Genomic DNA, 55,201 nt, shown 5'->3' with positions numbered 1-55,201 from the left:
TTAGCACCGTCCTATCCCCTCCCCCCACAGCTTTCTGAGGCTTATTCTTAATAATAAAAAAATATTATATAAATTCAAGACAAATATGAAATTATTAATGTGTGCGTCATACAATGTATTTGCATAGTTATTATTCAATTGCTTTTAACAGTATATTATTATAAATACCAAAAGCAAAAATAATTATTTTCAACGAATCAAAAACTCAAATTTTCATTCAACTACTATACCTAGTACATATACCATATTTTGAATAATATCCATTTCCATGACGCGTACCAATTAATTTTTAGTCCGGACCATATTCATATGATATTGGTAGGTAGATGGTTGCACGCAACACGCACGTTTATATCGACATTTATCTTAGGTTTATTTAACTCTGAATTTATTTTTAGAGAAAGTGACGAAATCATTTGTTTTATTTTATTGAAGGCTTCCTTTTTTATTTATATTTTTACGTCATTTAATTTTATTTTTAACTTTAAATCTTCGAATCTATTGGGATATAGGTCTAAAGGTAAATCTGTTTTTGGTAAAAAAAAATATATGTGCATATGTATATGCAACATCAAATTATAATCTTCAATAATGCCTCAAGCAAAAACCTGTTTCAAAATAGAAAATTTAAATTTAATTGTCTAATTCTGCCACAACCGCAGTCTACTGCGGTCATATTTTCCTTACCCGTAGCGATAATAATTAATTCAAGGTTTTAAAAATCTGTTCATACTTCATAGGAAGTAGGCATCGATAGTAGATTCAGAAAAACCTAAACGGCCTATAGTATGTTTATGGATATCACATAAATAGTGGTTTTAAATGCATTTATTCCTTTTTGGTAATGACATCTGCAGTGACGTACCCGAGGGGGTTTGGGGTTCAGCTGACCCACAATTCGGATTCCTTTTAGGGGCATTATCGATTCCACCGAAATTATCTTTTTACCTGTAAGAAACTTATCGGTTGCGCCGGCTATCGATTCCACCGAACTTTCATATAATATGTCGATTCCGCCAGATCATATATTATTATAAACTTCTACTAAAAATTGACGAGAGAATAAAAATTGTGATTATTTGAGTAATTATTACATTGATGAAACATATAAATTTAATTGGGCAGTGATATTTCCATATCATCGAAACGAAAAACTATTTAACATAAGCCAATCATTATTATCGTTTCGTTTAAAACTTTAATCACAACTCACTAAAGCGCATCCTAATATATCGATGTTTTCACATGCGTATTGTTGTATTGAATTTTAAGTTACAAACTAATTCATTAAAATATAATATAATAATAAGAAATAAGAGGACTGGACAAAAATAAAATCAGCAAAAACAAAAATCATGAAATTAACATAATATATACTTACCTAAATCTAAATAACAAAAATTGTTAACAATTATATAAATAAAAAAATTGTGAGACCCACTCACAGTAAACCGCAGACATTAATTCATTATTTTAATAAATTACGATTTTATTTAATTTTGTAAAAATAATAACCCCCATTAGTATATTTTGAATTATTGTATTTATTGCCTAACAATATTTTATTGTTTTTTACTGCCATATACTATGCATTACTATAGGTATACGTATATTATGGAATCGATTGCCGACGGGATCAATATAATATACAAATCATTACAAAATTTCCAAATGATAATAAAATGACTTTTATAGCATTTCTTCTTTTTATCACTTATAGTTTTATTAGAATAATTAATTTAGACAAATAATTGCAAAACGTTAAAAACCATTCGTAATTATTGAGTACAAATTATGTGTATGTTGTAATAATGTGATATATTATAACAACTATAGATAGGTAGTTATAATATTATTACCTACATTGACCACAACTTTTCTTCACGTAAAAACATGTGTACCATTATTTTCCCTTTTATCATAGGTAAACTGATAAACTATATATAGGATTATCATATCTTTGAATATTTCTGTGGCAATAATATTATGGAGTAAATTATTTTGCTCTTTCGGAATACCATAATATGACCTGCAGGCATGGTGTAGGTATAATATTAATACGAAATAAAATTGAATCGTATTTGATAACTTCGAATTTAAATAAATTTATCAATTATACATATTGGATCTTTATTAACAAAAGTTTTGGGCTAGCTAGATGCCTACATAGAGTTTTTCTATAGTATTTTCTTAAACTGTGACTAATTTGTAGCCTGTTTAATAATTTACTAGTATTACATTAATATAATAATAATATAATATATGATTATTGATTACATTATATTACCTATCATACTATGTATTGATTGTATTTAATAATATAACATGCACTAAAATTTTTCTTTAGATGTAGGTAGGTAGGTGTACATACTATAAATGCTAATCTTATGTTGGGAAATTAGTAAGTAGGTACCAGCATACATTAGTTTATACATCATACTTATCATACATCTATAATAGAACACTTACTGAGATTCAACCAATTTTTAAGTACCTATTTTAAAATTAAAATTAGTTTAATCAAAACGTGTAGGTACCTAATCGAGACGTAATTTATGAAATAGTAATTTGGATAACCACACATCATGACTCCTGGATGAATTACGTAGATACCTATCTACACGGTACATCATAATCTTGTAATAGATTTGTATCGCAATTTATAACTTTTTGGACGTGATTGATTCATGTCTTGATGGCACAATATTATGAATAAAATCGTATATAATATATAATATTATTATATATTTATACAGGTAACCCATATAAATTATCATTACATACCTAGGTATAATATCACTATTCAATATTCACTTTAATAATAACTTTTCAAAAATAATTCATATTCATTAACCATTGATTATTGAATATTAATGAATAAAACTATAAAAATATAAAACAATATTATGTATAGTTACAACTTACAACTTATATTTAAGTATGATGAAATCTGCCAAAACTACACACACGTGTTTACCAACCAACAGTATCCTCCCCTACAAACAAATAAACAGCTAATGGTCATATAGTTGCCGGGCTCAATGATCAATGAAAAAAAAAATTAAGTATGATGATTAGAAAAAATTAATATTCTACCTATTGTTACAAATTACAATACATTTTTTTATTGTTTTATATTTTCGGGATTAAATATCTTCTTATAAAAATTGTATAAACAAAATATACTAAAAAATATCAAATATTTAAAAACATTTTAAAATTCAGGTCTTTGAACCAAAAATTGCTATTTTTTAAAATATAGCCAGACAGAAATTCTGCAGAAACTACAGACTAGTAAGTTCCAACTAGACTTGATATTTCTTATTGATAAATAGTGTTTTTTTAAACTTTCAAGGCATATACATTTTATACTTACAGAACATAAAATTTAAAAACTTTCGTGCGTTGCAAAATCTGAAACTGAAAAAAAAATTACCTTATACGTATGTCGTATACTAAAGCAAATCAACTGTAATAAAAAATGTAAATGTAGGTATATCACTTCACGCTTGTATAATAAATTTGTTACCTACTTCAAACGATAATCGATCTAATTGGCCTGCTTTGAAATTATCGAAAACCATATAGGTTAGTATTAAACATTATATAAATAATACTTTTTGTGCACCATATTATTATTATGATGCCTCAAAAACGTTGTTCTGTTTTATTTTCGTAACAAATGTTTTCGTTTAAAAATCACGTAGGTAGGCACCTAACAGTCATTTATGACTGATTTGCATGACGAGTGTTTTTTTCGTGTCATAATATAATAATATTATTTTTAAATATGTAATTGTATGAGCCTGAGACCAAGATAACAAATGTTTAAACAATTGAGCAACTTCTACATCTCAACGCAATTTATTCAATACTTAAATATTACCTATAGTATACAAATAAAAATTGTAAGTACACAAATTATTATAATACATACCTACTATACTAATGGCATACAAATGAGGAAAATGCATCCACAGACAAGTATACTAATTCATCCTGCAGTGGCCGTAGGTAAAATATTTTATAATAGTTGCTGGTCATATTATTAGTATAACATAGATGTTACCTATTATAATATATTTATAACACAATTATACAATCATGTAGACTACAAAGGAGAAATGATTTATTTGAACATCATGATATTTTCGTTGCCAATAAACTGCATAAAAATATGTACGTCGTGATTTATTGAAACTGCAAAACTAGGTGTATAATCTAATAAAATAATAATTTATAAGATAATATATTATAACAATGTTGTAACTTATAATAATAGAGGTGCATATATTTCCGGGATTAAAATTAAAATCCATTCAAATAAGTTATAATTGGGTATAAGGTATAACTAATTACATTACTATAACCAAGGCTGGGCATTAACGAGTTAAAAAGTTAACTTTATTTTAACTTTTTAACTTAACTAGTTACTTTTGGCTTTTCATTAACTTAACTGTTAACTTATTAAATTTCTTTCTTAATTAACGTGAAATTAACGAGTTAATTTTTCATTTTAAGAAGTAAGTTAAGTTAATTAATTTTATTTTTAATCTTATAATATTTCACTATTTCAATCTATTTTGTTTTCATGTCAAAAAATATGTATTGTAAATTGTTTAAAGTTAAAAATTTATATCATTCGAATCTTACTTATATGGAAATCTGTATGAAGTATTAACACTATATCCTAGAATTTAGTTTTGGATTGGGAAAAAATTAAGTACGTTAGCGTTGTATAAACAAATTAACTTTTTTTTTAACTTAATAAAAAGTTAACAAAAAATGTGTATTAACTTTTAACTTAACTGAGTTAACCTATAGTTAAATTAACTTTTAACTTTTAACTTTTTGTTATTGGTGCATATTAACTTAATTTAACTGAGTTAAAAAAAATCATTAACTTGCCCAGCCTTGACTATAACTGAACAAAAACAGAGTAGAAGGAATCACACCACTACCCTTAAATATATCGATGGTAATAAAACATATAGACCGGGTAAATTATAATTTATTTAAACTTAAAAGTAGGTATAATGTAAATTATATTATTTTATTTATTACCCATAAATTTGTTTGCATGGCATAATTATTATTGAATCTTATAACACAGATACACTCGTTAGATTGATACACTCGCAATTAATTATACAATACAAAAAACCTGATGATATACCGATCCCCAAAAATAATGATGATTCACCACAAAATCATAGGTCACATGTTATATTCATATTATATAGCGTTGTATCATTTTAATAATTATAGGCTAAAGTTGCATACATTTCAATCGATATAAGGGGATTATCTTATTTAATTGTAATTCTTACTATTTTTAATCGTTATAAGTTTTTTACATTTTTTTTATCTTATTTTAATTTCAACGTGCATTTTTAATTAGAACATTTCTGAGCATTTTTAAGTGTAAAATTCGAATTTTAAACATGTAGTTAATTAGTTATAAGTATTTTATGTTTCGTTATCAAACTGACACTATCTTACCAATAAAACGTATTATTAAGTATGTATTGTATGTAAGTAAAGGGCAATATGAAATGGTGGTGTTTGGATTTGAAAACAAAAACGATGTACGTGGAATAGGTACTTTTAAGAAAATGTTTTCAATTCAAAAATAGGGGTAACCGTACTGATAGGCGGTAGCAGAATAAATTGAACAAAGTGATGCATTGGATCACTCATTCATATTAACAGTGCTGAATGTTATTTTCTAAGGATATTACTACACACGATAAAAGGACCGACATCTTTAGAAGCTCTTCGGTCGACGGATGGACACGTGTATCAGTCGTATAGAGAGGCATGCCACAAGTATTGAAGATGACATGCAATGGAAGACAACATTTCTTTTTCTACCTTCTCCGTACAGTTGTGCTGTCTTTTCGCAATTATTATTCTTACAACATATTCGTCTTCAAATCTGGAAGATCTGTTGGAAAAATACAAATCCCGTTTGGGTGAAAATGTTTTAAAGTATGCCTGATGCACAAGTAACGACTCTGAAATGCAGTACATAAATGTATCAAATTTATAACTTGACTCTGATTGATATCGAAGACAAACGCATGTTCATTAACAGTAAATCACCGATACCCCTAGGTTTGACGCCACCGACGCGTAATGACATAGGTCTTCTTCAGGCATATTAAGAGAAACAAACTATGATATGGGACGGATATTTGTGGAAACAAAAAAGTCTTGATTGGTTCCTAACTAAAACCACTGACGTTCGATGCTATTATGCAACAAGTCGTCAACGGAAAATACGGTCTCTTATTTCTTATCGCACCAGGAGGAAAAGGGAAAAAATTCGTCATTGAATTGCTTTTAGCTGATATATGAACAGTAATTGTCTTGCATACTCAATAACTTAATCTCACAAGTCACAACAAATATGAGGGTTACTCTAGGTGGTGATGACACTGGTAGGACCATTCGATACTTTTGCAAATTGGTGAAGGAAAGTTTTCCTCAACAACTCTCATAAATGCAGAATGACATTACATTATTGCCAGATTTTTGTTCCCGCGCAGTTAACCAACTCATAATAAGTGTATTTTCCGACATAATCACCGATCACAAAAAACTACGAGTGGCTTGGCGAGAAGGCTATCCTTGCTCCACAGAACGACGATGTTAACAATATAAACAACAGTACTGAACACTTTACCGGGAACATCAACATAATACCAATCCATTGATACAGTTCTTGATCAACAGTACAGTTATTTGCGAGGTGTAGATAACCGTGATGAATAATATAGCAAACAGTCAATTTTCCTACTGAGTTTCTAAACTCTTTAGATCCCCCAGGTGTGCCACTCCATAGGATACATTACTGTTCTGCTATTATTCTACTTCATAACTTAAATCCAACAAAACTATGCAACGGAACAAAATTAGCAGTCAAAAGTTTGCTCAGAAATGTCAAGGAGGAAACAATTCTGACAGGCGCGGCTAAAGGCGAAGTCATTTTCATACCGAGAATTCTATTGCGTTTTTTGAATGCAAAGTATACAAATGTTGTTCTCTGTAGTTTAGACAACTAAATGTATATTGAATGAAACACGAACAGATACCTTTGGCTGTTGTCTGTCTACCTGTTTGTCCGGGAAACGCTTCGATGTGGATGTACCTACTTTGATGGGATTTTCACTGATATTGTATTACGTATTTCAACTAAAGTAAAACGGAAAATAATAGATTATAATTGATACATTTTAGACAAGGGCTGTATTGAGAAATACATCTATAGTTTTGTAATAAATGTATAATGCCCAACGTTTATGTTTCAAACTTAGTTTGTATGTAGATACCTTCCTTCATCCTTGGCCTTGGTGACAAGCGACTCATTTATTCAAAAGACAATATAATAACATATAATTATGATGGAGCATAATGAAATATCAATACCGAGCACCGACCTTCATTAAATCAATACGATATAGAAATTATACATACATTATGGAGTACAGGTACTTACCTCCTTATAGGAATAATATAATAATACAATTATTATTAATCACTATAGGTAATATTGTGTTTTAAAAAGTCCCAACTGAAAACTTTGTTTTTAAAATAAAAACCAACACCTGCTATAATATTATAATAAATAACAACGACCGTTGCAATATATTGCAAATTGTTTTGCAACGACTCGTGCATAATATTGCCGATTTTCCTGAGACATAAATCACAGATTTAAACACTGCAGTTGTTACAGAAACATAAAAAAAAAACCATTTTCCATATACGTACTGTTTGTTTCGTAAAGGTCATTTTACTTTAGTTTTGCCAATATTATTATTGTACTTTATAAAAGGCGGATTTCTGATGATTGTCATTAATCATTATACTACAGTAATACAGTATAATATATTATTGTGCATATTATAGTAAGTCAGTAAGGACCATTATTTCGATCACAATACTCGATTGATTTTATAACTTATATTACTTATAAGGCTATTGGTACATGAGGATATTGGTAATAGACAGTGGATTTCTTAAAATTAAAATAATAACACTTAAACGGAACTTCGTGATTGTGTTTGACTGTAGTGGAGCCATTATAATTTTACCGGAAGGAATCATAGCACACGAGTTATGGCATGTCTTACAGATTTGACAGTGTTCATAAATAATAATTGTTATAGTTATTATTTTAATAACAATTAGGTACTTAGGTATATTGATATGGTAGTTCGTATACGTCTGACCTACCTACCATACCTACTGTTTATGGTGGTGATGGATGATTCAAAAGCTGCAAAGAGTACCTACGTAGATATTATAAAATAAAAGGTAGGTACTATATTAATATATAATATTATTATACCCAATATAACCTATAGTTATATGATACAGCCAGTGGCGTATTTGAGGGTGATCGATTGAGTGGATCGCCAGCCTTAACTTGGTTTTGCCTTGGGTATTTTTTTTTTTAAATATTGTCAAACTATCATTAAAAATAAAAACCAAGAAAGTTGCTCTGATTTGTAGTGGCTATAGGTTTTGAGTGTATCTCGTGGCATTCAAAGAAGGTCGCTGTAATGGATGTGTTAAATTTGAATTCAACAATAAATTTATGCATTAATGCATTCGACTGCATACGAAAAACTATTAAGAGCGGAGACGGTGTATCAGCCTAAAGTATATTTCTAAGGATATTTTATGATTTGATATATTGTTATTATAGTAGTAGTAGCACGGTAGGCACTAGGTATATCGTATGTAGAATGTTGAACTAATTTTTGCCAAAATAATTGCATAGGTAGGTACCTACGTATATATTATAATATTAGGTAGGTATATAATTTTGCATATAATATTGTTATTTATTATACCCAAGTCAATACCGAAGCACCTTAGCACGGTATGAGTAGGGCCGTGGTATAAATAACATATAAAATTAGTCTAAATATTATTTTGAATATTTCATTGTGTGTATGTGTGAAAATGGAAATTAGAAAATAATAATATAATATGTAAAAGCAAAAATCCCGTACAATTTATAATAAGCATTACGTTTTTGAATTTCAACGGAATAATCTAATATCGTTATTTTTCGTTTAAATAGGCACCTAGATATTTTTTTATTTCTGTTATCACAACTTTTGAGGAGCATTATGTTAAAGTTGTTGGTTTTACCAATAATAATTTATAAAAGTTTAATGGGTTACATGATTACACCGATACCCTGCCTTATGAGTTTACGGCCACATTTCAGAAACTGTTTAAAGTGTTGCTTTTCCAAAGTCGACAGTTACTCTGGGGGGAGAAAATATTAACCCAAAGTATTTGCACTTTTTGCTTATTGCACAAAGAACGTAGATATAAGAATGTGTATACTTAGTTGATAATAATCGAAAAACTAATGAAACGTAGTGGCCATTAAAATATCCATAAATTGTAATAAAAAAAAAAATAGCAAAATAATACATTGAAAGTTTCATTCAGACAAATCACAACGACTGTTGCTAAAAATTTAAGATTTGTCTCACACGATGATACTAAATTATATTTTCTTTTTCGTGATTTACTCATATTGACTACGTTTCGTACACGCTTCGAAAGGAATCCATCGCACATCGATCATGTGATTAACGACCCGTCAACGCAGTCAATATTATGGTTCATGAGCTGTAGTCAATCTGCACAGAAACTTACCCAAAATATGTACGACACGTGTAATTTGCACAAACATTTTCAAAATGCGTTTGCAATTACTAATTTTAACCAAAATAAAGGCATGTAATTTGCACTTTCTCGGTTACCTAGTCAGAAATAGGAATTGTAATTGCACTGAAATTGATTATTCTTTTGATTTTCGATAACCTACCTACAACCTAGCTAGTAGCTACGTATAATTGTCACGATCTCGGGTAGTAAGAAATGGGAATTATAATTTGCACCAATTTTCAAATTGATTATTCTTTCGATAGTAGGTGTATTAGTATATTGAGATATTATGAGAAGTTAATAACCCAAAGTATTCCGTTTTAGATTTGATCGCTTATTATTTCACTTGCTTATTTACATTATTTTATGTCGGCATTATTGACTTAAGCCCTACCTTATGGCTTATAACAATAATATAATATGATAATTGATAAACATATTTTATAATACCTATTATAATAATTGTATTATTTTAGGCGAAAATATAATTTTTCTATTGCTCCAAATCTAAATTTATTTTTAAAGATATCCGAGTGATGCATTGCTTGAAACTTATAATTCTGACAAAGACGAACGTACAATAAATATTTATGTTATACCCACCTATAATATTATACTTTTTATAGACAGTTCAATTAAATGCTTAATGGTTATGATATTAAAGTTTTTGGTATTTGGTATTTTGACAATTTTATCGAATTGTAATCGGACCGGATGATACATTATTTATGATTAAAAAAGGTATAATTGATATTCCATTTTTTGGTACCTATACCTACTTACATTAAATACATTTTCATTTAAATGCTGAACTGACCAATATTGCTTCTTTAATACTTGGGTAAAATATTCATTATGATTGTACTGTGGGGTATTAGGTATTTGCAGTAAATATTGTTAATAATTCTATTGTTTTCATTTGTTTAAATTTTGTCTGTACAATTTAAGTCCTTATGACACAAACCGATCTAAAATTTAAAATTAACTGTTCTTTACCATGATTACTTACAATACTTAATTGGCTAATTATATTTTTCATTGCGATGCTTAAAATGTACTTGTGTCTCACTAGCTGTCTCCTGACTTATTTAACACAGACTAAAAACATGGAAAAATCGATAAATCGATAAAAGACAAAAACATAACAACACTTTATTCTAATTATCGCATGTATAAAATAAATATTGCTATAACAACGTAATCTTCCCTATATTAACTATTTCCTATTTTTATTTTCCTACTTCCTATTTTTATTTCCTATAAAAGGCATACATTTTGAAAATGTTATCTATATAGGTACCATAGGTACCTTCACTGTATCAAAAAAAGTAACCTCAGGCAACGGCCAATTTTCGTACGGTTCAGTCAGACCACACCCGTCGATTTTAATCGACTTTCGACGTCAGCTTTCGTTACGGCCATCGGCTGCGGCAGAAAAATTGCTTTATTTAGTCAATCTTAGCAAATTGAAAGTTAGGTGGTTGATACTTGATATAGAATAATAAAGAGACGATCCCTCCCTAACCCAACCTACGAAGAATCTCCCCTTTTTGTATTACCGACTTATCACTTCTTAAGATCTCCCAAACGGTATAGTCCCCCAGGTGAGGCGAGAATGAAGATGAGGAGGGTGATTATTAGGTAATTATGATATTTATTTTTCAAATAAGGTCTTATTAGTTTATTCATATTATTAAAATCAGTTTTATTCATATTATGTAAAGTTCTGGAGACCTTTATATCTTTGTCATTCCTTCTTTTGGTTCTATTATTATGATCTCTTAAAAAAGGTCCTAACCTAATACCTGACCAGACGTTATAATATAACTTCTGCAGGTTATCAGACACTATTTTGCTTAAAAACTATGTTTGTATTAGGATTTATATTTAACTCTCTAGTTTCACATTTTTATTATAGTAATACACCTACTTTTATATTGATCTTAAGCCCAGAAACTATAGCCATTAGCGTTTGTAGGAAGGGGAGGGATTTCAGACTTGTCATTCAATATTTATAAAACATGTTTATTATTCTAGGTTTTGATAATTCATCTTTTATCGGTAGTTTGGTTTTATATATTTCTACGACATTCATCTTAATTTTATTTATTTATAACAAAATCCCACTCCTTCCTAAATTATTTAATTTTAATAAAGTTATATTGTTCGATAGTTGAAATCGTTATTTTGTACGTGATAAATATCCAATTTTGTAAAAATGTGAACTTCAGACCAGTGGCGCAACCAGGAATTTTTCATGGGGGGGTCTGACAAAATAAACCATATTAATTTTTATAAACAATATTCTTATGTTTTTATTAACAATACATTTTTTAAATTTTATTATTATTTTAAATATTAAATAAGTACTAAACTAATTAAGAGGATGCTACCCATGCATGTATGGGTAGCGTCCTCTTAAGACATAATTTTACAATGAAAAATCTAAGCGGCGATTTATTGAAGCTAATACTTCAATTACTTCATCTTCTGTAACTGGAACTTCTCGGTGTATGTTAAGAACCGCTAATCCATGTAACCTGGATGGCCAATGATTATTGGTTATTGCACTGTAGCAGTGTAGCCACAACACTACTTAATTGATGTAGTCGAAAAATCAATTTATATTTATAAATTTCATTTTTATTCAAGTTTATTGAGAAAATGAAATGAATTTACTATTATACGTGCCAAGGGGGGGGGGGGTCCAGACCCGGAGTCCACCCCCCTGGTTGCGCTACTGCTTCAGACGCTCATAGAGAATCTTTGTGGAATTATTATGCTATTTTTTTTTTAAATTCCCGTAAGAACAACAACTTATGAGAAACCTTGTATTACATTTTCAAATCTTAGGTGTGAATATAAAAATTTGAAAAAATTACCTGTACCTATGCGGCTATGCGGCTATGCATAACATCATATTATGCCCCGAATGCATATGAAGTTGCCTATAAAATGTTCCTTAGAATCTAGTAATCGCGAGCCCCTTAAAAGACTACAGGAATTACTGCATAATATACTGCTGCAATAAGGAAAAAAAGGAACATATAATTTTAATTTTAGTTTTTTGTAAACTATTTAAATGTTTTGCGTTGAATTTTGCTACAAGGTTGAATTTGGGTAATCTGTTTTGAATTTTGATCGAATCGTTGTGGCAGCTGAGTACTGATTCCAATGTTCTAACTTATAAAATTATGTATGGTCGTATAGGTAATGTAATATATCTGTGTATAGTTGGATAAATGGATAATATTGTAAATTTTTTAATTTATTTTAAATTGATAAAAACAAAATTACAAACGTCAATGCGTCATATCAAAGATATCTGTAGTCGGCACGCTGTAGACGGTTCACGGTAGGTACTAGGCAGTACATAATATAGTATAGTTCTAATCTTTGAACTCGATAGTCGATATAGTCTGAGCTGAGGGCACTCAACTCGTGAATTAATCTAAGCTCTAGCGGTTTTTAGGAAGATAATTTATTTTGAGTAAATTCCACATCACGGACGCTAGACAGGAATTGCAGTGATGCATATTATTATGGTTAAATTGGTTCTATTTATATAAGAATAATGAATGATGTCTGTGATAGTGTAATTGTATTGTAAATAATTATAGTATGTACAATAATAACAATAATTATAATTATTATGTACTAATATAATAATAATATTTACGTGCCAAAGATATTAAACATTTTAATATACCTAACTATTATTATAATAATTGCACTTTTGATAAAAATCGTAAATTTTAGAGGTATTTTTTGATCTTCTTCGTTTAGGTATACATAAGCACGAGGAAAAATTACCTACAGTCAGGGCCATATTGCCGCAGAGGCACTACAGGCACATGCTAGGATCCTAGATATTTTCTCCATATTCACAAGATGGTAATGTAAAATAATTGAGTATATGTGAATCTATGAGTAATAATTCACATTTCACAGTCTTCAATCTTAAGTTAATTATGTTCAAATACTGTAGTCTACATAGGTGTACAACATTTACAAGTCAAGAACAATATTTCTCTTTTTTTAATCAAGTCAAAAAAATTAATAATGTTTTTTATCAAATAATATAAATATGTCCTATATTATATTTTAGTATAATATATGATATGTACCTATTTATTAGTACTCAATTATAATTTTTCTCAAATGTATTTCAAACATTTTGGTATGAATGTATTTGTTTCTATGTTAAAATACAATTTTAGATTCAGAACAGATATATATCTTAATATTTGAATGGTTTTATATTATTTTTTTTTGTCAGACTTTATCTTGTAGCAGTAAATTAATAGCTAAAATGCTAAATAGCAGTGAAAATGCTTCAAATAATCAAAATAATAATAATCAATGGTTTCTAGTAGAAAATGCAATCTTGTTTGCACCTACTTTGGGAGGTAAAATGTTTCCCAGACATAAAAGTCTGAAAGTCTTTGAAATTTATAATATTATATTAGGTAGGTCAATATAAAATGGATAAAGTTAGTACTATAGTTATGCAGGTATCTAAGTTAATTCTATTGCTTATACAATTTAGACTGTTCAATATATTAACTTCATTAATATTTAATACACAGTGTACACATTACACTCAATTATACTAATTTATTATCAAAACCATAATTAGGTACCCGTCTACCTATAATAACCGTCCAATAAAAGGGATGTCAGTCACTACCCCTAATACATTAGTCCAGATGATAAAGATAAGACCTAAGTGTCTACAATTAAAAATAATGTGAATATTCAATTTTAATTTAAATTCTGACTTCAAAAAAAAAAAAACTGTGAGTTGACTATGTACTTTTGATATTTTTAATTGCTGTAAGAATAACTTATGAAGAACTTAGTATTGCATCCTTTCCACCTTTTTAACAATTTTATCATACATCAAAAATATTTTTTAAATAATGTCTAAAAAATGATTATATAAATGTTTGGTGAAAATGTCAACTCTCTATGTTTGTTCCTTCTTTAACTCATTAGTTATTAATTATCAAAATACATTGATATATTAGAGTACCATTATTCATTATATAACTATGAAATCATACAAATAATTTGCCAACACAATTTGTTTTATTGATGTTTAAAATGGAACAGGTATTCAAATTGCATTATGAATATAGAAAAACTTTGACATAGCTATCATTTTTAATAATTTAACTCAATAACTTTAAATGATTAAATAAATCACTTTAAAATTAATTATTTGAAAAGTATTTAGTCAATTCAATAAATGACGACGCTACATCACTGATAAGGTTCTCTTATATAAATTAATTTGGATCATTATACAAATAGTATTACCTATAATATAGACTCATGATTAAACAAATTACTTTATTAATAACTTTCTGGCTTTTATTTGTAATTTGTGAGTCTTAAATATAAGTTATATATAATTGTAAGTATAATATTGTGTCATAAAAATCATAATTTTCATCAAGTTAACATTATTAAAACAGTAGAGACATTTATAGCGTATTCAAAATGAGATCAGTACCAGGTGGCCAATTTGTGCGCAGGGGCATGGCTTTGTTCAGGCTTTCTTTGGAAAGCAGTTGTCATATGGGAATGGGACTTATATAATTTTGAATAGAGTATAAATAATGAATGATTAATATTTAGTGCTATATAAAACATAGTAGAAAAAACAATAATAGAAGAGTTAATTAATTTAATGTCAAAACAATATATTTAAAACAATGATAATTCCACGAGTATGCCAAAATAAGGTGAAATAATATTTTCATAAAATTAGCAATCATAACTATGGCAACCAGTCACAAATGATGATAGATAGCCAAAAGTATACAACGGCCATATTTAAAATGTATTATAGAAACCTAAAACTGCAATATAAAAATGTATTACAGTTTAATTTAATTTTAATAATAACAATTGGTTTATATTATGCACAAAGAAAATGTGAGTAAAATATGAAATATTTATCAAATAAGAATATAAATGATTATGAACCGAACAGTGTAGATGAAAAAGAATAATTTTAAATATCACAATATTTTTTTAGAAACATAAAAAAAAATATAAAAATAAATAAGCAGCATAATATTTCAGAACTGTTTTTGTGACTGTAAATGTTCTATATTTTTGTTTGTATTATGATATTACTGTTATTTGAGAAACAATTATTGCAGTTGAAAATAGAAAATACAAAACAAAATATTTATAAATGGCAATCAGTATTAAATAAGGCAACCAATACAAATTATTATTGTGTCTCAGAAATCAACAATAAATTAGAAAAGGCAAAAGTTTGAATTAAAAAAGAAAACAGTTATTTGTGATCTAAGCTGTACGTAAAATTATGTGTACACCAGAATCAGTATGAATAGGTTCGCTGAGCTCTCCAATTTTTAATGCAAATGATGCATCTTCGAATGGCTTCTGCATTGTACCTCTAGTAAATGGTCCCAAATCACCACCACGTTTGGCCGAACTACAATCAGAATATTTCTGGGCAAGTTCAGCAAATGATGCTTTGCCGGAAACAATTTGTTCGCGATAAGCTGTAAATATATTATTTAAATTTCATTAAAAATCATCAAATTATAATTTATTAAATACAGATATATTTACATTTTATGATGTCAATTGCTTCAGATTTTGATCTAGTAATACGTTCTTCTCGCCACGACGAGGGTCGGCGTGATTTTTCATGTTTAACCAATAAATGACTACATTGTACTTGTTCAGGACCAGAATTTGTTGAGCCTGTATTTTCAGATGCTGGTTTTGTTGGTACAGACCATTGGCTTTCCTTGGTTAATAAGTTTAAATAATAAGTTTGACCTAAAAAGTTATAATAAAATGAATCCAATTCTATATCTACTAGGTATATTGAATACTGTTTATTACATACATTTATAGGTACATATTCTTGTAAAACTATTTTAATAAATTAAAGAACTATCTAGTGATATAGATTATATTTTTAAAATTACTTAAATTTAAGTTATTACTATATTTATTTGAGATTTCTTTCCTTTGAGTCTGATTCTCTTTTCTGCATGTTTAACATTCTTATTCATATTATACCGACGACTACGTACTACAGAGTAGGCATACAGATGGTATACTCAAAGGTGACTGAAGGATATTGTCTAAAGCCCGGTCCAGACAAAGAAACATTTGTCAGACACATATGATTCTGACATTGTCGTGGACAATATTCATATTATCGCTTATGACAAATTTTTTTTAGGGATGGATTTTCAATAAATCTAGATAGGTACTTATAATATTTTTAACGTAAGTAATTTAAAAAAAAGATGTAATGCATATGTTAGTGCATTAATTGGAATTTTTAAGAGCAAATTAAGGTTGTATAGTGCATAAGTGAGTTAAATTCCTACCTAGATAGTTATAATTTTCTTTCTTTTAGATGACACAGATAAATTATTAGGTACATATATTCATCATATTACGGCAATATGACACTAAAATTATAGAAAGGTCAAGGTATACGTTAGTCATTACTACTCATATAATATGATATGTATAAGACATTTAGACAAGTGTTATCAGCCAAAAAATATTAATTATAAATATTTATTATCCATCATATTTTAATGCAATTTGAATTTTAACAAACAATTAGGGAATTGTTAACAAAATATGAAAATAGCTAAAAAAAAATAACAAGCAGGATAAACTAAAATAATGCACGAATATACCGAAAAAAAATGCAATACTATTTAAAATAGAATTTAAAATCAAAAATTCATAGGTCACACTAGTCTCAGCCAAACATCTAAATGGCCATATTATTGCCAAAGTCTTACGCAACAAGAACCTAAATAGAGTCATGGTAACAGTTTGGAAATATTAAATTCCATCATGACCAGACACAGAAAAGAATTCCACAATATTATATCAACATACCGGTAGACCGGCTCACTCGCTTCTCCCATCCGGTCGGAAGTTGTTCTTCTTCGCTCATTTTTCTGTTCAAAAACTCAGGTTTTCCGTTACGTTCTTGCGACGCCGACGAATAACTGAATAGTCAAAACACTGTGATTTTGTGGGTAAACGCAGAAATAAACGGACGAAATTACAGATGTTGTTCACCTTTTTTATGGTTAAAACACGTAAATATGTATAAAATTTGCGTTGCAGGTAGAATTACGATTTATGGTTTACACGGGGTGAAAAGCAGCTAACAAACGTATAAACAACGGAGACGGAACGAACGAAATTTTAATCACAATACCGATTATCGAAGGCGGCCGAAAACTAACCCCACGGCCCACAGTCTGGTACTCTGGTCCAAAACCAGTACCAATGACCGGTTTTGTAGTGGTAACGTCGGAACGGCATAAACAAAACTCTCAGCTGATCGTGTTCATATTCTCTTTGGCAATTATACCGAGAAATTGGAGGAACGTAAATATTTTGTTATAGTCGAATATGGAATATCAGCCAATTATAAATGTTCTGATGATGTTCAACGTCTACTATGCAATTTAGATTTATTTTGAAATAAATCATATTAGGTAGTATTTAGTTTTTAATTTTTGAAAAATATAACACATTTCAATAATATTATACGTTCGTTTTATCGATTTTACTCATTGCATAGGATTTTGATAGGACGTAATTATGACCAAATTTGAATCAATACACTGTAAAACGTTTTGAGTTGATGCGAAACGTTTCAAATCGGTCCGAAAATGATGCGAAATTAGAAAGTTCAATAATTATTATTTTGATAAAAACTATAATATCATTTATATACATCGATAAGCAATTCAATAAATATAATTTTTTTACTGCATTTTTTACAACTCTTTTTTTTATTTATACTATAATACTATAATCGTAATTAATAATTATTTATAAGTAGTTAGTATAATAATTAAGCTTATCTGAGTTTCTCAGACTTGGATGTAAATTGCAATATTGTTCAATTCACAGATGTGTTCGATTGTGACGTGTCCCGAAATATTCTAATCGCGGTTGGGTCAGCAAATTACAATTGGTAAGTAGATTCCTAGAAACATCGTTAATTACACTTTAATGTATTGAAACTATTGACTCAAATTTTAATTCAATTAGATTAGAATTGATTATATAGTTATCTCGATATTTATATATACCTAATGAGTAGGTATAAAGTCGAAAGTGTTTATAACTATCATCAAATCCAGATTGTTGATCAAATTTACTTTATAATTACTTTACTTAATTTTATTTTGGTATTTTAAATTTGATTAGTAATTGTCTGTGTAAATAGAGTTTGTTTATTTGCTCTAAATTTAATTTGCTTTTATATTATCTTTAAACATACACATCTTTTATACTTGTTTTTTTCAGAAAATATCTTTAATCATTCTCATTGCAAGTGTATTTTATTTAATTAGTTATTATATCATTGATGACAACTAGCCTTATCTTCATTATCAAAAATTAACAATTATAAAATATTCCATTCAATGTCATGTAAATAAATTGTTATTGTTGTTCAACAATGGCCATATCTCAATATCTGTATAAACAATATAAGACAAAATAGGTGTAGCTCTGCCAAATGTATAAACTGATCATACTAAAAAACATTGATGCAATATCATGAGATTAAAATTTTTTATAAAATATCAATTATTTTATGGTATGTGGGTAATGCAAATTGATTTGATTGAAATAACAAACAACAGTTAAAATTTCCCGAGTATGGTGGTAGATGTGGTTCATACAATTATAATAGCTACCGATACTATAACATACAAATAAATTAACAATCAGATAGTTAAATAATATTATACTGTGTAGGTTATAAACATTTAAAAATAAAAATACTTATTTATTATTGCCTGGCACTAGGCGACCGTCTTTAATCTAAAAATTCAATATTCATGGTCGATAAATATCTGTGTTTTGATATATTACATAGGTATAGGTCATTTTAGTATATGATCTAGTAATGCAATAAGGGTAAGCAGCTACCTATAATATTTGGAATTATATTTTATTATATTATAATCATGTTAGTATGTTGTCAGCTTGTCCCTATATTGTGCTTATGTCTTATGGTTTCAAGTATATTATATCTTACATACTGTAATAACGCAAAAATAGGGAAAATATAAAAACTACTCCTTTTGATAGTTATATTAAAATTCTATGATAAAATTAGGTATCTGTATGATTCTCTACACTTATAAATACTGGAGAATAATACCAGATGCAAGTACTAAAATCACGCTATCACCTTCCTTCAGGTGTTCGGAGGGCTCTCGAGATCATGTATTCGAGAACTTGATCAAACACACCTAATGTAATAACCGAAATCAATATAAAATATTATATTTATTGCCTTACCTCACTTGCAGCTGTCTGTTGGTTTTAGGTAACACAAAATAATAATTCAAATACTGAAATACACATCAAAATAATGAACACACTGATTATAGCTTGTCACAAGAAGTCCAGTTGTCGATTGTAGGATTCGGTATTGGAAGGCTCTATCCACTATATATAATACTCTCAAACCGCTTCTGTCTCCTGATACATAAGTCAAAAATTATTTTTATGCCTTAATTATTTTATGATTGATTATTAAAAAGTTTAATTTAATTAATAGTTATCTGTAACAATATAAAAATAAATTAGATTTTAAACAACATTTGTAATACTCCTTAATGGTTGAACATTGCATTTTGTATTATATATTGTTGAACAATAAAGTAATAATACAACATACCTACATTAGAAAGAATTAACTGTAAATGCTAAATATGTTACTCAACAAATATTTTTTAGCAGTTGTTTACTTATAATTTATAAATAATATAAAAATATTAAGTTTGATCATTCATCTATACAAATAAAAAAATAATATAAAAACATAAAATAAAGGTTAAGGTAGGAATATTGTTCTTTGATATGTGTCAATGTAATTAATTGGAAAATAACCATACACTTATTCAAAATTGACAATTTATCAATTACCTAGGAAAAAATTAGTAACTAATACAGTTATTTTACTAATATAGTATTATGAGCAAATTATTCCCTGATTCATACCTATGATTGACATGATGTTATACATTTATAATTCAGTGTTTAATAACAATAGCCATTTAATGCAATAATACTTAACATAAATATAATTATTTTATACATTATACTATAGGTATTTACAGTAGTGGATTTAAGGGTGAGGCAGAGGGTCTAAAGAACACTAGATATCATTAATGTCATAACTCATAAAATATAGCAGATCCTTCTAAACTTATGTTCTTAAAAGGTAGAAAATTCCTCTAACTAGGTGCATTTAATGAATTTATAATAGTTCCCATTTAAAAATTAAAGTTTAAACCATCATTATTTTTACTTAATTATATCACTGTTTGATTATAATCATTCAGTTTTATTTTTTTTTATTAAATATTAATAACGACCTCCTATACTATAAATTTCTTTAAATTATAGATTCTTTTATGAATTATATAAATATGATGGACTAAATATAATGATAATTCTGAATTTTATTTCTGTATCATACATTCATTTAGACCTTTTATTGTTTTGAATGTCAAGCATTAGTTATTGTGTTTTGTTGGGTATTATAGTCTCGATCTAAAACAACTAATAAGATATATGTAAATTTGTTTGTGTGGGCCAAACAATTTATAGGTACTTTTCAAAGTGTATATCATTAATTTAACAAAAGGGAAAGTGAAAGGGAGAGAAGTAGTCTTTAATATTAGCACACGATTTCCTTCCAATTCGCCAAAACAGCTATAACAACAGTCAACAGCTGAGTGCCTGAGTATATCAAAATATTTTAATTCACTTGTCATTCGTCACACAGTGATCTCCAGTATAATATCAATATAGATAATAGATACTCAACACCTTACGTAATTGAAATTTTTTTTCCTTTAGTAAATATCTACACTTTATAAAAAAAGTATTTCCGGATTACATGCAGGTACTAATAATAAAATAATTTATAGGATACTTTTAATTTTCGAGTTTTTAATTAACAAATCAAATTTTAATAACTAAAATTATATTTAATTTTTGTCCTCTTGATAATATTTCATACGTTTTAGTCTATCTACTAGATATTTTTAAAATATTAGTACGCACCTACGTAGGTGTAATAAATAGGACATTTACTGAACATAACGTGTACATATGCGTTTCTGGAGGTTCGACTGTACTGACACACCGCCGCAACTACGGCAGTTTAGTTAGTAGTCTCGTACTTCGCAGTCATCGCCGGTCATTGAACGGACCATGTCCTCGCTCGTTTAGTGTAGTTATTTTTTTATTATTGTGTATGTATTTTTTTGCCAACACAGTGTTGTGTTTCGATTACTTGTTTGAAATTTCGATAAATATATTTCAACCTTAAACGAAATGCTCCTACATAACTATTGGTCGTGACGGATGATTTTACCTCTTAACTATTATGGTAAATTTTAACGATTTTCAGTATATAAATTAAATTATAAATATAATTAAATACATTTTTTTCAAATATTTATTTATCTAACGTTTTATAACCAAAAATATTACATATTGGTAATTTATCTAATCAAGCTAACGTAATATGAGTTATAACTCATAACATTTTAAATTTAAATTCATTCTGCTAAAAAAATTATTTTTTCATATACCTACATGCTACAAATATTTGTTGGATAGTTCGTAGATTTATTTATATGTAAAATGAATGGCCAATAATTAAAAAAAATTTAAAACACTTGACTGTGTAAAATTACGTGTACGTAATTTTATAGTAATCATAAAATATTTTAATATACTTACTAAATTAATAACATTCATAACAATAATAACTGTGTGCATGTAGCATACAAAGTTATTAGTTATTTCTTAATTTATTATTACTAACTATCTTTGTCCATCCTAACGGTGCTTGGTTGGTTAATTGGCGAAAAACGAATTCATAACGGTTGAAGATAATGTAGGTATATGAACTGTATATTATTTTTCTTTGCACGTAGGACAAATTAAATTAATAATCATCATTAACGTTATTTTGAGAGTAACAGTTTTTCATTGTTTTATATTCCTCATATTTTTAAAATAATTTAAAAAAAAAAAAATATTATATTTTTTTATACTTACAGAATAATTGATGTGTAATATATAAATATATAATAAATTATTCTACAAAATATTATGCTTTATAACTACATAACGTTTTGTATGTATAATACCTAACTATTTGAGTACAGAAATGATAATAAAAACAGCAACATTTAGATTTATTATATATTATAATATATGCCTGCCATCATAATAATACGTCATAAATACCTAATTAACACATGTATATTGTAAACTAGGCACATAATATCGGTTCAACAAATTAACAATTTTCACTATAATATTATTAAGCGTTTAATCAAATTAAATGTTTGTCTTAACTAAACATTTTCGTAATTATTCCATAACTTATGCTTAAAAAATAAACTTGTTTAGTTTCATTACCTAGGTATATTATTTCAAATGTAGTATATAACCCCAAATAAATCTACGGAAACATACAAGGTAATAGATAATTTGACTATAGGTACCATTATATAGTTCAAGGATTCTAAAGAGTTTCCCCCCTTTTTACACAAAATTGAATTTCAAGGACTATTTAACCAGCAAGTTGCGATCAATTTTCAAATCATTTTACTAACGTTGGAAAATCCTTTTGGTATTGTAACTGGTCATGGACATAATTTACGCATTTAATGTTTTAAAATACCTAAAAACCATTGAACCGAACGTATTTCAAATTGATTGCATCATTAGTATTAAAACAGGCCTACCTTCTGTAATAAGTATTTTTTTTGTTTTGGTTCATAGCAATGATAAATAAATTACAAATTGTTTACAAATTCTGCAATACATTTAACTTTTTCGTATTTTAATCAAAGATAAAAACCAAAATTGTAATTGTTTTAAATAAAAAAATCTTTATATATACTGACGTTTTGGCAGATCCGTTTCGCGCTTCGTCCCCAGTTTCGTGTATGATACGAATTCGTGTTACACATTATTCTTCCATTAGATCTCTGTAGTTTTTGTATTATAATATTCGTATAACAATGAATTTACTAAATGATTTCTAATGTATAGAAATAAAATCGTTATAGAACGCAAATTACTACATCTTAGCTACCCTAAACTCTAAAAGACACGCATATTCTATTATACCCGTAATAGGGTAATAATATACTATTTATACCTATTATCGTATTTTCTGTTATAATATAATAATGTATATTTTATAACTTTTAATTTACAAACATTAACTTACTATACCAATTTTTTTGATTATTTTTAAATTTGTGTGTTTGAAAATCTTTTATAATTTTATAATACCTATGATATATATGTATATATACAAAATAATTGTTCAGTACTATAATGTAGTGTAAGAACAACATTTCACAATTATATAATTCTTATCGATGTAGTTTACAAGCACAAAAGAAAACTGTTTTGTATACTACCTACTATACTATTATTGCATGTCCTATCCGTGATGTAATTTCATTAATCGTTGGTGTACCTGTTTTATGTTAATATTATAATTTGGTTGTAATGTTCTTTGTTAACATAACCATATGGTATATCAAAAATATTGTATTATTTATTCTATATAACAGTTAAATCCTCCATCAAAATGCAATATCTTTATATTTAAATAAGAAGTATGACTTCTTTTTTCAAATGAAAACTACCTTTGTATATCTGAGGAGAGTAATGAATGTATTGGTCATTGGTCATTGAGTTTTACAATGATGTGTGTTTTTTTTGTCTATCATCACATTTTGGAGCAGAAAAAATGCTTTAATCTTCAAACTTGAGGGTAGTTTCTGGTAGAAAATTGGATCTAATTGCTACTTTGATGAACCGAAAGTAGATGTTTAAATTATTGTGTACAAAAAACTGTATACGTCAGTCTTTTATTATAATAAATTATCCTTTTATAAATTATTTATATTATTTTAGTAAATGTTCTCATCTGTCTACAAGCATATCTATGTTTATTGGATGAGCTTGCAAACCTGCTATAATTTTTTGTTTAAAACTATTGTTTTGTTTTGTTTGCTAAATAAATATTATCATTATTATTATTATTAAATTATTTTCCTATCGTCAGTTGAACCAAATTTTGAAGAAAAAAACGCATAATATAATATTAGGTATAGAATTAATTATTTTAATATTATATCGTCATGAATTATTGCTATTACCTCTAAGTCAATACCATAGTCGCAAGTAGCCCAAAGTTTTTAATGGGACTAAGCTCCCCCCCCCAATGATATTTTCTAAAAATGATATATTCTTAGTACTAAGTACTAACTTTGAGTCGCCCCTCCCCCCAATTTACACTAATGGTTAATATACCAATGTACTATAGAATATAGAATGCTGTGAATAATATTATGTCAGTGGTATAAATAACATAAATGTAGGTACCTACAACCTGTAATTGGTATGGAAAATAATATACGTATATTGACAAAAAGTTTCAAGTCTACGATTAATATTTAATATCAACAAAATTAAATTACATAAATCGTTATTTATCATTTAAATGCCCAATTTCATCAAAAATTAAATTTTAAATGGCTAATAAAAATCTACCTATTTATTTTCAAGAATTTTTAATTGGTCTGTGAACAACTTATAGGGTTCAAGTATAAACAAAATCGATATCAACATAAATCGAAGAAAAAAAAATACCTCAAAACTATACTAACCTAACCATTTTTTTAAATTGCTAATATTAATACATTGTGGAAATGTCCAGTTCTTACCTATCTTTATATGGTTATTCCATTTTGTGTTATTAGGTACAACATTTTGTAACTAGTGTTTTATAAATAAACAATTTTTGTACCCTTCATTTAAGTAATCACTATGAATAAAATACGTTAAATATTTAATATGTTATGTTTTAATACGTGATATTTTTAAATACATATAGTTAATAATTTGTAATTACTTTTTATTTATTTTTATTAGTTTTAGTTTCTTGGCATAGGAAATATAGGAATTGTTTCTCATCTATAGTTTAAATCACTTGTGTGTTTATGATAATTTAATAATATTCTTTATAATATCATACAATTTAAAAATGTATCAACTTTTATGATTATTTAAATGTTATTGAACATTTTATATTGGATTTAAACTCCATACTTCCATAGTCAGACGTGTATCGTACCAAGCCTGTAGGATTTGATTTGTTATTCTAATTAGTGATTCCTACAGATCCTTCCCACGTGTTGCCTACGCGTACGAGTATACAGCGTATTTTCACATCATGGTTAATATTATACTTAACCCACAGGTATTTTTTATAATACAAAGGCAATTATTTTTCAATTTAATATCTAAAAATATTGCTTATAATATTGTTAAAATGTATTATAATATTATTTTTACAAAAATTTAAAAATGTCTAGAACGGTAGAAACTCGATAAGTAAAAGCAGACCAAGACATTTTAATTACCTATTACATTTTTTTTCTCAATTGTATCTTATTGTTTCTTAATTTAATAAACAAGAATTAATGTTTAATAAATTAAAACTATAGTTCCTATGGAAATTAATTAAAATATGTTATATCATATTATGCAATTTTGTTACCTATTAAATAATATTAAAAATGAACATGTTTCTATAATACGATACATTTACGTTATGCATTATAAAATATACATTTTGTGTCTGTTTTATGTAATGTAACTCCCATGTTCATTATTGTCATTAAATCCTTTTCAAAAGATAAACTTATCTTTTTAATTTGTTGTTTGTTGTTAAACAATTAATACTTGACACTTGTTATAATATTATATCCAACATCATGAACTCAAATATTCCATACAAACATTGTAATATTATGATCGTGAACAGAGTATACCTAATATCGATTTAAATACGTACATGGGCGATCCTAGGGTTTATTTTTAGGGGGGTTTGGACTTTTGGAGTGTACTTTGCCGACTTCCAGTCACAACATTTTACGACTGGTATTTTACTTTATTATAGTTAGCCGTCGCCGCTTAATACAATCATTAGGGCTCGGATTTAATTGCCCTAAAAATATCAAAAATAATGCATTTAACATGTAAAATAATGGATACCGGAATAACATTATGTTATATAAATATATATTTTTATAATATTTATTATAATATTATAACCATGTATTGGTAGGCATGATAACAAGCACGTATACCGACCGGGCAGTCGGCACCAGTCTATTCTGTATTTAGAAAAAAATTCTTATATTTTGTGGAAAACAAACAATATTAATATACGGGTTCTCGACTGCCCTTTTATAAATGATAATGATTATTATAATGGTATAGCAAAATCTTTTCATGATTCTTATATTATTATACATTAATTTATTATACCCATATTATGATGACTGATTAGTATTCCAGTTTCCCGTGTATTAATGTATTAAATTATTTTACATAATAACTACCTCTATTGATAGGCGATGGCCATAGTTCAATAAAAAAAAATTATTAAAATTTTGGGTTTTGTACGTCTTGAGAATTTCTATAAAACGCTGACTGGAAACAAGAGTTGCCGAAACTGCAGTCATTACTAACATCAAGTTTAATTTGAACATTCAATAAAACATAAATTCATTATTATTTCTTTACTTAATACGGTATTGCTATTATATGACATTATTTCACGAGTTTATATTATTATATATTATGCACTTTGGTCAATGATATGTTTCAATATGTAATCTTTAAAAACCAATAAATGTTTTAAAAACATTTTACAATTTTTCTTCATTTTTATTACTTTGTTTTTCTGTCAATTGTCAAGATCTACATTTGTTTTTATTTATAACTAATTAAAATTAAAATATACCGAAAATAATGTTTTATATTATATAATTTATCGGTGTATTAAATTTTATAAATTGTAAACTAGGCATGTATGATAGCATAATATAAACCAAATGTCTAAAACTCTAAACCTTTTATTAATTGGATTCATAATATTTATAATCATTTTTTTTCAAGTGTCGCTTCTACTGTTAATTATAAAACTATAATTACCTAACGGTCATTTTAACTTTCCTGGAGTAAATAAACAAAACCTTTACGATAACTTTTATTTTACGTTTTTTGAACAACAAATTAATGTTTTTAGACTTTAAATAATTTATATTAATATGTTGAACACTATATTATATACTATATAATATATATAGTGTCTAATGTTTTTTATGAGATTCCCCAGAGAGTAATGGTCAACAATGACCTCATTTGGTCCAACTGTATATCGATCCTATTACCATTTTTTCGCCATTCATGCCCAACCAAACATAAAAAAAATTATCTTCCCTCTCACATTCGTAATACTTTTATATTCAATATACAATAGGTATATCGGACAAAATATATACGTTTTGGTTGTATATATGGAGAAAAAAGGTACTAATACGTTTTTAATATTATTAAAATCATTTCCTATTCAAAGTGCTTATATCGATTTGTGGTTTCCGTCCACTACACATGTAGCATAAAAAAATTACGCTCCATATACTACAATCAACTCTGTTGCTTCACATTTGGTAAAATGTCTTTAAATAATTTAAACAAAGTGCTATTCTTATTAATTTTTTAATGATTCGAATTTAAATTTGTATCGCTTAATTTTAAAAGGCAGTTGTTTTTTATGTTACGTATCTTAAAATTAATATTTTTTAACCTCCGTTAAGATTAAGTTAGTATTATTTTCTTTAAACTTATGATTTGTTCTACTAACGATAAATGTGATGAGAGTGGGATGTCAAATTGTTTAGAATGTGTGCAATAGATATGAACAACGTATTTTGTGGTTGAACTTACTTTTGATTTAAGAGGACGCTACACCCGCATGTGTTGTATCCGTCTTAAAAATATAAAACAGCAAAAACTGTTTTGCGCGGTTCCACTCAGGCTGTAGTCCATGCTAAGCAACCAAATTTTTATACTTTAAAGAGGAGAACAATTACTGTGCAACGTTGCTTTTATATTTTCGATATCACAAATAAAAAAAAAGTTCTTATTGTTTAAAAATCATTATTTTTGAGTTTTCCAAACCTAAATAACTTTTTTTTAAGTTCTGATATCGAAAAAATAAAAACACCATTGCACATTAAATGTTCTCCTCTTTATAGTGTGCAATGATTCATTATTGAATTCAAATTTAACACATATAAGTTATAGTTACTTATTAAATTACGAGATACACTCTTTACCTACCTAATGTAAATCAGAGCGGTTACCCACTTTCCCACTTTTTACTACTAGGTATTTTATTTTAAGTTAAAAATATAAATTAAAAAAAGATTGTAAACTATACTATGAAAATATTACAGACCAAAAGTGACATGCACGTGATTAATAGGTACCTATAATATACGTTATTACTTTGAGTACCTATACCTTCGTATTATGTACACAGTGATATATGATAAAAAAAACATATCTTTTAAAACTATTATCGTCAAATAACGATTATAACTTTTAAACACTATTTAATTGACATTTGTAGATCCGTACTTATTTAATTAACAACTATTAGCTAAAGTTTACAATTATATGTACCTATATTTATGTAATTTAATGATAGTTACTGAACAGTGAACATCTTCCATTTTTATGTAAGTGACAACAATAAGTAAGTACAGTACAAAAATGAATACATGCATTCATTTGATTTTAATATATTACACTTACTAAGTTCCGTGAAAATGTGTGACTATAATATGCTGCAGTATAAAATTATGTATATAATATACAATATTAACTTATATTTAATAATAAAATAAACCAAAATGTATAGGTCAAAAAGTTCCTTTAAGTTAACTTTTAATGTAATTTAACAAAATGCATACTTCACAAATGTATTTTTTTGAATTTCCATGTTATCTTTGAGTTTACCTTAAAAAAGTAAATTATAATCATAATGCTATCTCTCGTTTTCAATGGCATTTTTATAATATTTGTCATTGCTTTAAAATGTTAAGCTTAAGACATCCGCTTAAATGATGACCTACTCAATTGTTGTATCATGTATTCATTAAATATATTTTGATTACATTTTTAAGCTGTTGAAAAAAACTTACACTTCTATCATGGGTAATCGACATTAAATTGTCAGTAAAAAAAAAAACCATGTTATATTTAATCAGCTGCAGTTTTTTGTCATATTAACGTTAAAAGGTCCGTTTGTATGGCGGAAAATTGTATGCTTTCAGTTTGATCAGGTGTTACAAAGTGTTTTCGAGGTCGGTCAGGTTAGCGGCATAAATTACGTCATGTTTAACGCGTGGTGAATAATGGAAAGAATTTTTAAAAAAAAATGGTAATTCTTTACAACCGTGTAGACACAATTATTTCAATTGGTTAAAACGTATATTTATATATTATATATTCTACTTAAGAATCAATCAATGTGTTTGAACTAAAATAAAAATAAGAATCAAAATATTATTCATAATATAGAGTATAAAAACGATTAATGTATACTATTATATTATAGTACTTGAGAGTCAAGAAGAGTACATATAAATAATGCATTACATTTTTTTAATGGATTTTATCTTCAGATTTCAATACGTGTAATGTAGAGATGGATGTAATACTAACAAGTAACAGCAATAACAATACATTATTTTTTAAGTAGATGGGTACTCCTGTTAAGTATCGGCGTATTACGATAGATTCTATAAATAATTTATATTTATTTCAAACTCTTAATATTTCATGTAATGATGATACTATGGAAGTTAAGTCACTGTTTATTAAAAATTTAAAACAAACCGAAGTTATAAAAGTACGATGTAAAAAATAGTGTATATATTTCGTTATACTTTACACTATATATTTGAGTATATTATGTATATGTGTTGATATTAGGTTTAAATTATACCTAGCATAGTAATTAATAATTTAGAGGTATTAAATACCATTAATTACGCACATTTTAATAACTAATAAGACTTATAGAACTATAACATGTAAATCCAAGTTGCTGGTATTTACAAAATTAAGTATACAATTTTTATAAAAAATATAATTTGTGAAATTCTCGAATAAACAAAAAATTACATTGTATAATTCTTGGATTTACTTATTACACTGATTATGTAATTGTACACTCGTGATACTTACGTCTCTATACTAAGTTACTATCTATTGACACAGAATATACATTACTACACTATACGCCATCGTGTTGAATACAATTAGTTATAATTATTATTTAGGTGCACAAATTAACATTAATTATCATTATAGAACGATTTTACTTGTACATTATTTGAGTGTAAACAACTGCTGTTAGTTGGAAACAATTATATAAAAAATAAAACTACATTTATACATGAGATGTAAGTCTAAATACAATTTTAAGTACATCAATGTATTTTGTTTATGTTATAGCTTATAACTTATAAGTATTATTTCTGATAATAACTATTTCATTTATAGACAATTATTATGCAAAATTAAAACACCAAACGAAATACTAACAAATAACTTGAACAAATTATAACAGACAAAACAAATAATTATTGTTAAACTAAATACCTTTACATTTCTTGTTTCACTCAGAATCTACAATACATTAATTTGGAAGTTAAAACTCTGCAATATTCATAGAATAAATAATAAATACGTATAAGTATTAGATTTAATACCTATATTTAATTGTATAACTGTCAATAACGCTATTACACTAGGCTTACGAGTGGGATGGTAAAGATAGTATAATTGATTTCAATTCTTTTTAAAAAAATATTATGATGAGGTGTGGCCGAGTGGATATTATGCAGTCATATGTAAGAGTATTTGACCAGCTCGACCTTGACAAAGAGCTGGCTGTAGTTCATGACTACAGTTAGCTATTGCCTATTAAGTGTATTATGATGATAAATATTTGTTACTTATTATGATTCGAAAATATGTTTCTTTATATTATGTTTAAGATACTTTAAAAATAAAAAAGGTGGGCAAGTGGGTCCGCTCTGCTGTACAGTAGGTGTCGCCTAGGTCACTTTAATGGATACATTAAATTTGAATTCTGTGATTTAAAATCAATGTATGCGTAAAACGATTCTGAGCAAAAACTGCCAGATATAGGTACCTACTATATATTATACTATTATTAAGTATACTTTATACAGCTTATCTTTTAGATTTTTAGTTACAATATGAACTACCTACTTATGAGGAACCTTGCTTTAAATTTAACATTTTTTAATTTTTTAACTACCTACAAAATAATTTGTAAAATATTGTGGTTTTGATGAATTTTCTCAAAATTTAAAATTTAAATTCTTTTATAACAACTTATAAGGAACCTTGTATTATATTTACAAGTGGTTAGATACAGCGAAAATTTTTTATCAATTTTTATAGAAAAAAACCTAAAAATTGAAAATTTCTATAAATATCTACAAAAATAAAGCGTTGAAATATTTTTTAAAATAAATCCATGTAATAATATATTATAAAACTAATTTAAATATTTGGTGAAAGTTTCAAGTATCTACGGTTATTTGTTTTCGAATAACATTAAAATAAGAACATCGTACTATAATAAATTGTTAGTTTATGGATGAATGTTGACAAATTTTTACTTCAAACGATCATATAAATATATATTTAAGTTTCCTCTAAACTTTTTTTTTTGTTTAAGGTAGAAAAACTCATAAGTAAGTACCTAATATTGTATACAATTTTCAAATTTATTAGACATACAGAGACATTCTTATGAATTTCTAACTAAATATACTAAAAAGAAACTAATTAAAATTGTAATTTTCTTCCATTGAGAAATAGCTCAAAGAGAGTCAAAATATTTTGAAAACTTTATGCTCTATGGAAAATGCTAATATAAACATTCAGTGACAATTTCAAGTATCTACGGTTATTATTAGTTCTTTTTTTAGAAACCTACAATTTTGACTTCTCTAAAGTACCGACTATATCACTTTCCCACCAAAAAATAAGACACAAGAAAAAAAATTAGTAAAAAAACACATCACTGTAAAATCAATATCAATCGCTCCGCTCAGAATCTAAAATTATTCTGTGTTGGATACACCGGATAGTGCAGGGTACTTAAAAGTAATCGAAATCATAAAATTTAATATTACTAGAATCGGTTGTATATTATTTTAATAAGTGCTTCTATTTTTACTTAAAAAGAATGTATTTATATGAATTACATTTTTTTATGAACATCCAATATAGTAACCATAATATTATGTTGTATAAAACTATTAAAATTGTTTCAGTACCCCAAAAACTGTTAACCAAGCTAAAAAAAAAATCATAAATAACACATTGTAAACCTAACAGCTTTTTCAATAACTACTCCATTCCAAATTTAAAACAAATGTTGGGTCAAAAAACTTAAAAGTGTTAAGTATATCCTATTTTTTTATGTTACATAACTCCTATAAAGATTCTACAAATTCATAACGTATTTAATGGATTTTAGAATTGGCCACTATACTACTATATAGGTTCGTATCTTATTTATATTCTTTTTATGAACATATTTTTAAACATTTTTTGTGATTTTAGGTATAAAAAACATTATAAAATGAAATGCTTTTAAGATTCGATCACATTATGAATCAGATCTGAATTTATGTCCGTAATGTACTTTATCTCATAATACCTATACATCTTGAAACTACATATCTCACAACATTTCATAAATCTAAAATGAATCAGTTTTTCTTAAAAATTGAAACTAATTATACAATAATATGTATTATTATAATAGGTATGTACCTACTGTTTAATTTCCTAGATATAGCTACCATAGTATAGTATTAACACGCAGCCGAAGAAAATTGTCAACTAAAATAAGCACCCCCCTGTCACTATATGTTGTAAAAAAATATGTAACTTCTGTAGTTCTGTACATCGTAATTATTTATGGTAAACATTCTTGCAGGTAATTATTGCCTTGCAGGCGTTATTCATGTTATTTTATCGATTAAAAGTATAAAATAAAATACAAAGTATATTATAAGTAATGATTAATATTAATTAATTTAAGTAGGTATTTATATATGTCAATTATTATCCTTCGAATTTTTATATTTTTTTCTTAAAATTAGTTTTTTTTTTCATACCTATGTTTTATGTTTTGTTTATTAATTGTTTGTATCCCATTTATATTTGAAATTATAAACGGTTAGGTATGGTATTAATTTTGTTCAATAGAAAAATTATTATTGAAATAATTAATTAAGATCGTTTACTGTTAAGAAATCCTTGTTTATAATACTGTTCATGAACAATGATAACTATAAGACATTATTAGTGTATAAGCATATATTTTCTATTTTAATAATATTTATATACCGGCAGGCAGCAAGGTTGACAAAAATTATTGCTTACAAAAGTGTTAGGTACGCGTCGACCCTATATAATATACTGTATTATAGTTTATATGTATTATTCATCATCGGTCTACTTAATCAAACTACAAAGGTATAAGCGTAGCTGTTACACATTTATGAGAAATATTTAAATACGCATTTATTACCTATATTATTATTTACTCAATTTTCACTCCTTGGACACTGGGGGGAGCATATGATTTATTTAACTTTGAGAGATTGCACAAAGCACACATGCTGACTAGTGACTAGGTATTATCGATACTTTAAACCCGAGTCACAAATGTGTTGTTAGTCCGATATCGCGTGTTCATGTATCAATATAATGCGTACTAATTTTACTATTACTTATTATTTAGTAATAAATTGATCTTCTGTCGTTATAGATTTCAACCGATCGTAATGATAATGTCTTCCACCCATCCAATCACCGGAAATCCGGTTGATCACATCATCCGACGGCATCCCGAAGTCTTGGCCTCACGGCCTGGACGACTGAGATGAGCCCACCAGTTAATTCAGCTGATATGTTGGTATCGTCACAGACGGCCACAGAATTTATAAGCAACAACAATAACAACAACAACAACAACAACAACGACGACGACGACGACGATCCTTGTGAAAAACCGGCACTAACCACCGAAGAACTGGCGCTGTTAGCGAAACTCGAGGAGGCCAATCGGTAAGTTCTTACTTATAAATATTAATTATGAGGTACTACTATACTAGATGTAAGTTAGGTCATCAAACTTATATAGGTGTAATAAGTATATATTATAATATATCATAAAGTCATCATAGAACCTCACTTATCATAAACACTTACCAATTTCCAAGTCGAAGTTTAAAAATGTATCAGATTTAAGTTATTGTCTATTGACGAATTGTCACTAGCTTAGCACACCTTTTTATCAACAAATTAAACAAATTATTTGTTTAATAACAACATGATTATAATTTACAATATATTATACTATTATTGAACAATAATATTAGAATATTATCAATTATCGTTGACCTGAGTCTCTTTAATACTTTACTGGATACATCTATATATATATATGTTTATATAAAATTTTATTTGTTATTTAATAACATAAGCATAATAAAATAATATAGACAGAATAATTATTATACGCCATAACATGTAAAAAACTCGTTATCAAACTATTCAAACTATATTTTTGTTTAAGACGTTTAATTTTTTTTTTTTTTTTTTAATTGATCATTTAAGCCCGGCAACTATGGCCATTAGCTGTTTGTTTGTTTATTTGTAGGGGAGGATACTGTTGGTTAGTAAACACGTGTGTGTAGTTTTTGTTAGATTTTCAAGTGGGCACCCGTAGGTATCTGCCATGCCCGGGTGGGGGATGGCAGCACTTGTTCTCCGGACACCGTGACTTGTCCGAAGAAAAATGCCGCCCATGGCCAAGGAATCGAACTCGGGTCGACTGCTGTTAGTCCACTCGGCCACTCCGTCCCCCTTAATTTTTTTCTTATTTTTCATGGCAGCAAAATAAAATGATATTTCATAATACTCTAAAGCAGACATTTTCGGAAATATCGACGTATAAATATATAATATGTGTATATTATATTATACGTATATATATAAACATCAAATATTAAACATACTTATAAGCATTTTTAAACTAGTTATACAATTTAGATAAGAGATGTGAAACGACAGGAAATACCCCTAGGAATATAGTGCTGCACTACTTTGCTCATCTAAACTATAAATGCTTATATTAGTTATATAATAAATAAATAATAAAGTATGAATATTCTTTGTTGCATAAATCATTCTATAACTACATATTGGTACATCCAAAATTAAATATTAATATTTATCGGGCTATATGGTATATATGATCAAATATGTGAATTAACGTGTTATTATTATTTACAATATTTTGAACTCTAGTAATGATAATATTATATCGCGATAAGCTTTTATTTTTCCTAATATATTTATATCACTATAAACTGTTGTGTGTTGATACCGAACCCACAGAATATCTTAGAATCACCTAATAACGTATCATTTTATATTACGAATAGTTTAAAATACAAATTTTATATAAAAAAAAATTAACTGTCAAGTAATCAATATTGTTTAAAAAATAAATTGCGTAAAATGACAATTTTTTACGTCCCTAGGCTCATCGAGTCGGATTCAAAATCGCTCAATTCCATATCTAACAATAGCACACATTCCAGAAAAAGCTCCGATGCGTCACAAATCTCACTCGTGTCTGGTAAGTACAAATCATTGTGTTAATGCATTAAATTTTACACTAATTCTGAGTTAGGTTATGATAAAATCACAATAGTTACTCGCGTACGTTACACCGTTCCGTTGCAAACCGAATAGCGTGACTGTAAAACGGCTTCAGAATCCAAATTCACATGATGGTTTAAACTGACTATTTTACGCTCGTAAATATAAGTAACGATAATTTAATAATAATAATTTTAGAGAACATATAATTTAACATTTAAGAATGTTTTGCTTGTGTGTTTAGAAGAAATACGTTCAAGTAATAATGTTAAGAAAACTAAATTATTTTTCAAGTTATATACAAGTTTAGGTATTGAGGTAATAATATACTAGGTAAAAGTACTGTACTAGGTAATCATAATTTGTTTTACATTTTTGCTCGTATCTTCAACTTTATGAGTTGATAAATTATATTATTTGTTAATAAACATCAGAAAGTACCTTTTTTTAAAACTATCAAATCGTTTAATAATTTGTATCTTACGTTACATAAATATATTTAGATACCTTCAGGTCCCTTCTGTAATCAATCATATTCGGAAATACATCATAAAAAAGGTGGGTAAATGGATGTCGCTCTGCTGTACAGTAGGTTACAAGTGGGTCACTGTAATAGTGTAATGGATGGTGTTAAATTTGAATTCAATGATATAATATAATTGTATAAGAAAAACGATTCTGAGCGAAAACAGTCAGACAGCCTATGATATTACCAAGTATATTTGATGATATTATTGTGAATAAAGTAATTTATGTATAACCTATTTACGTGGAGCCTTGTTTTAAATTTTCAATCCTTAGCCAAAAAAGGTTAAACATTTTATACATTTTTAACCACAAAATAATTAATAAATTATAAATTTGATAAATGTTGTCAACATTTGAACTTTAAATGCTTATAAAAAAAAATTGTGCCTATGTATTTTTAATATTTTTCAACTGCTATTAGAACGATATATCAGGAGCCTTATTTTAAATTTTCACGCTTTTTTACCCAACAAATAAAAATTTATTGATATTTATAGAAAAAAAACTAAAAAAATTGAAAACTGACAATGTCCGTAAACAGCTCAAAAAGAGTTAAAATATTTTATGGTGTATAGAAAATGCTAATATAAACATTCAGTGAAATTTTCAAGTATCTACAGTCATTCGTTTTTTAATTACAATAAAATAAGAAAATTGTTACATGAGAAATCGAGTGAATATCAAATGTTGTAAAAATATAAATTTCAGACTCTCAAAAATTTTATTTAAGTTTCTTGTAGACATTTTTTTTTTTTGATAAAGGTAGACAAACTTATGAGTAATCTTATATTACATTTTCAAATCTTAGATTTAAAAAAAAAAATTTTTATGAATTCTCAACTCAATAATTTGCTGATTTTTGTGATTTTTCCGTATTTTGTCAAAATTTAAACTTTAAATGCTTATAAATAAAAACTGTGACAAAGGATTTTTAATTTTTTTCATCTGCCTTTCAAACAATAACCTAGGAGCCTTCTATTAAATTTTCAAGCTTTTTTACTCAACAGATAAAATTGTATTGATATTTATAGAGAAAAAAAATGGAAATTGACAAAGTCCGTAAACAGCTCAAAATAAGTCAAAATATTTGGGTAATGTTATGGTGTATAGGAAATGCAATTATAAACATTCAGTCTAAATTTCATGTCCCTACGGTCATTTGTTTTAGAGTTACACCAAAAACCAAAATCGATTTTCTCGAAAATAGATTTAGCGTAAAAATCCCCGTTTTTCCTTAATTTTTCTTTTGTTTTTCACGTCGCTTTTGAAAACTACTGGGAAATTTTTACTTTTGACCCCCCCAAAGTACCAACTAGATTCACTTTCCTATCAGAAAAGTTCCTGTTGAAGAAAATCCAAGCACTTTTACTGTCCTAAAAGGTGATGACAGACACACAAAAAAAAAATAAAAAAAAAAAAAAAACACACATCACTGTAAAATCAATACATTCATCGCTTCGCTCAGAATCTAAAACTATTTAAACATTAATCAATGGTTTTAATAAGGTAGTATTGCATATACATTTTATTAATTTTGTATAAGTAGGTGGTACCTACTTATTTTAAAATTAAAGTTTTTTACCAATACATATCGAATTGATCTGGATCATTAATTTAGAAAAATAACTAATTTAATGCACCAACTACTTAATTATTTAATTTAAGTTAAATATTAACCTTAAAAAAGTTTACAACCAATTTGACTAATTAACAAACTTAAAAAAATGTATTTTATTACCAGAATAAGTTAAATGACAATAATTGTATTGACAGACGACAATAATAGAAAAAATAAAATAAAATGTAATAAATATAATGGCTGACAAATGCTATTGCACTTCAATTTATAATGCTGATCTGTCATAAACAGAAGAACAGATTACATAATGCGTTATTCACAGTTATTAGGTTATTAATTTTTTTTGTATATATACCGTATTAATAATTTAAAACACTAGTGACATTTGTGTTATCACAATATCACCTATATATAGGGAAAATGAATGTTTTAAAACCGTCATATTATGTGGTTTTTTAATTTTATATAATAAAAATAAAAATTATACTTTCTGCTATGAATATGTTCATCTATTCAATTTCAGAATATTAAAATAACCATAATTTGACAGCAATTTCGAGTAATCTACTATGGGTAGGTGTATTGTTAGCTTGTAAGTACCTTAAATATGATATAATAAACTAATATAAATTAATGTAATATGATCATTTTATTATTATTATTAAATAATAATCTCTATATAATATAAAAATGAATGTTTGTCCGTTTGTCTGTGTGTCCTTTATGCATTCCCAAAGGACCGATTTTGATGAAATTGTTTGTGTGGTTGAGTGGCTCTCGGGATGATTTAGATTCACAATTGGACCAGGTAAGTCCAACCCGGGGAGATGCTCAAACGGGGATTTTGAGATTTACGGTGGAAATTGTTGCTTATAATTGGTTGCTATTGGTTATAGGAAAAATAAATAGTAGAAATTAGTATTTATTATTTTATTCATAAAATTCCAATCCGCCATTGGTTAATCGGGCGGATCAGGTGCAAGCATGTACCTATCAAATCGAATTTTCAAACATTGCCTACTTGATATGCTGTCGCCCATTTTCCGTGATCCGACGTAGTAGGATTGCCTACCAGAAAGGCTGAGTTGCACTCAAAAGAAGTTGAACAAACACAATTTTTCAAAAGTTGTAATTTTTACCGGTAACGAAATGCGCGGGGTAAGCTAGTTATAATATAAACCTATACTACTTGCAGATGATAAAAACGTAGATGCATCGTGATCTATCAGCTATCCTTCACCGGTAATCTTTGGCTTAAATGGAATAATGACAGTGATTGTAAACAAATTATAACATAGTAATTATTGGAAATTAATTTACTCTGATTAATAACTCTTCACGATTTATATAATCAATCCAATTAATTTAGTATAATTATATGTACACAAATATACTATCTATGATTGCATTTTTATTTTCATTTCATAAATTATGTATTTGAAATATACTGTAAAAATTAAATAATTAATATAATTCATAATTTATGATTTTATTAAAACGTATTACGGTTATTTGACAGCCGTTTCCAAAGAACACCATATACGTTCAAATCAGTCCAGCACAATTGGACATTTTTACCCATTCGGTATTCAAAATCCACAATCAATGTTTGGCTACTCGATATCTCTAAAATGATACCATATTCGGGCATTGAAATAAAAGAAGTATATATTTAATATTTATATATACATAAATAAATATATTATATTATAATTTATTGGTATTAATAATATTTATCTTATATTAAAATGTGTTACGTAAAATATGTTGTATCATAATCAATCAAATATAACAATTAATGATAATTACAAAAATGTTTGGAAGTACCTACAGATGAATTTTCGATATTGTCTGTGATATTGCACTTTATCGCAGTGACTCAGTCCACTATAATTATCGTAGTAAGTCCCGATTCACAGACACGCCCACGCGTGTTCGGTGGCGTTTTTCCACTTATGCTTTGTTAGATGTCGACAAGACACGCTTACGGCTTTTTTAGTTTGGTTTCTTCATTCATGTTCGTAATATATTATGATTTCCAACTTATAAACTAAGGTATAAATAACATAAAAAAGGTGTATACCTACTTTACGTACATAAAAACCAACATAATATATTTATATATGTATATCTATGTTTATGTATTTATATTGTTGTAACTTGTAAAGTTGTAACCACGTTAAAATATTATCTGTTGACTTAATAATAGCTTTTTAGATTACACCTCCGCCATAAGAATAGCAAACATTTATTTGTATCTAAGTATCAAATAAAAAAAGGTGGGCAAGTGGGTGTCGCTCTGCTGTACAGTAGGTTACAAGTGGGTCACTGTAATGTATGGTGTTAAATTTGAATTCAATGATATGATATCACTGTATACCTAATAAAAATGATTCTGAGCGAAGACGGTCAGTCAGCCTATGATATTACTAAGTATATTTGATAATATTATTGTGAATAAAGTAATTTATATATTATAACCTATTTACGTGGAACCTTGTTTTAAATGTTCAATCATTAGCTATAAAAGCTGAACATTTTATAAATTTTTAACTACAAAAAAATTATTAAATTAAAAATTTGATAAATGTTGTCAACATTCGAACATTAAATGCTTATAAAAAAAATGTATTTTTAATATTGTTCATCTGCTATTGTAACAATATGTCAGGAGCCTTGTATTAAATTTTACGCTTTTTGGCTTAACAAATACAATTTTATTGATATTTATAAAAAATAAAACTAAAAAAAATTGAAATTTGAAAATGTCTGTAAGCAGTTCAAACCGAGTCAAAATATTTTCAAAACTCTATGGTATATAGAAAATGATAATATAAACATTCAGTGAAATTTTTATGTATTTACAGTTATTCGTTTTAGAATTACAACAAAATAGCTGCATATGAGAAATCAAGTGAATATCCAATGTTGTAAAAATATGAAATTCAAACGCTCATAAATATTTAATTTGAGTTTCTTGTAGACATTTTTTTTTTTGATAAAGGTAGACAAACTTATGAAAAATCTTGTATTACATTTTCAAATCTTAGATTTAAAAAGAAAAATTTTTATGAATTTATAACTCAAAATAATTTGCATATTTTCGTCATTTGTACGTATTTTGTCAAGAGTATATTCAAACTAATTAATATAAAAAAAAAAAATTAAAATTGTATTTAAAATTTTTTAGATTTATTGAATCACCTGTTGTCCTGTTATTTGAAAAACGATCGCGTGTCACGCTGTTCTCATCCCTGACCTCTACCAATGTTTACGAAATATATTAGTATACCTCTATAATAGCTCTATACCCTTTTTAGTATAGTGTCCGTCACCTCCTAATTACGTAACCAAGAAGTTGTGTTTAATTTTAATTTAGTCTGTGGTCTGTAAATATAGGTAAAAAAAAAGAACACCGGGGAACTCGTTCTGCTGGTTTCGATAATACCATTGGATGTGTTAAATTTGAATTAAATGAAAAATTATTGTATACGAAATTTATTCTGAGCAAAGAAGATCCGTTTCTAAGGATAGTGTACCTTACATTATATTTATATTATTAATAGTATTTTCTTAATTCGGTGGGTTTGTCAAATTATTGCCAGAAATATCGCATAATATAATTTATAAGTGAATACTGACGTAAAATGGTGTGGTAATAGGTTCGTGGTAAAATAGCTTAAATACGCATAAATTATTTTAAAATGTTTAATGTCTACAGAAAACTATAATATAAGCAATATTGATTGGGGATATTTCTACGATTCATATTTTTTGAAAAAATAACTAAAATTGTTATTTCACGTTTTAATATCAAATATCGACTATAGTATAGTATTATATAGACTAGATGGTAAGACGAGTTTCAATTTGAACAGAAGACCTATATGTCAGACTCAATCGAACGTTGGGGAAACGTTGAAGAAGGTATCAATTGTTTTACTTCTAAAGAAAAAGTTATTTTGTCTACTATACGGTAAATTTGGTGAATTGTAGAATGTTTGCTACGTAAACCAAATTGCGAGTCTGGTACAAGACTTTTTACGTTTAGTTCTTTAGTTTAAAGTGTTTAAACTTTTAAAAAAATTTTGTTTAAAATAAGTGTTCTTTATATTAACTTATAGATAGCATTTTATATAGTGTTTATTAATGTCGTCTAAATTATATTAACATTAATTATTTAATTATTGTTATTCTACTAATTTTATTTATCTCTATTATTCATTCAACACATAAAACCAATTATATATATAGTCCATATTATAACCTATTATTTTCAATGCTGACATTAATTTTCATCTATCGCATCTTATTATTTTTTTTTATTTTAATGGGATCGGAATACTAAAAACAAATCTTTAACACTAAGTTACTCAATACAATATATCAGTCGTTACTCGTTAGTAGTTTTTCAACGGTTTAACGCGATAAATCTATGTAAAAACAATAATATGGCACCTCGCGAACGATCGAAGTTGTGCAGTCGAAAAAAGTATTTTAGAAATAGTATTTCTATTTACATTCGTGTTCAATCCCGAAGAATTCGAGGTCTGTTTTTAATCAAAATTTACGTAATTTAATAATATTTTTCCTATTTAGGTACAGGCTCAAGTCAAGATGGTGAGGAAGATGTATGGGGTCTTTGGGGACAAGTCGTTAATGACTGGGATAATTACAACAAGAAAAAAAACGCATACCTCAAAGAATTAGTTAGAAAAGGAGTGCCACACCATTTCCGAGGAATCGTGTGGCAATTGTTATGTGGCGCTAATGATTCACCAATCAGAAAACAATACCCAGAATACATCAAAGCCACATCAGCGTGTGAAAAAGTAATCATTCGGTTTATTTAGATTACATTTTATTTATTTAAGTTAAGTTAAAACAATCGACTAACCATAATATTATGTTTTAGGTAATCAGGAGGGACATTGCACGTACCTATCCTGAACACGATTTCTTCAAAGAAAAAGATGGACTTGGGCAAGAAAGCCTGTTCAACGTCATGAAAGCTTATTCGTTACATGATCGTGAGGTGGGCTACTGCCAAGGTTCAGGATTTATAGTTGGGTTATTATTAATGCAAATGCCTGAGGAAGAAGCATTTGCTGTTTTTGTAAAGATAATGCAAGACTATAAAATGCGAGACATGTTCAAACCAACCATGGCTGAACTTGGTCTGTGCATGTATCAATTAGAAAATTTGGTCCAGGTATTATATATTTTTTAAATAAAGAACAATCATAAAAAAATGTATACATTAATAAGTGTGTATGTTGCTAGTATTTATGCTTATAAATTAGTATACTTTTAATTTTTTTACAGGATCACATTCCAGAACTTTTTGTACATTTCCAATCACAAAGCTTCCATACTAGTATGTACGCAAGTAGTTGGTTTCTGACATTATTCACCACTGCACTTGCATTACCTACTGCTTGCAGGTATCTAATTTGTTGAATAGATTTAAACACAATGTTATAGATGTACAATATTGTAATTTTTGCTTATAAAAAAAAATTTCTAGGATTATTGATGTTTTTTTATCCGAAGGAATAGAAATAATATTTAAGGTGGCCTTAGCATTGCTTCAATTAGGTAAAGATGATCTCTTGTGTTTAGATATGGAAGGAATGCTTAGAGTGAGTAACTTGTACTATATAATTTATAATAACTATAATAAATTCTGTTCAATATATTTTCTTTTTTTTAGTTTTTCCAGAAAGAATTACCTTCCCGTGCTAATTCTGATGCTGATGGTCTGATGGCACAAGCTCTTATCATTAAATATAATGTTAAACGCATGAAAAAATTAGAAAAAGAATATACAGCCTTTAAGAGTAAAGAACAGGAAGAAATGGTTGAACTCAAGGTGCCCAGATTAATATGTAGAATTTTGTTAAGACTTCACATGCCTTGTAAAGTTTGCACACGCTAGCTTACAAATATACTATTAAAATTGTAAAATTTTAGAAAAAGAAACAAATCCATTTATTTAAAATATCCCTGTGATTTCAACTATGTATACTTTAAAACTGTAACTTAATTTATTATCTAAATATAAAATTTATTGTATTGTTTTTAATTTTAGTAATGTTTATACTACTTCCTTGCTGCTCTATCGCTTGCATTTATTTAAAAAAAAAAAATTGTCTGTTTATTAATGATATTATTTAAATAATTATTTATTTACTAAATTTGTTCCCATAATAGAAACTTCGAACTGAAAATCGCTTGCTAAGACAAAAAGTTGAACTTCTTGAAGCTGAGTCTAGTGAACTTGCCGGTCTGTTAGTAAGGGGCCAAGTATCCCGTGCTGAAGAAGAAGAAACAACATTTATTGTACAACGAGAATTAACAGCTCTAAGACATACACATTTAGAGACAACTCATGCTCTAGAAAATGCTTTGGACGAAATTAAACAAATGTCTTTTTTGATAACAGAAAACGTAAGTTGATATTTTTTAATAGACATTTTTTAATAGACATTTTTTTTAATTCAGTTGTAAATTAATTCAATTATTCTTCAGCACAACTCTTGTCAATCATCTCTGGATGAGCTTTCAATAAAACAAGAACAATTATCACTTAAAGAAGAAATGATCAGTGATCTTCAAGAAGAATTGGTCAAAGTTAGATTAAGAGATGCTGAAAACGAGGCTGCAATACGTGATCTTAAGGATAAAATCGGGGAGTTAGAACATGTAAGTACACTAATACAATTTCCGTGTGTGAAACTGAAATTCCAATCAAATATTTTATAGGACAAGAAAACTCTTCGAGAATCAGTTGTGGACAATTCAGTTGCACATCTTCAAGAAGAATTGATTGCTGTAAAATTGAGAGAAGCGGAAGCCAACCTATCTTTAAAAGATCTCAGACAACGAGTTAATGAAATCAACTCGCAATGGCAAAGGCATTTGCAAGATAAAAAAAGGATCGACCCACCGCCTGCACCCGATTCAACACCCAAAAAAATTGGTAACCTATTAAACTGGAACAATGCAGAAACTCAGCGGCTTGAAGAAGAACTTATGACTTCTAAACTTAGAGAAATGGAAACTTTGGCTGAACTTAAAGAACTTAGATTAAAAGTATGTATTTGTTTCATTATGAAATTTGATAATAAATATTATTGTATTATAGACAATTGATTTTATTCCAGATATAAATATTATTTTTAACAAAATTATATGTACCTATACAATAATTTGAAAAAAATTTTGAATTTTAATTCATAACTATATAAATAGACTGGATGGTTTATTATAATTACAAATTGTAATAATTTTAATTATTAAGGTCATGGAACTGGAGACACAAGTTCAAGTCAGCGGAAATCAATTGAGAAGGCAAGACGATGACAATAAAGCTGTACGTGAACAGTTAGAATTGGCTGAAACCAAACAAAGAGACATAGTAGCAAAACTCAGGGAACAACAGAATAAGTATACTGACTTAGAATCCAAAGTATGTTATACATAAAAAATTTTTTTAATCATTCCATACGTTCATATAAATTTAATTAACTTTTTATAGATGAAACATGACATGATTTCTTCAAGGATACGAGAAGCTGAGCATGCTCAAATGGTAGCAGAATTAAACCAAAAGATATCAAGATTAGAAGTTAAAGTTAGTGCAAATATTTGATTGATATAGAACTTTAAAACGTTATGTACATTAATAAACTATTATTCTTATATTTTAGAATGAAGAAATGGTAACTGAAGGTGAACTTCGAAATAACTCATTAGATGACAGTGATAAAGTTAAAGAACTTCAAGATAAGGTTGCTGATCTCAAAGCAGAAGTAAGTAATAGATAAAATCAATATAAAACACTATTTATAACAAACTCATGTGCTTCTTTAACATGCTATAAATGTATAAAACAGTACATTAATCTACTGGTGTTTAAATGTTTATTATTTACTAACAATACTTACAATATCATGTTTTAAGAGGTCGTTTTATCTGTTTGGTGGATGGGTAACATAGAAAATTAACCTGTTTTGAAATTTAAAATTGTGAACATCATATTTTGTGTTTACTTATTGGCCTTTTATAGTTTTAATAATATTTAATTAACACATAGATTGTTGTGTGCTGCTCTGCCAGCAATCCAGATATTAAGTTTTATGGTGACGTGATCAAATCAATTTAGACAATTTCCACGAGTTGAATAGAATAGTTTATTGATTAAAAACACAAGCTCAAATGTGATAGTTTATAGTACAATAGTCGTGTGGCATTAAAGTGCTCAGGACTCAACGGCTAGGACATATCTGAATATGCTGTACTAGCACTCCCTTATGTATGGTACCCCCGTACCCATTTTCCTAGACCAGCGGTCAAACAATTTGTCCAATATTTTCATTACTGTTTTTTTAGGTGAATGTTTTTCATAAATTTGAATACCTACATCATAATTTTCAATATGAGTGGCACTTTAATTAACATTGGATAGATCATCCCAGAATTACAAAAGCAATAATTATAAAATCTTTATGATAAACAACTTTTTAGTAAAATTCTTAGTAATTAATATAATTGTAATTCAATTATATTTTACAATAACATGTTGTTTTTGGAAAAACCTTGGGGTGTTTATATACTAGCGTTTATTGTAAAATAGACATATTTTTAATAAGTTCTGGGATTCCATGAATACATAATAATATGATTTAGTAAATGATAAAAAGTTTTATAGCACTTACCTATCTTTGTTTGAAATTAAAATATTAAAAATACCAACAAGAAATTCTTGAGAATATAAAAAGTTTAAATAGTTTATTATAATGTGAACATTTTATTTTCTTAAGATTCTATTTTTCATGTTTCATCAATATTTTTTATAAGAACATTGTTTTCAAAACAAAGATGCAGTGATGCAAAAAAAGGGGTTTTGGGGGGGTCTAGATACTCCATTTAAACAGTATTTATATAATACTTTGTGAAATGTGTAAAAAAAAAAATTGGGGTATCCTACTAGCGGATACCCCCCTTGAAAAAATCCTATTTGTGCTACTGCAAAAATGAACCATTATTAAATGTTTTAAAAGAAAACCATCATTTGATTTGTTAAAAAAATACCTAGATTATAAAGTATTATTAAAGTATGATTATATTCAAATTTACCCTTAAATTATAAGATACAGAATAAAACCAATTTATAATAAAATAATAAAATTATTGCATAAGATAATATTATTTTTACTGTCATTGCTTGTTTAATTAATAACACCACTAAACAGCACGCTTATATTAACCAAAAAAAAAAAAAAAAATGGTTTCTAGCTGCTCTCACCGACCACACCAGACGTTGAACCATGGAAATGGTTAGGCTGACACAGTGAGTTTGCACGATTTTATTTATACATTAACATCTCACTTTCATTAATTTGCTTCTATTCTTAAATTAAATGGGTATGTGTGTGTAATATATTTTGTTTAATATATTAAGTTATTTAATTTTTAATGAACCACTTATAATATCAAATGTTTTTTTTTTCTTTTTACGAGAACTGAAATACTGATAATGCTTTAACATTTTGTATTTCAAACTATTAAGTCATTTTACAATTCGGTTTGAAATCATAACTTCATATCTTCAATTAACTTTTGATTTTCTAACGCCGTTAGAAAACTAAAAGTGACTAACCTTGACGCTAACATAAAAATTAAAAATCTTGTACAAGTATGAATACATTTTATGTGGCTCATTTTAGACAAATCACTTCATATATAAATAAAGGATTATTAAAAACCTATTAATGTATCAACTAACAATATCATGTACTTAGGTAATGCGACTCGAAGCATGGAAACAACGTTGGGTGAACAACGGCAACACAATCGGCAAGACTGAGAGGTCAGCATCAGTAGATACAACTGAGAGTGAAATGGATGACTCGGCAGATCTGCACTTGCGGTTATCTAGTTGAAACTATTTCCTATAATTTGTCCCTAATTACAATGTTATATTTTTGACAAAAAAAAACCCAAGTATATTCTTTTTTTTAATTGTTTGATATTTTGTTTCCATTGAAATAATGTTTAAATAAATCTTTTATTTTGTTTTAATGGCCAAACATATTGCCGTCCTTATTATTATATTTTTTAGATTTTGATTTCAAATATTTATTATTTGTTTACTTTTTAAATATTTATTTTAAATTTATTATTTCTAAATTTTATTTTTATTTTAGTTACCGATTTTTTGTACTTATTTTAATTTTTTTTTTTCAAATTTAATGAATCGTTAATCTTAATTATTTGAAAATCTAATATCGCACAATCTTAAGCGCACAAATTTTTTTAAAGCGCTACATTTTTAATGCATGTTTGTATTCATAAATTATTAAGCGTAACAAACCACTATAAAATCAAATTTAAAAACTTATACAGTTGAATAATTACTGAAGCACAAAACAATAAGTAATTTTATATTATCTAAGAAACTACAAAATACATTATCTTACATCATAATATTAATTTTGTTTGTCTTTTCAAATATATTTTAAGAATGATTAACGATTCAATATCAACTTTTACTGATTAAAAATCCTATTAGAAAACTTTATTATAATATTGTGATCATAATAATATGTAACACTATAATGGGTTGCATAAATAATAATTTTTTAAACATTTAACAAATCGTTTATGGTTTTTTGAACTTTAAATATTGACCAATGACTGGTTCATTACATTTTAAAAATCTGTTTGGTTTATCAAATTGTTATGCAATCCAGAATAAATGATTAATATTATTTGTACTATACATTTTCAATAATTGAAAATTAGAAAATTTAATTTATAATTTAGTGTGTAATCGTGTAAGCACTTGAATAGCATTGTATCTATATTCATTATGTTTAATTTATTTAAAAAAAAATTAAATGTTGTTCTGGCTGACCTCAGACATTTCCTTTTAAAAATTGGGGACATATTTTAAGCAATAATAATTATAATTATCATTCTTAATAATAATTAATTAACATTTTTTTTTTAAATATAATATTTATACTTGTGACTATTATAAACAATTATATTATTATTTTCCACCAATATAAACATATTTGATATATTTATCAATATTAATAATCATTAATCACATAATATGATTGTGTATTTATGAATTCAAAATAAGTTTTTCATGTATACACAATGTTTATGTTGTTTTGAGACTATATTATGTATATTGTATGTCCTACATAATAACCTAAACTTATTAAAATGAGTGATAAATGTAGGAATAGCATCAATTGATTCTTTTATCAATATTTATTTAGTTGGTACTTGTATTATGTAGCTGTGAACGAAATGTTTTTATGTATTCGTAACTTTGTTTACTTTGTTATAAATATAATATTTATAATCAGCAGCAATGAAACTGGCTCATTTGAAATACAATCTATAATTGAAATTATAAAAAAAAATTGCTTAGTATTGTTTCCTAAATTATTTGATTCCATATTTTCATATACAGTGGATTCCGCTTAATGTGGACAGGGACCAGACCATTTTTCCCATATTACGCCGCTCCCCATATTAATCAGTCCCCACATTAGGCGGAATCCACTGTATATATATATATATATATATATACCACACATAGTGCATACTCATAAAATAATCTAATGTCTTACGATCATCCTAAGTTTTTTTTAATATTAAAAATCATTACCAAGTGGCTTTTTTTTTATCAAATCCTCATGTTTTTTCTATTCATAGGAAATATGCTCATTGTGTCATTGTGTCTACTGATATAGATTGTATATAACATATTTAAAATAAAAATGTAATTCTAACTGAAGAATTCATGAAGAAAATTTATTTCTGCTTCAGTTAGAAGGACAATTTTTCTATTGCCATAAAGCAGTATTGAGCAACTGTTCTGTTAATAATTCCAAATGAATTAAATCTAAATTGAACTATTTGTGTGGACTCGCCCTGCTATATTAGTGCGAGTAATATTATATAGGTAGATATTTTATTTGAAATATAGGCGACTATATTTCTGATAAAAAAAATATTCTTATTATTAGCCTTCAAATAATTAAATACTTAATGTTATATGTTTTCATTGTTTACATTTTAGTGTATGTATCGACGCATCGTGTCTTATTTTTTACTAGCTGATCCTGTACGGCATTGTCCATGAAAAATTTAATGCCTATGGATTTACTGCTTCTCAAGCTCAGTTAAATGTAATTTGCGTAGAATTTTAACTCAGTTATTTGGGATGTTTTGACCAAATATAAAATACAGGTCTAAAATTATATCCAATCATATTAATAACTATTTTATTTTCTGTAAGCAATGGCAACGCTATACAAACAAACTATATTCGTTATTCATAATCCTACAAAATGAGGGACTTCTCTTTAAAATGCAAAATTTTTAAAATTTAATTCAAAGTGCACATCCTTGGGTGTAGGATTACCTATAATAATATATTATATTGATACTGATTTTCAGAACCATTGGTGCGATAGACTTGGCTGTGGGTTGCTTACACACACACACATTGACTCTTATCAATATAGATTGACAGGTTTTTTATCTCAATTATGGCACATGGCACAAAGAATCATCATAAGAGACTGATGATGAATTGTATAAAAAATGAATAATTTAATGGTTCATTAAAATTGAATTGATTAATAAATCATGTTTAAGAAACAATTAGACCATTTATTTACAACATTATATCATTATTATATCCTAACATTTCGGTCGGGAGTAGTATTAAATGCTGAGCTTGGGACTTACCTCGTGCATACATATGAAAAATCAATAATTCAATAATAATTCTCATTTTCTTTTAATAATCTTATTATTATTTCCTGGAAAATATTCAATATAGTCTGTATTGACTATATCTTCTATTTGTGTCTATAATATATCCGATAAGTGTAAATTTTTTGATTTATTACATAATATTACGAATTAATACCTATAATATGGCTATATCAAAACCGATGTATGAAACCTTTTGAGCTTTTTTATTCCCCGAAAACACACATAGGCGATTGTAAACCCAATTACTACCTTGTATGTACCTACTACTCGATAAAGTAAGTAGGTACTAAAATAATTATATCATTAACATACTAAATAATAAACAATATTTTTCAATGATTTTTAGTTTTCTGCTGAATTATGAGTAAAAGTGTTACAAAGAGACCAAAACAATAAACGGCAGATCCGCTGTTTAATGCTGTTTTACGATAATACATTAAAGGTCTACTCAAAGTAAAAAGCACAGACGAAAAATGCTTTACAATTATTACCTAGTTAGGTACAAATTCAAACCTCAAGCGATAATAACAATGAATATTTGTGAAAAATTATATTCACATTCCGGAAAAATTCGTAAGTCATCAGAATAGACAATAGTCTATAATAATATACTATCTAATTTTTACACTCAGGTGTACCTACACTTGAGCTTACACTTTTTTCAAGTCAACACTAACAAGACTCGCAGTTTTCAAAACAAAAGTCAAATTCATAAACATTTAAGAAAATCATTATTACGGTGGTGTGGGCTTGTAAAATTTTCCGAATTTTACTCGGACTCTGACACCGTAGTTTATGGTAAAATTGAGGCGCGTATTTTCCAAGGTCGGTTGAGATAAATACCTATACCCTGCATTTCAACTTTCATATTATATTAAATATTATTTTTTTTACGACGCAAATTATATGTACTTACAAAAAACACAAATATCGTCAAACCTGTGCGGTAGGTATACATTATTCATTATTGAGTTATGTATTATTAATTATTACCTATACAATTAATTGTAATTTTATAATAATAAATAATACAACCTATAGGATTCAAACTAGGTATTTATATACCTATGTTAAATTTGACGCAGTGTTCGGGGGTTTCTTTTTTGGTTGACGTTTTCCGAAATCCCGCGAAAAACGCACAAAGGTACTTTATATAATAACGGGGCACTGCGATTCCTAATTGGAAACGATTTTCATCATTATTCCGATTATTCCCTTTATATAGGTACATAAAACTTTGATTGCAAACATAACAACTACCTACGTATCGTCGAAACTTATTGGCGCTTTTGCAGGTAGGTAGGTGCCTACTGCAAGCTACAAGTCAGCTATGTAATCAAATTGAAGAAAACATATAAATTATAATAGAGAAGCCATATTAAGGTGTCTATAATGTAAAGTGTAAACATGAAAAAAACTACGAATAACGAGTAGGTGCATGCTATTGTCACGAAAATTAATATAACCTCTCCACGTTCAATGATATCATAATATCATAATATAATATTTATCACATTGTAGAAATGCATAATATAACTAAAAAATTGTGACTGGATTTTTAATACGTTTCAAATGTCATTGTAACAATATATACAAGCATTTTTACGCAAAAATTTGTTTTTGACAAAATCACGGACATTGTTTACGGACATTTTTAATTTCCAATTTTAGATTCTGAGCGGAGCTTACAATGATGTGTGTTTTTATTTTTATTTTTGTGTCTTATATCACTTTTTACTTTTTCGGACAGTAAAAATGCTTGGATTTTCTTCAACAGTATCTTTTCTGATAGGAGAGTGAATCTAGTTGGTACTTTGGGAAGTCAAAAGTAAAAATTTCCCAGTCTTTTTCAAAAGCGCCGTGAAAAACAAAAGAAAAATTAAAGAAAAACAGGAATTTTTACGCAAAATCGATTTTTTTCCATGAATGTAAATAAAATGTTATTTGTTGGGTAAAAAAACTTAAAAATGTAATACAGGGCTCATAATATAGTGTTACAATGACAGTTAAAAAATACCTAATAAAAATACATATTTATTCACAATTTTTTTTTTATAAGCATTTAAAGATCGAATTTTGACAAATTACGTAAAAATCACGAAAATGTGAAAATTATTTTAAATCAGAAATTCATAAAATAATTTCTTAAAAATCTAAGATTTGAAAATTTAATTCAAGATTGTTCATATGTTTGGCTACCTTTATCAAAAAAAAAGTCTGCCTGAAAGTCAAATTAAATTTTTATGAACGTTTGAAGTTCAAATTTTTACAAGATTGGATAGATACTTAAAATTTACATCATACGTTTATTTTATCAATTCCTATACTTAATAAAATATTAAAAATATTTTGACTCATTTTGAGATGTAGGGCTACTTAAGGACATTTTTAGTTTCCAATTTTTTTAGTTTTTATTTATAAATGTTAATAAAATTTTATTAGGTAGGCCAAAAAGCGTGAAAAATCAATACAAGGCTCTTGATATATTGTTACAATAGTAGTCGGACAATATTAAAATTAAAAATACATAGACACAATTTTTTTTTATAAACATTTAAAGTTCGATTTTTGATAACATGTATGTATTTTAATTTTAAAATGTTGTTGTTAAAAATGTATAAGAAATTCAACTTTTATAGCTAAGGATTGAAAATGTAAAATAAGGTTCCACGTAAGAAGGTAATTCTGTAAACAAAAATTCTCAAAAATATAAAAAAACCTTTTTTTATAATTATTTTATGTTCAAATTTGGACAAAATTACATATTAAATAACCAAATCAACGATTTTAGTTATTTTGTTGTAATTTTATAAGTTATACTTTAGGTATAAACAGAATATAAAATATCCACACTGACAAACCCGTCTCCGCTCAGAATCGTTTTTCGTATACAATGATATTATATAATATCATTGAATTTAAATTTAATACCATCCATTATACAGTGACCCACTTGTAACCTACTGTACAGCAGAGTGACATCCACTTTCCCACATTTTTTTATTATTTCAGTTAACACTTATCGTGTTAATTATTCTGTTTTGAATATTTAAATTAATTTAAAACTAAAATATATTTGTATACCTACACATAATAGTATGGTTAGGTTAGTCTATGGTAGTTTGAACACTTGAAACTAAAATGTTTATAAATATATTAATATTAGGATGCTATTTGTAGAACTGTTCGCTGAAATGTGCATGATGAGCCATGGAATGATTCGCAATTATTTGTTGTTCTGCATAAACAGTATTACTGAAATTGGACCACACTATGGTCTGTGGGTGGAATTGTGTAAACGTACTATTTTCGGAAATATAATTTTCAGAATACCATAAAACAATAACAGTATTTAACCAAAATTGTGACTACTTAGTGGTTATGTGATATATCAAACGATATAATTTTGGAAAAAAAATAGTTTGGCGAAATGAAAACCAAACCTTTTTTAATTTTGGCGGAAACGATGATGCATGACCTAAATATGTTCTGTATAAATAATGTATTTATATAGTATACTAATAATTATTAGTCTATTATATCGACAATATTATTAATTTGATAATAAATATATGGTTTTAAAAAAAACTTTATTTATTTATAAAAATCAATTAATTAATTACGAATTATTATGTACTTACAAGTAATATGTATAGAAAAATAGAAGAAAAATTAGGAATGCTTTGCCTATTATTATATACATATGGGCTATAAGTATGTTAAAAATATCGTCATTATAATTTGTTCTTATTGTCCTAATTTTTATTTTTAGTTTAGGTAGTTTACCTAGGTACTTAGTTAGTCTAAGTTTAGAATTTTAATTTTTTTAAC

At 27.1% G+C, this 55,201-nt stretch overlaps 2 protein-coding genes across 6 annotated transcripts; one reads left to right on the top strand and one right to left on the bottom strand.

Annotated features, from left to right (window-relative positions):
- Window positions 1-15,374: 15,374 nt before the first annotated feature.
- On the bottom strand, window positions 15,375-17,993 carry LOC132949957 (peptidyl-prolyl cis-trans isomerase NIMA-interacting 1-like). Its single transcript, XM_061021093.1, has 3 exons — window positions 17,620-17,993; window positions 16,315-16,527; window positions 15,375-16,244 (listed from the first exon to the last, which is right to left on the bottom strand). Exons 1-3 carry the CDS (start codon window positions 17,675-17,677, stop codon window positions 16,024-16,026), a joined length of 492 nt encoding a protein of 163 aa, XP_060877076.1. The 5' UTR covers window positions 17,678-17,993; the 3' UTR covers window positions 15,375-16,023.
- Window positions 17,994-18,175: 182 nt separating this feature from the next.
- LOC132949956 (ecotropic viral integration site 5 ortholog) lies at window positions 18,176-49,992 on the top strand. Of its 5 annotated transcripts, none has more exons than XM_061021088.1 (16): window positions 18,176-18,230; window positions 18,652-18,715; window positions 34,553-34,851; window positions 36,333-36,430; window positions 43,160-43,392; window positions 43,476-43,772; window positions 43,886-44,004; window positions 44,088-44,202; window positions 44,274-44,432; window positions 44,774-45,010; window positions 45,092-45,265; window positions 45,326-45,655; window positions 45,864-46,031; window positions 46,101-46,196; window positions 46,273-46,374; window positions 48,367-49,991. In XM_061021088.1, exons 3-16 carry the CDS (start codon window positions 34,667-34,669, stop codon window positions 48,505-48,507), a joined length of 2,454 nt encoding a protein of 817 aa, XP_060877071.1. In that variant the 5' UTR covers window positions 18,176-18,230; window positions 18,652-18,715; window positions 34,553-34,666; the 3' UTR covers window positions 48,508-49,991. The 5 variants fall into 5 exon arrangements, with proteins under 5 accessions (XP_060877071.1, XP_060877073.1, XP_060877070.1 ...); XM_061021090.1 differs by lacking the exon at window positions 18,176-18,230 and adding an exon at window positions 47,861-47,915 and having other exon boundaries at window positions 18,469-18,715; window positions 48,367-48,508; XM_061021087.1 differs by lacking the exons at window positions 18,176-18,230; window positions 18,652-18,715 and adding an exon at window positions 21,952-22,159.
- Window positions 49,993-55,201: the final 5,209 nt, after the last annotated feature.

This window comes from Metopolophium dirhodum, chromosome 8 (assembly GCF_019925205.1).
Source record: "Metopolophium dirhodum isolate CAU chromosome 8, ASM1992520v1, whole genome shotgun sequence".
Classification (NCBI taxonomy): domain Eukaryota; kingdom Metazoa; phylum Arthropoda; class Insecta; order Hemiptera; family Aphididae; genus Metopolophium; species Metopolophium dirhodum.
The sequence above is the reverse complement of the archived record's forward strand: the minus strand, read 5'-3'. Positions and strand labels throughout refer to the sequence as shown.

Excerpts from the sequence above, each read along its gene's own strand:
- LOC132949957 (XM_061021093.1), bottom strand. The coding sequence starts at position 17,677 with ATGAGCGAAGAAGAACAACTTCCGACCGGATGGGAGAAGCGAGTGAGC. Across the intron at positions 16,528-17,619 it reads GCGAGTGAGCCGGTCTACCG|GTCAAACTTATTATTTAAAC; the intron begins GTATGTTGATAT and ends ATAACTTTTTAG. Across the intron at positions 16,245-16,314 it reads AGCAATTGACATCATAAAAT|CTTATCGCGAACAAATTGTT; the intron begins GTAAATATATCT and ends ATATATTTACAG.
- LOC132949956 (XM_061021088.1), top strand. The coding sequence starts at position 34,667 with ATGAGCCCACCAGTTAATTCAGCTGATATGTTGGTATCGTCACAGACG. Across the intron at positions 43,773-43,885 it reads AATTAGAAAATTTGGTCCAG|GATCACATTCCAGAACTTTT; the intron begins GTATTATATATT and ends ATTTTTTTACAG. Across the intron at positions 45,266-45,325 it reads AAATCGGGGAGTTAGAACAT|GACAAGAAAACTCTTCGAGA; the intron begins GTAAGTACACTA and ends AATATTTTATAG.